This window comes from Coregonus lavaretus (assembly GCF_964263955.1).
Source record: "Coregonus lavaretus genome assembly, chromosome: 9".
NCBI classification, from domain to species: domain Eukaryota; kingdom Metazoa; phylum Chordata; class Actinopteri; order Salmoniformes; family Salmonidae; genus Coregonus; species Coregonus lavaretus.
This window is the reverse complement of record NC_139996.1, coordinates 43,715,255-43,771,107: the sequence shown is the minus strand read 5'-3', so window position 1 is coordinate 43,771,107 and position 55,853 is coordinate 43,715,255. Positions and strand designations below refer to the sequence as shown.

The window sequence follows — 55,853 nt, the reverse complement described above, 5'->3', positions numbered from 1 at the left end:
CTTGGAGGGTACTATGGTGTTGAATGCTGAGCTATAGTCAATGAACAGCATTCTTACATAGGTATTCCTCTTGGGATAGGGCAGTGTGCAGTGTGATGGTGATTGCATCGTCTGTGGATCTATTTGGGTGGTAAGCAAATTGAAGTGGGTCTCGGGTGACAGGTAAGGTAGAGGTGATATGATCCTTGACTAGTCTCTCAAAGCACTTCATGATGACAGAGGTGAGTGCTACGGGGCGATAGTCATTTAGTTCAGGTACCTTTGCTTTCTTGGGGACAGGAACAATGGTGGACATCTTGGAACATGTGGGGACAGCAGGCTGGGATAGGGAGAGATTGAATATGTCCGTAAACACACCAGCCAGCTGGTCTGCGCATGCTCTGAGGACGCGGCTAGGGATGCCATCTGGGCCGGCAGCCTTGCAGGGGTTAACATGCTTAAATGTCTTACTCACGTCGGCCATAGAGAAGGAGAGCCCACAGTCCTTGGTAGTGGGCCGTGTCGGTGGCACTGTGTTATCCTCAGAGAGGTCGAAGAAGGTGTTTTAGCTTTTCCGGAAGCAAGATGTCGGTGTCGGCGACGTGGCTGGTTTTCCTTTTGTAGTCCATGATTGTCTGTAGACCCTGCCACATACGTCTTGTGTCTGAGCCGTTGAATTGCGACTCAACTTTGTCTCTATACTGATGTTTTGCCTGTTTAATTGCCTTGCGGAGTGAGTAGTTACACTGTTTGTATTCTGCCATATTCCCAGTCCCCTTGGCATGGTTAAATGCGGTGGTTTGCGCTTTCAGTTTTGCGCGAATGCTGCCATCTATCCACGGTTTATTTTCTGGGTCAAATAAAATAAAATAAAATGTTATTTGCCCCATGTGCCGAATACAACAGGTGTAGACCTTACAGTGAAATGCTTACTTACAAGCCCTTAACCAACAATGCAGTTAAAAAAAAAAAGTTAAGTAAAACATTGAAAATAGAAAATAATTAAAGAGAAGCAGTAAAATAAAATAACAGTAGGGAGGCTATATACAGGGGGTACCGGTACAGAGTCAATGTGCGGGGGCACCGGTTAGTCAAGGTAATTGAGGTAATATGTACATGTGGGTAGAGTTAAAGTGACTATGCATAAATTATAAACAGAGTAGCAGCAGCGTAAAAGAGGGGGGTGGGGTGGGGTGGGGGGCGCAATGCAACTAGTCTGGGTAGCCTTGATTAGCTGTTCAGGAGTCTTATGGTTTTGGGTAAAAGCTGTTAAGTAGCCTTTTGGACCTAAACTTGGCGCTCCGGTGCCGCTTGCCGTGTGGTAGCAGAGAGAACAGTCAATGACCTAGGGTGGCTGGAGTCTTTGACAATTTTTAGGGCCTTCCTCTGACACCGCCTGGTATAGAGGTCCTGGAAGGCAGGAAGCTTGGCCCCAGTGATCAAAACAATCTTGAAGCGTGGATTCCGATTGGTCAGACCAGCGTTGAATAGTCCTTAGCACGGGTACTTCCTGTTTGAGTTTCTGCCTATAGGAAGGGAGGAGCAAAATGGAGTTGTAGTCAGATTTGCCGAAAGGAGGGCAGGGGAGGGCCGTATAACCATCCCGGAAGTTCGAATAGCAATGGTCGAGAATTTTAGCAGCCCGTGTACAACAGTCGATATATTGATAGTTCTCAAATTTGCTTTCAAATCCCCAGCTACAATAAATGCAGCCTCAGGATATGTGGTTTCCAGTTTGCATAAAGTCCAGTGAAGTTCTTTGAGAATATACATGGCCGTGACTATAACCGAATAAAATTATCTTGGGAGATAATACGGTCGGCATTTGATTGTGAGGTATTCTAGGTCAGTGAACAAAAGGACTTGAGTTCCTGTATGTTACTACAATTACACCATGAGTCGTTAATCACACACCTCTGCCCTTCTGCTTCCCGGAGAGATATTTATTTCTGTCTGCGCGATGAACTGAGAACCCATCTGGCTGGACCGATTTCGACAGAATATCCTGAGAGAGCCATGTTTACGTGAAACAAAGTATGTTACAGGCCCAGATGTCTCTCTGGAAATATATTCTTGCCCTGAGCTCGTCGATTGTTATCCAAAGACTGAACATTAGCGAGTAATATACTTGGAAGTGGTGGGTGGTGTGCATGCCTCCTAAGTCGAACAAGCAGGCTGCTCTGAGTGCCTCTCCTCCGCCGGCGATGTTTTGGGTCAGCCGCTGGAATCCGTTCAATTGCCCTGGGGAGAGAAAACAAAGGATCTGCTTCGGGAAAGTCGTATTCCTGGTCGTAATGCTGGTGAGTTACCGCTGCTCTGATATCCAATAGTTTTTCCAGGCTGTATGTAACGATACTAAACTAATAATATAAAAAATAATACATAAAAAAAAGAAAATACTGCAAAGTTTCCTAAGAGCTAGTCGCGAGGCCGCCATCTTCATCAGCTCCAGGTATGACATCGGAGTTATCTCGAGATGGCTATGCATAGTCATGGTATGAGGCTGGTAGCATAGCGTCTCTCTCCATTGGATATAGGCGGTTGACGTCTACAACCCTCATCGAATATTCAAAAAAGGATTACAGTAATGAGATGTATCTACCAATCCAAAGAAAGGATAGGCGGGAGCTAGACAGCCCACCGTGCCGTTTTGTGGACGACTCCCATTGTTAGGGCGGAGAGACATGTTGGTATATCCATAATCTTTGCTTCAGCGGAGAACCACAGATAGATACAAATCTTTGGGATAACGGAGGAATTTTGCTTGCAAGAGCAACAAGTAAAAACACTTTTTGGGAGTAAAGACTACAAATCGGGCAACTACCCCTAGTGGTGAAAGTAAAAACTGCAGTCAAATAGGTCGGAGAATAATAATTCTGTCAAGGAAACAATTATTTTAACGAAATAGAGGCATAGCACATACTAAGACAAAATAAACATGACACAGTGTGTGAATGATAACAAATCAGTGCGGGAAACAAATACATTGATTAAAATGCTGGACGTGAATGCTGGAATAGAACAAATAACTACGCAAATGGAAACAATTGGTTGAGTAACAGAGTAAGAAGCCACCAAAGAGGATTTAGATTTACATGCAATGTTCTACAAATAGGACTACTTAACTGTCAGTTTTGTCCTATTATTTTTGGTTGTACAGTAAAGAAATCAGCACATATAAAACCACTTAGAATTAATTTGTTGCCATCCTAGGGACATGCACTACCCCTAAAGCATATTTAGAACTTTTATTATTCAGAAACATCAAATACCGTCATAATTGGGAAAAATCTGTGACACTATATTTTGGCCATATCGCCCATCCTTAGATACACATAGTGTACAACCAAGGCTCTCCAACCCTGTTCCTGGAGAGCTATCCTTCTGTAGGTTTTCAATCCAACCCCTGTTGTAACAAACCTGATTCAGCTTATCAACCAGCTAATTATTTGAATCAGGTGCACTAGATTAGCGTTGGAGCGAAAACCTACAGGACTTTAGCTGTCCAGGAACAGGTTGGAGAGCCCTGGCTTACACAATACAATGAAATTTTTAATTGCAGGTTCACCTATCAACAGTGCGACCATAATAAGAATAAAAGGGGAGATGGTGAGGGAGGGAAGTGGAGGAGGAGGAGATCGAGGAATGGGGTGGAGAGGGCAGCGGGAGAGGCAGAGGGGTGTGGTGGAGCTGTTGGAGTAGTCGCTGTCCCTGTCCTGGCTGCTCTGCTGCTACTGTGGTTGCATGAGTGGTGGTTACAGTGTCTGCGGTGGTCTCTGGAGCCAAGGCACCATACCGCCCTTCTAAATCTGTCCCGCTCTCTGTCCCTGTCCATCTCACTGTCTGCCAGAGGGGGCTACTCGTACAGGTGCAGGGGGTGGCATCGCATACATGGGGTAGAGCGGGAGCTTGTTAGGATGGCTGGGGGAGGGGGACATGTGGCGACCCCTGTGATAGGGGTCTTGAGGAGATGCATGGGGGTCCTCCAGTTAACGGGGAGCATTGTATGTCCCGACTGAGGAGGAGGAGGGAAACGTCCTGGGGAGGGTAGCCACTGCTGGTCAATGGCCCAGCGCTGTATCCAACATGTCTGACAGAAATACAATGACAGAAAGAGGGTTTAGATAAAACAAAAGTTGCCACATTCTGATTATTGCGATCCTAATGAGTAGAAAAATATCATTTTTATAATACGTGAATAATTACTCAACTCTAATTGACCTGTTATGCCATAACCTCGTAATATATATACTATATATACAAAAGGATGTGGACACCCCTTCAAATTAGTGGATTCGGCTATTTAAGTCACACCCGTTGCTGACAGGTGTATAAAATCGAGCACACAGCCATGCAATCTCCATAGACAAACATTGGCAATAGAATGGCCTTACTGAATAGCTCAGTGACTGTCATATGATGCCACCTTTCCAACAAGTCAGTTCGTCATGTTTCTGCCCTGCTAGAGCTGCCCTGGTCAAGTGCTGTTATCGTGAAGTGGAAACATCTAGGGGCAACAACGGCTCAGCTGCCCCCTTTTTTTTTTTTTGAATGGCGCCGGAGAAGATGGCTGCCGTTTTACAGCCCTCTAACCAATTGTACTATTATGTGTGTTTTTTTGCGTTATTTATAATTTATTCTGTACATAATGTTTCTGCCACCGTCTCTTATGACCAAAAATACCTCTTATTTTTTCTTCAACGAGTCGGACGCGAAGGATATTCTACAGACACCCGACAAGGCACAAATCCCTGTCATTCGCATGAGAAAGAGACCGATATCGTGGACGTAGGTCGGGGTGCCTTGTAAGGATCTGACCGCGAGTGAGTGAATTGCGTCTTCCATCAATCCTATTAGCCAATGTTCAATCATTTGAAAATAAATTGGACGACCTAAAATTAAAAGGTTATCCTACCAACGGGACATTAAAAACTGTAATATCTTATGTTTCATCGAGTCGTGGCTGAACGACGAAAACAGGCGGGATATAAAGGCTACATCGGCAGGATAGAACGGCTGACTCCGGTAAGACAAAGGTTGGCGGTCTGTGTATATTTGTAAACAACACCGGGTGCATAAAATCTAACACTAAGGAAGTCTCGAGGTTTTGCTCTCCTGTAGAGTATCTCATGATAAGCTGTGGACCACACTATTTACCAAATAGTATATTTTTCGTAGCTGTCTATTTACCACCACAAACCGATGCTGGCACTAAGATTGCACTCATTGAGCTGTATAAGGCTATAAGTAAACAGGAAAACGCTCAACCAGAGGCAGCGATCCTAGTGGCCGGGGATTTTAATGCAGGGAAACTTAAATCTGTTGTACAAATTTCTACCAGCATGTTAAATGTGCAACCAGAGGAAAAAAAAACTCTAGACCACCTTTACTCCACACACAGAGACGCGTACAAAGCTCTCCCTCGCCCTCCATTTGGCAAATCTGACCATAACTCTATCCTCCTGATTCCTGCTTATCAGCAAAAACTAAAGCAGGAAGCACCAGTGACCCGGTTAATAAGGAAGTGGTCAGATGACGCAGATGCTAAGCTACAGGACTGTTTTGCTAGCACAGACTGGAACATGTTCCGGGTTCTTCCGATAGCATTGAGGAGTACACCACATCAGTCACTGGCTTCATCAATAAGTGCATCGATGACGTCGATGAAGCAATGGATTACAGGCAACATCCGCACTGAGCTAAAGGGTAGAGCTGCCGCATTCAATGAGCGGGATTCTAACCCGGACGCTTATAAGAAATCCCGCTATGCCCTCCGACGAACCATCAAACAGGCAAAGAGTCAATACAGGACTAAGATTATATCGTACTACACCGGCTCTGATGCTCGTCGGATGTGGCAGGGCTTGCAAACTATTACAGACTACAAAGGGAAGCACAGCCGCGAGCTGCCCAGTGACACAAGACTTTCAGACGAGCTAAACCACTTCTATGCTCGCTTCGAGGCAAGCAACACTGAAGCATGCATGAGAGCACCAGCTGTTCCGGATGACTATGTGATCACGCTCTCCGTAGCCGATGTGAGTAAGACTTTTAAGCAGGTCAACATTCACAAGGCCGCAGGGCCAGACGGATTACCAGGACGTGTACTCCGAGCATGTGCTGACCAACTGGCAAGTGTCTTCACTGACATTTTCAACATATCCCTGACTGAGTTTGTAATACCAACATGTTTCAAGCAGACCACCATAGTCCCAGTGCCCAAGGACACTAAGATAACCTGCCTAAATGACTACCGACCCGTAGCACTGACGACTGTAGCCATGAAGTGCTTTGAAAGGCTGGTCATGGCTCACATCAACACCATTATCCCAGAAACCCTAGACCCACTCCAATTTGCATACCGCCCCAACAGATCCACAGATGATGCAATCTCTATTGCACTCCACACTGCCCTTTCCCACCTGGACAAGAGGAACACCTATGTGAGAATGCTATTCATTGACTACAGCTCAGCATTCAACACCATAGTGCCCTCAAAGCTCATCACTAAGCTAAGGATCCTGGGACTAAACACCTGCCTCTGCAACTGGATCCTGGACTTCCTGACGGCCGCCCCAGATGGTAAGGGTAGGTAACAACACATCTGCCACACTGATCCTCAACACGGGGGCTCCTCAGGGGTGCGTGCTCAGTCCCCTCCTGTACTCCCTGTTCACGCATGACTGCATGGCCAGGCATGACTCCAACACCATCATTAAGTTTGCCGACGACACAACAGTGGAAGGCCTGATCACCGACAACGATGAGACAGCCTATAGGGAGGAGGTCAGAGACCTGGCCGTGTGGTGCCAGGATAACAACCTCTCCCTCAACGTGACCAAGACAAAGGAGATGATTGTGGACTACAGGAAAAAAAAAAAGAGGACTCTCATTGAAGGAGCTGTAGTGGAACAGGTTGAGAGCTTCAAGTTCCTTGGTGTCCACATCACCAATGAACTATCATGGTCCAAACACAACAAGACAGTCGTAAAGAGGGCACGACAAAGCCTATTCCCCCTCAGGAGACTGAAAAGATTTGGAATGGATCCTCAGATCCTCAAAATATTAAACAGCTGCACCATCGAGAGCATCCTGACTGGTTGCATCACCGCCTGGTATGGCAACTGCTTGGCCTCCGACCGCAAGGCACTACAGAGGGTAGTGCGTACGGCCCAGTACATCACTGGGGCCAAGCTTCCGGCCATCCAGGACCTCTATACCAGGCGGTGTCAGAGGAAGGCCCTCAAAATTGTCTCCAGCCACCCTAAAAGGCCCTCAAAAAAAGACTCCAGCCACCCTAGTCATCGACTGTTCTCTCTGCTACCGCACGGCAAGCGGTACCGGAGTGCCAAGTCTAGGTCCAAAAGACTTCTCAACAGCTTCTACCCCCAAGCCATAAGACTCCTGAACAGCTAATCATGGCTACCCGGACTATTTGCACTGTCCCCCCACCCCCACCCCCCACCCCATCTTTTTACGCTGCTGCTACTCTGTTAATTATTTATGCATAGTCACTTTAACTCTACCCACATGTACGTATTACTTCAACTACCTCAACTAGCCGGTGCCCCCGCACATTGACTCTGCACCGGTACCACCCTGTATATATAGCCTCCCTACTGTTATTTTATTTTACTTCTGCTCTTTTTTTCTCAACACTTTTTTGTTGTTGTTTTATTTTACTTTTTTAAATTAAAAATAAATGCACTGTTGGTTAAGCGCTGTAAGTAAGCATTTCACTGTAATGTCTGCACCTGTTGTATTCGGCGCATGTGGCCAATAAAATGTGATTTGATTTGAAATGCATTAAGAAGGAAAGAAATTCCACAAATTATATTTTAATAAGGCACACCTGTTAATTGAAATGTACAGTGAGGGGAAAAAAGTATTTGATCCCCTGCTGATTTTGTATGTTTGCCCACTGACAAAGAAATGATCAGTCTATAATTTTAATGGTAGGTTTATTTGAACAGTGAGAGACAGAATAATAACAAAAAAATCCAGAAAAACACATGTCAAAAATGTTATAAATTGATTTGCATTTTAATGAGGGAAATAAGTATTTTACCCCCTGTCAATCAGAAAGATTTCTGGCTCCCAGGTGTCTTTTATACAGGTAGATAGAGTGCTCCTAATCTCAGTTTGTACACCTGTATAAAAGACACCTGTCCACAGAAGCAATCAATCAATCAGATTCCAAACTCTCCACCATGGCCAAGACCAAGGAGCTCTCCAAGGATGTCAGGATTGTAGACCTACACAAGGCTGGAATGGGCTACAAGACCATCGCCAAGCAGCTTGGTGAGAAGGTGACAACAGTTGGTGTGATTATTTGCAAATGGAAGAAACACAAAAGACCTGTCAATCTCCCTCGGCCTGGGGCTCCATGCAAGATCTCACCTCGTGGAGTTGCAATGATCATGAGAACGGTGAGGAATCAGCCCAGAACTACACGGGAGGATCTTATCAATGATCTCAAGGCAGCTGGGACCATAGTCACAAAGAAAACAATTGGTAACATACTACGCCGTGAAGGACTGAAATCCTGCAGCGCCCACAAGGTCCCCCTGCTCAAGAAAGCACATATACATGCCCGTCTCTGAAGTTTGCCAATGAACATCTGAATGATTCAGAGGAGAACTGGGTAAAAGTGTTGTTGTCAGATGAGACCAAAATGGAGCTCTTTGGCATCAACTCAACTCGCCATGTTTGGAAGAGGAGGAATGCTGCCTATGACCCCAAGAACACCATCCCCACAGTCAAACATGGAGGTGGAAACATTATGCTTTGGGGGTGTTTTTCTGCCAAGGGGACAGGACAAATTCACCTCATCAAAGGGACGATGGACAGGGCCATGTACCGTCAAATCTTGGGTGAGAACCTCCTTCCCTCAGTTTTTCTGCATTTTTTTGTTGTTATTCTGTCTCTCACTGTTCAAATAAACCTACCATTAAAATTATAGACTGATAATTTCTTTGTCAGTGGGCAAATGTACAAAATCAGCAGGGGATCAAATACTTTTATTGGAAACAATAGAACATTATGGAACATCTGAGAAACCAGGCCTGCTATTCATAGCAGACTTCGAAAGGCGTTTAAAAAAGTACGACTGGGGTTTATACATAAATGCCTGGAGCGTTTCAATTTTGGTGAATCTCTTATAAAATGGGTAAAAATCATGTATAGTAACCCTAAGTGTAAAATAGTAAATAATGGCTATTTCTCAGAAAGTTTTAAACGGTCAAGAGGAGTGAAACAAGGTTGTCCACTATCGGCATATCTATTTATTGTGGCCATTTGAGATGTTATCTATTAAATTTTACATTGCCATGTAGTTTACCAATAAAATGGTCTGATGGTGATGTGGATATACTCGGAATACGTATCCCAAAGGAAATAAATGATCTCACTTTAATAAATTATAATAGAAAGTTAGCAAAAATAGATAAGATCTTGCTGCCATGGAAAGGTAAATACCTGTCAATTTGTGGAAAAGTCACCCTGATTAACTCTTTAGTATTATCCCAGTTTACCTATTTGCTTATGGTCTTGCCTACGCCTAGCGAACAGTTTTTTTAATTATATGAGAAAACAATATTCCATTTTATTTGGAACGGCAAGCCAGACAAAATTAAATGGGCCTATTTATATAATGAATATGAATTCGGAGGACAGAAATTATTAAATATTAAAGCATTAGACCTATCACTAAAAGCTTCAGTCATACAAAAGTTATACTTAAATCCGAACTGGTTCTCTAGCAAATTAGTAAGATTGTCTCACCCAATGTTCAAGAATGGCCTTTTCCCTTTATTCAGATTACAACCTCTCACTTTCAGTTATTTGAAAAGGATATCATCTCCCAGATATCACTATTTCTAAAACAAGCCATAGAAAGTTGGTTGCAATTTCAATTTAATCCTCCAGAAACGACAGAACAAATAATGCAACAAATATTGTGGTTAAACTCAAATATACTAATTGACAAAAAAACTTTTTTAAAAGGTATAATCTTTGTAAATGATATCATCGGTAGGACTGGTGGAGTTACAGTGGGGAGAACAAGTATTTGATACACTGCCGATTTTGCAGGTTTTCCTACTTACAAAGCATGTAGAGGTCTGTAATTTTTATCATAGGTAAACTTCAACTGTGAGAGACGGAATCTAAAAAAATCCAGAAAATCACATTGTATGATTTTTAAGTAATTACTTTGCATTTTATTGCATGACATAAGTATTTGATACATCAGAAAAGCAGAACTTAATATCTGGTACAGAAACCTTTGTTTGCAATTACAGAGATCATACGTTTCCTGTAGGTCTTGACCAGGTTTGCACACACTGCAGCAGGGATTTTGGCCCACTCCTCCATACAGACCTTCTCCAGATCCTTCAGGTTTCGGGGCTGTCGCTGGGCAATACGGACTTTCAGCTCCCTCCAAAGATTTTCTATTGGGTTCAGTTCTGGAGACTGGCTAGGCCACTCCAGGACCTTGAGATGCTTCTTACGGAGCCACTCCTTAGTTGCCCAGGCTGTGTGTTTCGGGTCGTTGTCATGCTGGAAGACCCAGCCACGACCCATCTTCAATGCTCTTACTGAGGGAAGGAGGTTGTTGGCCAAGATCTCGCAATACATGGCCCCATCCATCCTCCCCTCAATACAGTGCAGTCGTCCTGTCCCCTTTGCAGAAAAGCATCCCCAAAGAATGATGTTTCCACCTCCATGCTTCACGGTTGGGATGGTGTTCTTGGGGTTGTACTCATCCTTCTTCTTCCTCCAAACACGGCGAGTGGAGTTTAGACCAAAAAGCTCTATTTTTGTCTCATCAGACCACATGAGCTTCTCCCATTCCTCCTCTGGATCATCCAGAAGGTCATTGGCAAACTTCAGACGGGCCTGGACATGCGCTGGCTTGAGCAGGGGGACCTTGCGTGCGCTGCAGGATTTTAATCCATGACGGCGTAGTGTGTTACTAATGGTTCTCTTTGAGACTGTGGTCCCAGCTCTCTTCAGGTCATTGACCAGGTTCAGCCGTGTAGTTCTGGGCTGATCCCTCACCTTCCTCATGATCATTGATGCCCCACGAGGTGAGATCTTGCATGGAGCCCCAGACCGAGGGTGATTGACCATCATCTTGAACTTCTTACATTTTCTAATAATTGCGCCAACAGTTGTTGCCTTCTCACCAAGCTGCATGCCTATTGTCCTGTAGCCCATCCCAGCCTTGTGCAGGTCTACAATTTTATCCCTGATGTCCTTACACAGCTCTCTGGTCTTGGCCATTGTGGAGAGGTTGGAGTCTGTTTGATTGAGTGTGTGGACAGGTGTCTTTTATACAGGTAACGAGTTCAAACAGGTGCAGTTAATACAGGTAATGAGTGGAGAACAGGAGGGCTTCTTAAAGAAAAACTAACAGGTCTGTGAGAGCCGGAATTCTTACTGGTTGGTAGGTGATCAAATAAGTATGTCATGCAATAAAATGCAAATTAATTACTTAAAAATCATACAATGTGATTTTCTGGATTTTTAGATTCCGTCTCTCACAGTTGAAGTGTACCTATGATAAAAATTACAGACCTCTACATGCTTTGTAAGTAGGAAAACCTGCAAAATCGGCAGTGTATCAAATACTTGTTCTCCCCACTGTATGTCGCACATGCAGCTAACAAAAATTACAACCAAATAATTGCAGCCTTACTGCAAAAATGGAAGAGGAAAGTGGAAGGAGGAGAAAGTAAGGAACTTGTTTGTCGGCCTTGCATTAAAGAACATAATTGGTTAAGGAAAACTGTGATAAATAAAAAGGTATATCAGTTTCATTTAAGGATCAAAGGATTGACAGCGGTCCCATATAGATTGCAAAATAGTTGGGAAGAGATTTTTTACGTACCGATCCCATGGCATAGTGTTTATGAACTGATACGCAAAACGACACCGGATTCAGAACTTTCAATTTAAATTATTATATAACATTCTTGCTACCAATAGAATGTTATTTATATGGGGGATACAATCTTCCCAGCTCTGCAGATTTTGCTGCGAAGAGACAGAATCATTAGATCATTTGTTTTGGTACTGTCCATTTGTAGCTTGTTTTTGGACACAGGTCCAGGAATGGCTAAAGGATTGCAATATTTACCTGGAGCTAACCCTGCAGATAGCACTACTGGGTGTTCTGAAAAGTCATAGTGAATCGATCAATAACATAATAATACTATTAGCAAAAATGTTTATTTTCAATTCACAATCTGTAGAAACAATGAGAATAGAAAGGTTCAGAACTTTTGTAAGACATCACAGTACAGTTGAAATATGTATGGCAAATAGAAATCCTATATGGATGGTGTTAAAAGATAGATGGGAGGTGTTGAATGGAATTGAAGGATGGGACTAATAACAACTAACAACAAACAATAACAAGATAACTAATAATGTAGGCACGCTGTGTCCATAATAAGTGTATGGGTTGTAGGTTGGGAGCTTTTGTGAAGGAGCACAGTTAGAAATATATGGCATATAGAAGCAAACCGGATGGACATCATGAAAATGATCGGAGAGGTTGAGAGTAGAAGAAGTTCAGGAGAAAGAACAAACAAAATGTAATTACTGTAAAATTGACTGTGTCCATAAAATGTAGATAGTGGGTATGGGCTGGAAGTAGAGGCCTAGGCGTTGTTGTTCACTCGTTTACTCCAAGTGGGGAAATGGTGGCAGGGTTGGAAAGTTATAAAGGGGAATATATATATATATATATATATATATATATATATATATATATTTTTTAAAGGATATGTATTTGTGTGTATGTGTATGTATTTTGTGTATATAAATATAAATAAAAAACATGGGGGATTGGAAGTGATGCAGACAATTACATTGATGGAAGTTACAAACTATCTGCAATATTAAGCTGATCTACCCCCCCAAAAAAACAAAACAAAAACTCACTGTATTCCAGTTGACTACCTCATGAAGCTGGTTGAGAGAATGCCAAGAGTGTGCAAAGCTGTCATCAAGGCAAAGGGTGGCTGCTTTGAAGAATCTCAAATATAAAATATATTTTGATTTGTTTAAATATGTGTAATTTCATAGTTTTGATGTCTTCACTATTATTCTACAATGTAGAAAATGGTACAAATAAAGAAAAACCCTTGAATGAGTAGGTGTGTCCAAACTTTTGACTGGTACTGTGTGTGTGTGTTTGTGTGTGTGTGTGTGTGTGTGTGTATGTGTGTGTGTATATACAGTGGGGAGAACAAGTAATTGATACACTGCCGATTTTGCAGGTTTTCCTACTTACAAAGCATATAGAGGTCTGTAATTTTTATCATAGGTACACTTCAACTGTGAGAGACGGAATCTAAAAAAATCCAGAAAATCACATTGTATGAGTTTTAAGTAATTAATTTGCATTTTATTGCATGACATACGTTTTTGATCACCTACCAACCAGTAAGAATTCCGGCTCTCACAGACCTGTTAGTTTTCTTTAGGAAAACCTGCAAAATTGGCAGTGTATCAAATACTTGTTCTCCCCAATGTATGTATGTATGTATGTATGTATGTATGTATGTATGTATGTATGTATGTATGTATGTATGTATGTATGTATGTATGTATGTATGTATGTATGTATGTATGTATGTGTGTGTGTGTGTGTGTGTGTGTGTGTGTGTGTGTGTGTGTGTGTGTGTGTGTGTGTGTGTGTGTGTGTGTGTGTGTGTGTGTGTGTGTGTGTGTGTGTGTGTGTGTGTGTGTGTGTGTGTGTGTGTGTGTGTGTGTGTGTGTGTGTGTGTGTGTGTGTGTATGTATGTATGTATCAGAGGAGCCTGGGGTGTAGGTATATTGAGTACAATAATTTTTCATGTTTCCAAAACACTCCTCTTGCTTCAATATTAATCACACATTTATTTCCCAACACTCACAAAATTGAACGCTCATAGAAAATCAAACCACGCAGACATGAAGCCATGTCCTATCTTTTGATATCCAGCTGAGCATGAACAATGTTGCCCATGAGATGTTGTGCAGGTGTTTGACCGTGTCCTTAGTCCACCTGGTGCTGGTGAAGATCTCCTCCACCTCTCCAAACTTGGCGTACATCTCGGCCAGGAACTGCTCCCTGATGTTGTCATTGAGGTTAGCAAAGGTCGCCTCCTTGATGGGAATGGGCCCCTCATAGAACTCATCCAGAGGAGTGGACATAACGAGGGGTTTATGAATGAAGCACACACACATTCAGCATACACGCTAGCTTCTGTGTTGGCACCAAACATCTCTTTTTCTGATTGATCTTGAACCCTAGCTCGGGTTATAAAGGAAGTTGTCTTGTACCGCTTGTTCCCGGAATGGGGAGTAAAGCAGGTAATTGTCTATGAAGGCTGAACGTTCAGGAAGCTAGCGCTAGCCCAAATGGTATTTCTGTTCTGTGTCCTTGGCATGACGTCTGGATACAAGCTTTTTTATTGAAAAGGATAGTGTTGATACACTGGAATATTGAAACAGTGCTTGGTAGTGACTGAAAATTAGTCTTCCTACCCCAGCTGCTTGAACTAGAGCCAGGGGGAGAGCCGTGGCACGGAGGGCACTTGCGTCAAGTGGATTCTCTCCGTCTTCCTTGAGAGTGAACCCATGAAAATGGGTCACTGCACAAAGGTAAGGGTCTTAGGAGCACAGATATGCAATCCGAGAGATGGCAGGCCAGAACATGGGGTGAACTGTTGCCTGCAAGGGAATCAAATGGGCGGGACCTCAATGTGGCTGCAGCGAAAGACCGTTTTCCCCACTGTCGGCTCCTGTTTGTGGATCCGAACTGTCGGTTCAATGCCCGCTACGTCACTGGGGACTTTCCGCGGAAATCCCTGGTGCCAGCAAATTGCCCTCTCTCTGCCACGAAGCCTTCGCTTGTGAAGGGGTAGGCCAGTTAGCCACGATTCCTGGGTCTACAAGGCAGACAGAAATGGAAGACTTTGTCCTCCTCTTTCGAAGTTCATACTTCTGCCGCATGGCGGCAACAGACGACCCACACAATTCCTTCGGCTCGACAGGAGCGTCAAGGAAGTCTGCTTTCTCTTTGTCCATCAGGCTAGACAGGTTGGGCCACAACGCTCTCTCCCCTACCACTGCAAGGCTCATGGCATGGCCCTGGAGGCTCGGAGGTTCAGGTCTGGGTTAGGCTTGATCTCATCCCAAAGGTCTGGATTAGGCTTGCCGATAGCTAGGAGATTATGCATCTCTAGCATCGAATGGGCCTGGTAAACCAGTAGTAGGGACGTAACATTCATCGCACGTACAGAACGTGTGGCAGACACGTAGACCTTTTGGTAGACGTGGAGAAGCGTTCCGTCTTACCAGGGACAGAAGTGCCTGTCATTGATGAGGCACTGGGGTTGAGGTGGTTGGCGAGTGACCACCGGTAGCTTGTCGAGGCCCAGTTCCTCCATTTCCTCCGGGGCCAAGCCCTGTAAAAGTGGGTGAAGGTTCTCGGGGTAGCCATCCATGACGTCCCATGAGGGCTGGGTCTGCGAGGCAGTCTCCCGGCTCGAGTTAAGACTGGGAGACGAACTACGTTGGGCTGTTCTGCGCACTCCAGTGTAGGGTGTTAGAAGCAACAACCCCACACTGGATGCATGACCAGGGGTCGTTGAATGCTGCTTCCGCGTGTCAAGACCCAGGCAGATGACACACAAGGAGTGCATGCCCTTGCCCGATATGTTTGCCCCGCATAGGCACAGTGTGCCGGTGCTTAGGCAGGACCAGAGCCTTGCTCAGTACCACATGGGCTGAGCTAGCAGGTTTCATGGCTCCCAAAAAAAACTGCTAATCCGAGAACAAAGTGAAACATAACTAGCATTCGCCATTTGGGCTAGTAGCCTAGCTAGTTAGTACAGTGCTGGCTGGAGACGCTAATCCTTTAACACTAGAACCTCCAAGATGGTCAATCTGACCATTTTCAATTTCATTTCAATAAAAACTTGAGCGCACCTGTACCTGACTTTTCCTAAATATGTGTATTTTACACTAGCTGTACTTTCAGACAAATATCATAAAATACAAAAACCTTCTGAGCATTTTATCCTCAAAGCGGCATGACGGTCAAAATGACAGTGTGTACACTGCTCAAAAAAATTAAGGGAACACTAAAAGAACACATCCTAGATCTGAATGAATGAAATAATCTTATTAAATACTTTTTTCTTTACATAGTTGAATGTGCTGACAACAAAATCACACAAAAATTATCAATGGAAATCAAATGTATCAACCCATGTAGGTCTGGATTTGGAGTCACCCTCAAAATTAAAGTGGAAAACCACACTACAGGCTGATCTAACTTTGATGTAATGTCCTTAAAACAAGTCAAAATGAGGCTCAGTATTGTGTGTGGCCTCCACGTGCCTGTATGACCTCCCTACAATGCCTGGGCATGCTCCTGATGAGGTGGCGGATGGTCTCCTGAGGGATCTCCTCCCAGACCTGGACTAAAACACTCCTGGACAGTCTGTGGTGCAACGTGGCGTTGATGGATGGAGCGAGACATGATGTCCCAGATGTGCTCAATTGGATTCAGGTCTGGGGAACGGGCGGGCCAGTCCACAGCATCAATGCCTTCCTCTTGCAGGAACTGCTGACACACTCCAGCCACATGAGGTCTAGCATTGTCTTTCATTAGGAGGAACCCAGGGCCAACCGCACCAGCATATGGTCTCACAAGGGGTCTGAGGATCTCATCTCGGTACCTAATGGCAGTCAGGCTACCTCTGGCGAGCACATGGAGGGCTGTGCGGCCCCCCAAAGAAATGCCACCCCACACCATGACTCACCCACCGCCAAACCGGTCATGCTGGAGGAAGTTGCAGGCAGCAGAACGTTCTCCACGGCGTCTCCAGACTCTGTCACGTCTGTCACGTGCTCAGTGTGAACCTGCTTTCATCTGTGAAGAGCACAGGGCGCCAATGGCGAATTTGCCAATCTTGGTGTTCTCTGGCAAATGCCAAACGTCCTGCACGGTATTGGGCTGTAAGCACAATCCCCACCTGTGGACGTCGGGCCCTCATACCACCCTCATGGAGTCTGTTTCTGACCATTTGAGCAGACACATGCTCATTTTGCAGGCCTCTGGCAGTGCTCCTCCTGCTCCTCCTTGCACAAAGGCGGAGGTAGCAGTCCTGCTGCTGGGTTGTTGCCCTCCTACGGCCTCCTCCACGTCTCCTGATGTACTGACCTGTCTCCTGGTAGCTCCTCCATGCTCTGGACACAGCAAACCTTCTTGCCACAGCTCGCATTGATGTGCCATCCTGGATGAGCTGCACTATCTGAGCCACTTGTGTGGGTTGTAGACTCCGTCTCATGCTACCACTAGAGTGAAAGCACCGCCAGCATTCAAAAGTGACCAAAACATCAGCCTGGAAGCATAGGAACTGAGAAGTGGTCTGTGGTCACCACCTGCAAAACCAGTCCTTTATTGGGGGTGTCTTGCTAATTGCCTATAATTTCCACCTATTGTCTATTCTATTTGCACAACAGCATGTGACATTTATTGTCAATCAGTGTTGCTTCCTAAGTGGACAGTTTGATTTCAGAGAAGTGTGATTGACTTGGAGTTACATTGTGTTGTTTAAGTGTTCCCTTAATTTTTTTGAGCAGTGTATATTTAACAGTAGAATAGCCGGGCCTCGAGGAGTACCAATAGCCACCAGTCTAATAAATCCATTTAACTAGAAATGCCTCATTGGACCACCCTTAGTGCTAATGTCATTTGGTTTTGATTATGAAGGTGTTAGGTAACATTAGAATACGAAATGTAAATATTTGAAAGAACATAACATTTTCATTAGTTTATGTTAATGTGGTATATATGTAAAAACGAAAAACCACCAAAAACACAGGATTTCAAGTGTAAAATCTATTTTATGTGTGGAGTGCCTTTGTTACAACTATGAAACAAAAAGCATGTGCGTGGAAACAAAGTAAAAGTGTATTTTTGTAACAATGAAACAAATAAAAATACCCAAACTGCAAGACACATGGTCAATGAAGAAAATATCAGAAAATATCAGTAGCCTAAACATAAGTATAGGCGCCAAGCGTGTTTGTGAATAGTGAAAATCAGCACAAAAGCAATAATGCCATTATAATGTATATCGGTGTTGATATAACAGTTGTAAAAATAGTATATTATTGTCAGTTATTGGACACATTATTTGTGGCCTCGCTCATGCTTACATTATGGTATGAATCTTCATGCAACAGTTGGATCTCATTTAGTTGGATCTCATTACCCCTTGTCCCAGTAGCGGTGCATGGGTAAAAACTTAGCGGAAGTCAAGACAGAAAAAAAAAACACATTACAACCTATGTGTTGTGGTAATTGCCTTGTTTGCTCTATAACCTGTTATTTCATATGCCTTGGGACCGTGATATATACAGTGCATTCGGACCCCTTCACTTGTTCTACATTTTGTTACATTTCAGCCTTATTATAAAATTGATAAAATATCAAATCAATCTACAAACAATACCCCATAATGACAAAGTGAAAACTGGTTTTGAGAATTCTTTGCGAATGTATTCAAAATAAAAAACTGAAAAAACATATAAGTATTCAGACCCTTTTCTATGAGACTCGAAATTGAGCTCAGGTGCATCCTATTTCCATTGATCATCCTTGATGTTTCTACAACTTGATAGGAGTCCACCTTTAGTAGATTCAATTGATTAGACATGTTCCGGGATTCTTCAGACAGCATTGAGGAGTACACCACATCAGTCACTGGCTTCATCAATAAGTGCATCGATGATGTCATCCCCACAGTGACCGTACGTACATACCCCAACCAGAAGCCATGGATTACAGGAAACATCCGCACTGAGCTAAAGGGTAGAGCTGCCGCTTTCAAGGAACGGGACGCTTATAAGAAATCCCGCTATGCCCTCCGACGAACCATCAAACAGGCAAAGAGTCAATACAGGACTAAGATTGAATCATACTACACTGGCTCTGACGCTCGTTGGATGTGGCAGGGCTTGAAAACTATTACAGACTACAAAGGGAAGCACAGCCGCGAGCTGCCCAGTGACACAAGCCTACCAGACGAGCTAAACCACTTCTATGCTCGCTTCGAGGCAAGCAACACTGAAGCATGCATGAGCGCACCAGCTGTTCCGGATGACTATGTGATCACGCTCTCCGTAGCCGATGTGAGTAAGACTTTTAAGCAGGTCAACATTCACAAGGCCGCAGGGCCAGACGGATTACCAGGACGTGTACTCCGATCATGTGCTGACCAACTGGCAAGTGTCTTCACTGACATTTTCAACATGTCCCTGACTGAGTCTGTAATACCAACATGTTTCAAGCAGACCACCATAGTCCCCGTGCCCAAGGACTCTAAGATAACCTGCCTAAATGACTACCGACCCGTAGCACTGACGTCTGTAGCCATGAAGTGCTTTGAAAGGCTGGTCATGGCTCACATCAACAGCATTATCCCAGAAACCCTAGACCCACTCCAATTTGCATACCGCCCCAACAGATCCACAGATGATGCAATCTCTATTGCACTCCACACTGCCCTTTCCCACCTGGACAAGAGGAACACCTACGTGAGAATGCTATTCATTGACTACAGCTCAGCATTCAACACCATAGTGCCCTCTAAGCTCATCACTAAGCTAAAGATCCTGGGACTAAACACCTCCCTCTGCAACTGGATCCTGGACTTCCTGACGGCTGCCCCCAGGTGGTAAGGGTAGGTAAGAACACATCTGCCACACTGATCCTCAACACGGGGGCCCTTCAGGGGTGCGTGCTCAGTCCCCTCCTGTACTCTCTGTTCACCCATGACTGCATGGCCAGGCACGACTCCAACACCATCATTAAGTTTGCCGACGACACAACAGTGGTAGGCCTGATCACCGACAACGATGAGACAGCCTATAGGGAGGAGGTCAGAGACCTGGCCGTGTGGTGCCAGGATAACAACCTCTCCCTCAACGTGACCAAGACAAAGGAGATGATTGTGGTCTACAGGAAAAAAAAGAGGACTGAGCACGCCCCATTCTCATCGACGGGGTTGTAGTGGAACAGGTTGAGAGCTTCAAGTTCCTTGGTGTCCACATCACCAACGAACTATCATGGTCCAAACACACCAAGACAGTCGTGAAGAGGGCACGACAAAGCCTGTTCCCCCTCAGGAGACTGAAAAGATTTGCCATGGGTCCTCAGATCCTCAAAAAATTCTACAGCTGCACCATCGAGAGCATCCTGACTGGTTGCATCACAGCCTGGTATGGCAACTGCTTGGCCTCTGACCGCAAGGCACTACAGAGGGTAGTGCGTACGGCCCAGTACATCACTGGGGCCAAGCTTCCTGCCATCCAGGACCTCTATACCAGGCAGTGTCAGAGGAAGGCCCTCAAAATTGTCAAAGACTCCAGCCACCCTAGTCATAGACTGTTCTCTCTGCTACCGCACGGCAAGCGGTACCGGAGTGCCAAGTCTAGGTCCAAAAGACTTCTCAACAGCTTCTACCCCCAAGCCATAAGACTCCTGAACAGCTAATCATGGCTACCCAGACTATTTGCACTGCCCCCCCACCCCATCCTTTTTACGCTGCTGCTACTCTGTTAACTATTTATGCATAGTCACTTTAACTCTACCCACATGTACATATTACTTCAACTACCTCAACTAGCCGGTGCCCCCACACATTGACTCTGCACCGGTACCCCCCTGTATATATAGCCTCGCTACTGTTATTTTATTTTACTTCTGCTCTTTTTTTCTCAACACTTATTTTGTTGTTGTTTTATTTTTACTTTCTTTGTTAAAAATAAATGCACTGTTGGTTAAGGGCTGTAAGTAAGCATTTCACTGTAATGTCTGCACCTGTTGTATTCGGCGCATGTGACCAATAAAATTTGATTTGATTTGGAAAGGCACACACCTGTCTATATAAGGTCCCACAGTTGACAGTGCATGTCAGAGCAAAAACCAAGCCATGAGATCAAAGGAATTGTCTGAAGAGCTCCAGAGTTCTTCTGTGGAGATGGGAGAACCTTCCAGAAGGACAACCATCTCTGCAGCACTCCACCAATCAGGCCTTTATGGTAGAGTGGCCAGACGGAAGCCACTCGTCAATAAAATGCATGACAGCCCGCTTGGAGTTTGCCAAGAGGCACCTAAAGGACTCTCATGAGAAACAAGATTCTCTGGTCAGATGAAACCATGATTGAACTCTTTGGCCTGAATGCCAAGCATCATGTCTGGAGGAAACCTGGCACCATCCCTACGGTGAAGCATTGTGGTGGCAGCATCACGCTGTGGTGATGTTTTTCAAGAGAAGGGACTGGGAGACTAGTCAGGATCGAGGGAAAGATGAATGGAGCAAAGTACAGAGAGATTCTTGATGAAAACTTGCTCCAGAGCGCTCAGGACCTCAGACTGGGGCGAAGGTTCACCTTCCAAAAGGACAATGACCCTAAGCACACAGCCAAGACAACGCAGGAGTGGCTTCGGGACAAGTCTCTGAATGTCCTTGAGTGGCCCAGCCCGAGACCAGACTTGAACCCAATCGAACATCTCTGGATAGACCTGAAAATAGCTGTGCAGCGACGCTCCCCATCCAACCTGACAGAGCTTGAGAGGATCTGCAAAGAAGAATGGGAGAAACTCCCCAAATACAGGTGCGCCAAGCTTGTAGCATCATACCCAAGAAGACTCGAGGCTGTAATCGCTGCCAAAGGTGCTTCAACAAAGTACTGAGTAAAGGGTCTGAATACTTATGTAAATGTGATATGTCCATTTTTAGTTTTGAATACATTTGCTAACATTTCTAGAAACCTGTTTTTTCTTTGTCATTATGGGATATTGCGTGTAGATGATTTAATCAATTTTAGAATAAGGCTGTAACGGAAAAAAAGAAGGGGTATGAATAATTTTAGAATGCACTTTAGGCCTAAGGCCGAGACAATAAGGAGACACAGTGGCAGAATAAATTCAACCACACCTTTTTTTCATCACAAAACCGGAGAGCAACATCTGTCTGGTGAAGTCCACAAAACATATTGCATGTAGCAAACAGTTACCTGACCTACAGCATGGTCAAGCAAGTTAATGTTATTGACATTTTCGGACTACTAAACAACTATTGATTTAGAACCACAGAGTGTTAGCGCAAGTCGCAAAGAAAACTATTCCAGCACCATTTCAACTTCAACATTTCAACATCATCTAATCACCTATGCTTAGTCTAATACAATGAGAACTAAAATATGCCAAATACTATTTAGTCCAATCAACATCAGCTAAATATGTGGCTGTCCATAGTACTGATTTCTGTGTGTGTGTGCGTGCCAGGGGCACAATGTAAGAATTTATGGTTGGATCAGAATCACCGTTATAATCGTTTGGCCAGTACGGAGAATTAAGTAAAACCAAATCCCTATATCCATCCATGGCTAATTTAGGAAAGAGATGATTTTAGCTAGCGAGCTAGCCACCAGAGGTCAACGACACAACGAGATGCTGCAACAATTCAAGTTTCTTTCTGTCAATGACGTTTGGCTTTTGATGAGATGTGATTGGTCTGAAGCCAAATCCAAACTGTCTTCCCTTGACCCTTTTTTTTAGCTCACTCAGTTTAGCTCAAAGCTTGTTGACTATTATTTTATTTATTGTTTATCAAGGGTGTCACGATCGTCTAAGGAGGGAGAGGACCAAGGCGCAGCGTTGAAAGCAAACATATTTATTTTATCAAGATCACACGATCAAAACAACGAAACGTGACGTCCTTGGTTACAAAAACAAACCAACACGGAACAAGAAACCACAACACAAAGTGAAAAGACCGATAGTTAAATATGGCTCCCAATCAGAGACAACCAGCTGTCACTCGTTGCCTCTGATTGGGAGTCACTCAGCCCAACATAGAAAATCAAACATAGAATACACACCCTGGCTCAACATAACATTGTCCCCAGAGCCAGGGCGTGACAGTACCCACCCCTAAAGGCGCGGACTCCGACCGCGCCAACTAAATCCCACAGGGGAGGGACCGGGTGGGCACTCCGCCTTGGCGGCGGATCCGGCTCCGGGCCTGATCCCCACTCCCTCTCCAACCCCCCAAAGTACCCATGGTCCGGTCTGGCCCCGCTGGCCGGAGCCGGACTGACGATACGCACCCCTGGCTTGGTGCGTGGAGCAGGAATGGACCGGACTGGGCTGGCGACGCGCACCACAGACTTGGTGCGGAGAGCAGGAACGGGCCGGACAGGGCTGACGAAACGCACCACAGACTTGGTGCGGAGAGCAGGCACGGGCCGTGCCGGACTGATGACGCACACCACTGGCTTGGTGCGGGGAGCTTGGATGGGCCGGACTGGGCTGGCGACGCACCCCGTAGGCTTGGTGCGTGGAGCAGGGACAGGCCGGGCTGGGCTGGCGACGCGCACTGTACACTTGGTGCGAGGGGCTGGAACAGGCCGGACCGTACTGGGGACACACACCACTGGCTCTACCTCGGGATCTGGAACGGGCCGGACCGGACTGGTAACACACCCCAGTACCTCTCGCCGTGCCTCTACATCCTCCATCCCCTCTTCGACCAGTGGCCCCCGTAACCTGGCGGCCTCCTCTGGCAACCCGCTGGGCCGCTCTATCGCGGCCTCCTGCTGGTCCGACGTCGTGAGCCCCCCCCTAAAAAAAATTCTGGGGGTCTCTCCTCCCCGTGGGCCAGGCCTCCATCGTTCTCGCCAGACTCTCACCCCACTGCTCCAAAGTCCAACCTCTGTCCTCTTCTCTTGGCTTGGCCCAGTCGAGACTCCTACTCAACTGCTCCCAAGTCCATCCTCTCTCTTCTTCACGCTGCTTGGTCCTGTTATGGTGGTTTCTTCTGTCACGATCGTCTAAGGAGGGAGAGGACCAAGGCGCAGCGTTGAAAGCAAACATAGAATACACACCCTGGCTCAACATAACATTGTCCCCAGAGCCAGGGCGTGACAAAGGGAGGCCAATTGCTTGCTGGCTTCCCTTGCATTCAATGCTACGGGCGACAACAATGTCATACTCTTTCTGACCAGACAGCATCAGATAGATACACTACACATACTGAGACAGAGGGGTGCTGTTTTGTTCACGTGGATGTTTTCTCCTGTGAGATACATTGAGCCTCTTGCGGATTGAAGAAAATGTATGAAACACAGAGAGATGAAAGATAAATTATTTTGTATGTTTTCTTAGTGCAAATGTTTTGCAACCATGGGGCAACCATGAATACATGCCACTGCAGTCACCAAACATCTTTGTCACTTCCACTTGATTGCAACACTTCCCACAAACAAGTCACTTGCAGCTGAAACAGGTGTCGTGGGTTCTGTTCCGAGTGCATCTGCCCACCTTGCAGTTTCTCGTTCTCGGGAGCTGTGCGTAATTTGGCTTGCGTAATGGCTTGCGTGGAATATTTGCTGCTGCTGCCTTGGCCTTCAAATGTCTCTCACATAGCCCGTGTGCCAGACTCATGATGAAGTCTCTCCTGTTCATGCACTGACTGCTTGACCAACACGTGTGCGTTGATAGCAGCCAAGTCAAGCATTTTGTAGAACACAGCAACAGTCCAGCAGCGAGTTCCTCCTTTCACCTAGTACAGCCGTGCCATCTGATCCGAAACATACGTGTCCTATAAGTTCCCTGTTTTGTATAGGTTAGATTGTGTGTTGTTGTCTGCCTGTATTTCGGAGCTGCGTGTTGACGCTCTGTTTGTTTGTTTAGTGTTTACGCATGGTTTACGTATTCACTCGCCTCTGTTTGTTTTCGAGGCCGTGTATTGTATTTTTGCACTTTTGACTAGTAAAGTCTGTTGGACGAAGCCTCTGTGTCCTGCGCCTGACTCCTCCACCACATCCACATCGGTTCTTCTGACAGGTTATTCTATGGGAAAAGGTTATATTTTGAAACAGAGACCATATGCGTACAGTTATTTGGCAAAAATAGGTTTATTAGAAACCTTGGAATCTGCTCTTTCTGATAGGGTATAACAATCAAAACATCTGGCCTGCATGGACCTCTGTAGAATGATATGGAAAAAGTGCTATTTGGTAAGCGTCTCTCTTGGTCAATGCACACTGTCAATGTCTCTAAATTCTCTATTCAACAATTGATAATATCGTCACCCATCAGACTATTGTCAATTGAATCTTGTCTTTTGGCCACATTTATTATTATTACTATTATTATTATTACTATATATGTGAATTTAGTTTCAATATAGTTTAGGTGTAGTTTGGATGGGCCAGCTGGGCAGGCAACTGTTCTCTTTCAGTTAGAAAATAAACTATCATCTTATTTTAGTATTTACTAAAATGTACTATGCACTTCTGGATCAATCAATAAATGTTGTGACTGATTTACAATTTACATTTGTTGTCCAGAGGTTTCTTATAACCTATTTTAACATAATACATGCATTCATTTAGCAATGTATTATTTATTATGGAATATCAACGGTCAGAATGACAGTCATGGCCATTCTAGTAGTTCTGGAATTCCGGCGCTCTGAGTGTTAACAATGTGAAAATAGCTTGCGTTCACCACGTGGGCTAGTACCCTAGCTAGTTAGCACAAAGTTAGCCAAAGGAAGCTAGCGCTATGTTGGTATTGTGACAAACAAAAGCGTGGCTTTTGACCAATCAGCAGTGACGCTAGGACGGTCGGTCTAGTCAACGCTGGTAGTGGGTTGAACTAAACGAGAGAGTGAACTAGTAATTATGCCCTTCCAGGTAGAAAAGCTAGTTGATAGCAAGAATTGCAGCTAAGCTAGCCACGTCTCCGCAGCTAGCAGTGTGACGCTAGCTGCAACAGGAGACTAAGGAAGAAAAGCGATGAAGCTGATTCTTTCCCGAAGCAAAAATGTTCCTTTCGATAAAGTCACCCAACACAAAAGATGAGAACCGATAACACTGCGCTCAGCGGCGTAGCCTTGATGGCACACCTTTGAACAGTTAAACAGGAAAACAGATCAAATCGTGCTGAGTGTGAGGAAGAGAGGTGAGAATGATCAGAGGGAAGGCGAGGGGCTCTTTAGTTAGAGGGGAGGGGCTTTATGTAACCACCACTTTAGCCTGCAAGGTAAATATAAGACTGAAAAATTGAAATGATTGAAATTAAGACAATAGTTGTTCATCCTTTTACAGATGCCTTCCCTAAACTGAATTACTTTGCTTGAGTGAAGTTGTACAGAGTGACAATACCTTATTTTAAACATTAGTTCCAATTCTCCCTGTGGTGCGTCTGACATGTCACTGTCATAACATGTCAGTAACACTATAACGCTATTCCTCACTTTGTATTTCACTCCATTCCCAGCCCTTTGAATCTTGTTTAAATTACATTTTCCACAGTTAAAATTGTCCATGTATGACATTTACTGCCATTTAATTGAAAGGGCTTTTGAATATATGACACATTACAATTATAAGGGTTCTCTCTCCGAGACCAGTGGGTTATACAATGGGAACTCCTCTTGTGGGAAAACGTGTTAGCTTTGAACAGCTGCAAAATTAACTTTAATGAATTGGGAACAATTCCAAGATACACATGAAGCAGCAAGGTGGGATTAGAGGTGATATAGTTACAGATAGCACTAATGTGTTCTAATTTTGTTCCAAGTCATTTCAATCATGGCTAGAATGGGAGAAGGCTTATCTTTTGGATATTCCATAAGCTTAGATTTAGCCAGTTTGTAGTTAAGTTTTCTGTGATGAATCAATATGTATAAATAATTCATTGAAATGGCTAATAAACAGCATGAAATATTATGGATTGTGCCTTTAATCCATAAATTGCCACCCGTTGATAATATGCAATCAAGTCAAGTATAGTATTTCTCACAACATGACAGGAAAGTATTTACATAACACTGTAACAAAATCATATGTAAAAATGTGTCAACAGTTTTCCAAGCAGAAAGTTTCATAGTAATACATAAACAAATTATTATATTTTTATTTACTTATATTTATATATTTAGCATTTGTCGTAAAAATGTTTCATTTTTTATGAATACAGAATGAAGTGGGTGCGGTATTTGTGCAGAATAGCTCTTGATCAGGTTGGATATTCCTTTCTCCCACCACAATATTAACATTGATCCTGTTGGAGAGTCACCTGCAAGGAGAAAGAGTGTGTCAGTCAGTGTCTTGAGTGAAAGCTCAACACATGTCCTACTGACACATACCGTCGGACCATCTACGCAATAAGTGGGTATGTAGATGGGTATTTCAGGACCAATGAACCTCAAGAGAGAGACAGAGTGATCGAAAGATAGAGCAAGACAGTTGGCGTGGTGAGAGAAATAGCTTGGCTGGGGTACCATTAAGTTGTTTGTAAGCAGTGATGATTTTGATGGGGGTCGCATTGAGTTCCACCTACCTTAGCAGTTATTCATAAGAAATGACAACCCTCTTATTATCTCACTGCAAATTGCACCCTATTTGTATGAGTATCAGTACCCTTCTTCAGTGGCATGGCGCAGTTTCGCAAGGGCACCCCGAAAGCTCTGAGCTAAACCCCCCCCACCCCCCCCCCCAGTATATTTACTGAACAAAAATATAAACGCACAACATGTAAAGTGTTGGTTCCATGTTTCATGAGCTGAAATAATAGATTGCAGAAATTTTCCAATAAGCACAAAAAAGCTTACTTCTCTCAAATGTTGTGCACAAAGTTGTTTACAGTGGGGGAAAAAAGTATTTAGTCAGCCACCAAATGTTCAAGTTCTCCCACTTAAAAAGATGAGAGAGGCCTGTAATTTTCATCATAGGTACACGTCAACTATGACAGACAAATTGAGGAAAAAAAATCCAGAAAATCACATTGTAGGATTTTTAATGAATTTATTTGCAAATTATGGTGGAAAATAAGTATTTGGTCACCTACAAACAAGCAAGATTTCTGGCTCTCACAGACCTGTAACTTCTTCTTTAAGAGGCTCCTCTGTCCTCCACTCGTTACCTGTATTAATGGCACCTGTTTGCACTTGTTATCAGTATAAAAGACACCTGTCCACAACCTCAAACAGTCACACTCCAAACTCCACTATGGTCAAGACCAAAGAGCTGTCAAAGGACACCAGAAACAAAATTGTAGACCTGCACCAGGCTGGGAAGGCTGAATCTGCAATAGGTAAGCAGCTTGGTTTGAAGAAATCAACTGTGGGAGCAATTATTAGGAAATGGAAGACATACAAGACCACTGATAATCTCCCTCGATCTGGGGCTCCACGCAAGATCTCACCCGAGGGGTCAAAATGGTCACAAGAACGGTGAGAAAATATCCCACAACCACACAGGGGGACCTAGTGAATGACCTGCAGAGAGCTGGGACCAAAGTAACAAAGCCTACCATCAGTAACACACTACGCCGCCAGGGACTCAAATCCTGCAGTGCCAGACGTGTCCCCCTGCTTAAGCCAGTACATGTCCAGGCCCGTCTGAAGTTTGCTAGAGTGCATTTGGATGATCCAGAAGAGGATTAGGAGAATGTCATATGGTCAGATGAAACCAAAATATAACTTTTTGGTAAAAACTCAACTCGTTGTGTTTGGAGGACAAAGAATGCTGAGTTGCATCCAAAGAACACCATACCTACTGTGAAGCATGGGGGTGGAAACGTCATGCTTTGGGGCTGTTTTTCTGCAAAGGGACCAGGACGACTGATCCGTGTAAAGGAAAGAATGAATGGGGCCATGTATCGTGAGATTTTGAGTGAAAACCTCCTTCCATCAGCAAGGGCATTGAAGATGAAATGTGGCTGGGTCTTTCAGCATGACAATGATCCCAAACACACCACCCGGGCAACGAAGGAGTGGCTTCGTAAGAAGCATTTCAAGGTCCTGGAGTGGCCTAGCCAGTCTCCAGATCTCAACCCCATAGAAAATCTTTGGAGGGAGTTGAAAGTCCGTGTTGCCCAGCGACAGCCCCAAAACATCACTGCTCTAGAGGAGATCTGCATGGAGGAATGGGCCAAAATACCAGCAACAGTGTGTGAAAACCTTGTGAAGACTTACAGAAAACATTTGACCTGTGTCATTGCCAACAAAGGGTATATAACAAACTATTGATAAACTTTTGTTATTGACCAAATACTTATTTTCCACCATCATTTGCAAATAAATTCATTAAAAATCCTACAATGTGATTTTCTGGATTTTTTTTTCTCATTTTGTTTGTCATAGTTGACTTGAACCTATGATGAAAATTACAGGCCTCTCTCATCTTTTTAAGTGGGAGAACTTGCACAATTGGTGGCTGACTAAATACTTTTTTCCCCCACTGTACATCCCTGTTAGTGAGCATTTCTCCTTTGCCAAGATAATCCATCCACCTGGCAGGTGTGGCATATCAAGAAGCTGATTTAACAGCATGATCATTACACAGGTTACACATTGTGCTGGGGACAATAAAAGGCCACTCTAATGTTTTAGTTTTGTCACACAACACAATGCCACAGATGTCTCAAGTTTTGAGGGAGCGTGCAATTGGCATGTTGACTGCAGGAATGTCCACCAGAACTTTTGCCAGATAATGTAATGTTAATTTCTCAACCATAAGCAGCCTCCAATGTTGTTTTAGAGAATTTGGCAGTACGTCCAACTGGCCTCACAACAACAGTCCACGTGTAACCACGCCAGCCCAGGACCTCCACATCAGGCTTCTTCACCTGCGGGATCGTCTGAGACCAGCCAACCGGACAGCTGATGAAAATGTGGATTTGCACAAATGAAGAATTTCTGCACAAACTGTCAGAAATTGTCTCAGAGAAGCTCATCTGCATGCTCGTTGTCCTCACCAGGGTTTTGACCTGACTACAGTTCGGCATCGTAACCGACTTCAGTGGGTAAATACTCACCTTCGATGACAACTGGCACCATGGAGAAGTGTGCTCTTCACGGATGAATCCCGGTTTCAACTTGTACCGGGCAGATGGCATCGTGTGTATGGCGTCGTGTGGGCGAGCGCTTTGCTGATGTCAACATTGTGAACAGAGTGCCCCATGGTGGCAGTGGGGTTATGGTATGGGCAGGCATAAGCTACAGACAATGAACACAATTGCATTTTATTGATGTCAATTTGAATGCACAGAGATACCGTGAAGAGATCCTGAAGCCCATTGTCGTGTAATTAATCTGCCGCCATCACCTCATGTTTGTTGCACGGCCCCATGTCGCAAGGATCTGTACACAATTTCTGGAAGCTTAAAATGTCCCAGTTCTTCCCTGACCTGCAAACACACCAGACGTGTCAACCATTGAGCATGTTTGGGATGCTCTGAATCGACGTGTATGCAAGCGTGTTCCAGTTCAATCGAATATCCAGCAACTTCGCACAGCCATTGAAGAGGAGTGGGACAACATTCCACAGGCCACAATCAACAGCCTGATCAACTATATGTGAAGGAGATGTGTAGCGCTGCTTGAGGCAAATGGTGGTCACACCAGATACTGACTGGTTTTCTGATCCATGCCGCTACCTTTTTTTTAAGGTATCAGTGACCAACAGATAAATATCTGTATTCCCAGTCACGTGAAATCCATAGATTAGGGCCTAATGAATTTATTTCAATTGACTGATTTCCTTATATGAACTGTAGCAATAAAGTTGAGAAATTGTTGCATGTTAAATTTATATTTATGTTAAGTGTATATACAGTACCAATCAAAGGTTTGGACACACCAACTCATTCAATAGTTTTTCTTTATTTAAAAAATGTTTTACATTGTAGAATAATAATGAACACATCAAAACTATGACATAACACATATGGAATCAAATTATATTTTATATTTGAGATTCTTCAAATAGCCACCTTTTACCTTGATGACAGCTTTGCACACTCTTGGCATTCTTTCAACCAGCTTCACCTGGAAGGATTTCCCACATATGGTGAGCACTTGTTGGCTGCTTTTCCTTCACTCTATGCCGTCTGACTCATCCCAAACCATCTCAATTGGGTTGAGGTCGGGGGATTGTGGAGGCCAGGTCATCTGATGCAGCACTCCATCACTCTCCTTCTTGGTAAAATAGCCCTTACACAGCCTGGAGGTGTGTTGGGTCATTGTCCTGTTGAAAAACAAATGATAGTCCCACTAAGCCCAAACCAGATGGGATGGCATATCGCTGCAGAATGCTGTGGTATCCATGCTGGTTAAGTGTGCCTTGAATTCTAAATAAATCACAGACAGTGTCACCAGCAAAGCACGCCCACACCATAACACCTCCTCCTCCATGCTTTACGGTAAGAACTACACATGCGGCGATCATCCGTTCACCCACACCGCGTCTCACAAAGACACGGCGGTTGGAACCAAAAATCTCCAATTTGGACTCCAGACCAAATGACAAATTTCCACCGGTCTAATGTCCATTGCTCTTGACCCAAGCAGGTCTCTTCTTCTTATTGGTGTCATTTAGTTTCTTAGCAGCAATTTGACCATGAAGGCCTGATTCACACAGTCCCCTCTGAACAGCTGATGTCGAGATATGTCTGTTACTTGAACTCTGTGAAGCATTTATTTGGGCTGCAATTTCTGAGGCTGGTAACTCTAATGAACTTATCCTCTGCAGCAGAGGTAACTCTGGGTCTTCCATTCCTGTGGCGGTCCTCATGAGAGCCAGTTTCATCATAGCGCTTAATGGTTTTTGTGACTGCACTTGAAGAAACTTTCAAAGTTCTTGAAAAGTTCCGTATTGACTGGCCTTCATGTCTTAAAGTAATGATGGACTGCCATTTCTCTTTGCTTATTTGATCTGTTTTTGCCATAATATGGACTTGGTATTTTACCAAATAGGGCTATCTTCTGTATACCTACCTTGTCACAACACAACTGATTGTCTCAAACGCAGAAGGAAAGAAATTCCACAAATTAACTTTTAAGAAGGCACACCTGTTAATTGAAATGCATTCCAGGTGACTAACTCATGAAGCTGGTTGAGAGAATGCCAAGAGTGTGCAAAGCTGTCATCAAGGCAAAGGGTGGCTATTTGAAGAATCTCAAATATAAAATATATTTTGATATTTTTAACACTTTTTTGCTTACTACATGATTCCATATTTGTTATTTAATAGTTTTGATGACTTCACTATTATTCTACAATGTAATTATTTTTTTTTTATAATGAAAAACCCTTGAATGAGTAGGTGTGTCCAAACGTTTTGACTGGCAGTGTATATATATAGGCACAGTGGGTGTGTCCAAACTTTTGACAGGCAGGTAGTGTATATACAGTTGAAGTCGAAGTTGACATACACCTTAACCAAATACATTTAAACTTAGTTTTTCACAATTCCTGACATTTAATCCTAGTAAAAATTCCCCGTTTTAGGTCAGTTAGGATCACCACTTTATTTTAAGAATGTGAAATGTCAGAATAATTTTATTTCTTTCATCACATTCCCAGTGGGTCAGAAGTTTACATACACTCAATTAATATTTGGTAGCATTGCCTTTAAGTTGTTTAACTTGGGTGAAACCTTTCGGGTAGCATTCCACAAGCTTCCCACAATAAGTTGGGTGAATTTTGGCCCATTCCTCCTGACAGAGCTGGTGTAACTGAGTCAGGTTTGTAGGCCTCCTTGCTCGCACACGCTTTTTCAGTTCTGCCCACACATTTTCTATAGGATTGAGGTCAGGGCTTTGTGATGGCCACTCCAATACCCTGACTTTGTTGTCCTTAAGCCATTTTGCCACAACTTTGGAAGTATGCTTGGGGTCATTGTCCATTTGGAAGACCCATTTGCGACCAAGCTTTAACTTCCTGACTGATGTCTTGAGATGTTGCTTCAATATATCCACATCATTTTCCTTCCTCATGATGCCATCTATTTTGTGAAGTGCACCAGTCCCTCTTGCAGCAAAGCACCCCCACAGCATGATGCTGCCACCCCCGTGCTTCACGGTTGGGATGGTGTTCTTCTGCTTGCAAGCGTCACCCTTTTCCTCCAAACATAACGATGGTCATTATGGCCAAACAGTTCTATTTTTGTTTCATCAGACCAGAGGAAATTTCTCCCAAAAGTACGATCTTTGTCCCCATGTGCAGTTGCAAACCGTAGTCTGGCTTTTTTATGCCGGTTTTGGAACAGTGGCTTCTTCCTTGCTGAGTGGCCTTTCAGGTTATGTCGATTTAGGACTCATTTTACTGTGGATATAGATACTTTTGTACCTGTTTCCTCCAGCATCTTCACAAGGTCCTTTGCTGTTGTTCTGGGATTGATTTGCACTTTTCGCACCAAAGTACGTTCATCTCTAGGAGACAGAACACGTCTCCTTCCTGAGCGGTATGACGGTTGCGTGGTCCAATGGTGTTTATACTTGCGTACTATTGTTTGTACAGATGAACGTGGAACTTTTGGAAATTGCTCCCAAGGATGAACCAGACTTGTGGAGGTCTACAGTTCTTGGCTGATTTATTTTGATTATCCCATGATTTCAAGCAAAGAGGCACTGAGTTTGAAGGTAGGCCTTGAAATACATCCACAGGTACACCTCCAATTGATTCAAATGATGTCAATTGGACTATCAGAAGCTTCTAAAGCCATGACATTTTTCTGGAATTTTCCAAGCTGTTTAAAGGCACATCAACTTAGTGTATGTAAACTTCTGACCCACTGGAATTGTGATACAGTGAATTATAAGTTAAATAATCTGTCTGTAAACAATTGTTGGAAAAATTACTTGTGTCATGCACAAAGTAGATGTCCTAACTGACTTGCCAAAACTATAGTTTGTTAACAAGACATTTCTGGAATGGTTGAAAAATGAGTTTTCATGACTCCAACCTAACTTCTGACTTCAACTGCATATACACTTCGCTCCTACAGACAGTGAGTCACGTGGCCGTGGCTTGCTATATAAAGCAGGCAGATGGGCATCGAGGCATTCAGGAGGGTGGCCGTTTCTGAGATACTTGATCCAGTGCACCTGGCACCGATGATCATATCACGCTCAAAGTCTCTTAAGTCACTACTTTTGCCCATTCTAACATTCAATCGAACGGTAGCTGAGTACCTCAATGCCTGTCTGCCTGCTATATATAACAAGCCACGGCCACGTGACTCACCGTCTGCAGGAGCAATCCATTTTGGTGAATGGGGTGGTGTACAAATGTGCAGTTGTATAGCTAATATAATGCTATTCTACATATTTTGCCATGAGGCTGAGAGAAAATGTTGCTGTTATAATTCTAATTTCTTGCATTTCTACACATTTTGACATGGGGCAGAGAGACAAATGTGCAGTTTTATAGTTAATCTCATGCTATTCTACAAATGTTTCCATTTGGCTGAGAGAAAATGTAGCAGTATTAAAGCTAATTTCCTGTAATTCTAAACATTTTGCCATGGATTATGACATGTTCATATGCTATCTCAGGGGCCCAAGCTTGGTTGGGGGCCCCTTGAAGCTTTGCAAGGTCTGTGGGGCGTGCGTCCTACGCCACTACCTTTCTTTACTCTTTGGGGTCATGGACTTTATAACTTTTTTATTCTGGTCAGATAATGTATCTGTTTTCTCTTCTTGTCAACCATATTTTTCAACTGACAGCCTCATGGTGATCCATGCTGTAGATTGTTTGGCCTGTTAGCACACTGTCATCCCGTGTGCATCAACGCTCCAAGCCATTAGTCTTATCGAGTCAGGGGGGAAAATGACCAACTATTTATAACTGCATTAAGTGGGAGGAATTCACAGGGTTACGAAGGCTGTCATCTAATGATAGCACTGTTTCCACAAAGGCTGTGTAATGACTTTTAGAAGAGTGTTTCAGTTTTATTTGTAGCATCATTTGAGTATAACTGAGTTTTGATTTGGGGTACACTCCATAATCACTCCAGTAGGCTTATGTTTGCTTATGTTTGTTGAAAGTCCTTTTTTGAATAATGATGAATATTTATGTACTAATAAAAAAAATCTGTCACTGGTTCATGATTGGATGTTTGTGTGTCTGTCATACTTACCCTTTTGAGTGATCTAATGCTGCTACCACGAATAGCCGCCATCAGATCATCGCGGGTAGACATCTGAGGTGCTAGTGGCCGGGGTGGGTTGTCTTTCTTCTTTCGCGAAGAAGGCTTCAAGGCATTCTTCAGCTCCTTAAGAATGTCAGAGCTCTCCTTCTTGTTGGCTCCATTTTTGCCCCTCTTGGATTTGGGTTTATTTTGGCCTGACTGACCCTTTGTGCTCCCTTCATGTTGTTTGATCATCTCTGCAATCTTCCTGGTCGGTGTATTCCTCTCAGACTGAAGGCCAGGGAGTGGAGGAGGGGGAGGCGGAGGAGGGACGTTATTTAGGGTTTGGTCATTCCTTGCATGTTTTGGAGAGGACCAGGGTGGTTTGTTTGAAGGAGGCGATCCAGAAACTAGGCTTGTTGTCCCGGCATCGGCCCTGGGCTGAACTGTTGCTTCAGGATGGCCTTGCTCCCTCTGTTGTTGCAGCCGCCTCTGCCTCTGTCGGTCCTGGTTGCGGGTCAGAATACTGGTGGCGGTCATCCTGGGGCCTGGCAGATCAAATTGGTAGCCCAGCTTGAGGAGGGTGTTGTTGTCCCTCAGGATGCGAACCATCTCCATCTCAACCTGCCCCCCGCAGATGTGCCTCTGGTTGTGGAAGCGCAGCTCCACCAGAGTACAGTTTTGTTGGAGCGATGCCAACAGCGCCAAGATGCCGCGGCCAGACACAAAGTTGGACTCAATGTTGAGGTTGGTGATGGAGCAGTTTTCTCTGAGCATCTTGGAGACGGCGAAGGCAACCCGGTCATTGGCGCGGGTGTTGGAAAGGCTAAAAACACGTACGTGTGTGTTGGCGCTCAGTGCTTCGGAGATACGCAGCAAGGTCTCCTGAGAGATGTCTTCGATGTTGTTGAAGTTGAGCTCGCTCATTGTGGGATCATCGCAAAGGATCCGTTCAAGTGCCTCGTCAATCACGATAGGGTTCCCGCAAGGTCTGTCTGGAGTCACATTTAGGTTTTGATCTGTCGTTGTCATTCTCAAGTCTCCCCTTTCAGAACCATTCCCTGGGTGTCTTGACAGGTGGTCAACAACGTTCTGCCCATGTCTACCAGAAGCGGGTAAAGGCTCCTCTTTGCATTTGTCCTTCTTTTCCTCTTCATTTTCATCCTCAGTTGAACCATTCTCCTCCTCAACTGCCTCGTCTTCGCTCCCTTCCCTTTCTTTTTGGCATTCCTCTTCCTCATCATTGTCCTCAGACTCTGTGATGTTACTGTCACTCTCTGTCACACATTCCTCTTCGCTCTTATCAGTCTGTCCTTCCTCCATGAGGCCCTGTATTTTAGAACAGGGTGGACAATTAGGTTGAGACCTAACATTCCCCAGTTACTGTCTCTTAATGAGGAATACCTGCATAACTCTACGAGCACATAGAATCATTATAGCTGGTATTTCTGAGACAATGTATTTTTTGATTTTTTCCACTGACTCATATCAAAATAACACAGTGGGCAATGAAAACAAAGTCTGCATATTGATTGAACTCTTATACAACAATAAATGTTTGGCACACTTCATTTGCATATATGCTTCAACCTTAAAATCTTCAATCATTCTTATTTAAAATGTTGAATCTCAAATTATTGTGATTTCCATCATTGGCAACAATAAAAATAAATACATCTTCATCTGTCTTTATCTTTTATTTCCAGATAGGCTGGTGGCAAAACGTAATTTATCTGTAAAATTATACTGTAATGCAGAATATAAGTAATCAGCCATTTCAATCAGCGAGACACTGAATTCCAAAGATGTCCCTGCTATTTCACAATTAATAATGAAATAAATAACCCTTTCAAGTCACACCTAAAATATTTAAGAGTTTGATTGAAATAAATGTTATTTTTTCACCACCCAAATAGGAAAGATGTTGTTAAGGAGTCGGACATAACAACTTAACTTCAGATTGTTTTGTCTGCCAATATTTTTTGTTGCTGCCTGAACTTGATCTTGTTGCATCTGGAAACCCGCTGAAATTAAGGCATCTATAGAATAATATATATATATATATATTTGTTGGTTTAAGCCTTGAAATACCATCCCCTTTCTCACATGTTCAGGGGATGATTCAGATCTGTCATCCTCTAGCAGTTTGCGTGTCTCGTCCTCCCAGTATTTCAGCAGTGCCTCTCTGGAGAAGGTGCCTGTGGGGTTCTTGGCGGTCTGGTCTTTCTGCCTCAGCCCGATAGGTACATTGTCATCCGGGTCCATATCCGCCAACTCCCTTTCCAGCTCCTGGAGTTCCTCAGACGACAAGCCAGCCAGCACCTCATCTTCATCCACTGATTCATACCTCTTCAGCTCCTTTCGGTACCCAAAGGTACTCATGACGGACTTGTCAGAAACGCTTGAATCTTAGTGAGGATCTTTTTCGACTGAATCTTCCGCACACACTCTTAAAGCTACTGGGTAATGGTACAGGCGTGTGGCCAGGGATGCTGTGGATGTAGAGAGTCTGAGAGAAAGACTGATGGCGAAAGAAAAAGAGACTCTGTTTGTCTAATCTTCCCAGCTGCCATTAGACCCTTAAAGGGAGGGGGGGGGGGGGGGGGGGGGTGTAAAGTGTCTGCCAATGATGTTCTCCTCTTTTTTAAGGGTGTGGGGATCAACAAGATAGGTTTACAGGAGCAATGTGAGCACACTTAGTGGCTCTGAAGAGACCTGTCACTATAGCTCATGCCCAGGGAGAGAAAAATAGACCAACAAAGCCTGAGGGAGACATCAAAGATTAACGTTAATGGTGTTACATAATGTGTCAGAACATGCAGTACAGATTGTTTGGTAAAAATACTTGTTTCCCAGAGGAGGAAGAAGATGATGAACAAAAACAAACGTAAAGTGGGTATCTGTGTAGAGGGAGAAGACAAAACTACAATAATGGAAGAAGAACAAAAGAAAGTGATAAGATTATATAAAAAATTGATATAAAAATTGACATGGAATATAGGATAAATTGTCTATCCATTGCAATATAGTGTCTCTCTAAGCAGCTGGTGGGTCGTTCTTGAATTGCAGTTGCATTTGGGTCCCTCGCTTTTGCAACCATGAAAAACACTGTTTATCCATTTTTAAACATAATGCAAGTTCTTTACACCACAAAACTTTATGTTCATGCATTATTTAACGTACTTACAAAATGTTTTTTGGGGATTAAGTTAATTTTCATGGCAAAGAGGGACTTTGCAATTAATTGTAATTCATCTGATCACTCTTCATGACATTCTTGAGTATATGCAAATTGCCATCATCAAAACTGAGGCAGCAGATTTTGTGAAAATTAGTATTTGTGTCATTCTCAAAACTTTTGACCACGACTGTAGAGGTGTTTGTGTGGCTGGGGTGGGGTGGGGTGGGTTGTGTGCATGTATGCATCCCACATTCTGTCACGATCGTCATACACAGAGGACCAAGGCGCAGCGTGGAATGCGAACATACATTTTTTTTTTCACCACACGAAACAAAACAACAAACGATACGAAACGTGAAGTCCTTGGTTACAATACAAACCATACGGAACAAGATCCCACAACACACTGTGGAAAACAGGCTACCTAAGTATGGTACCCAATCAGAGACAACAAGCAACAGCTGATACACGTTGCCTCTGATTGAGAACCACACCGGCCAACATAGAAACAAATGAACTAGATAATAACCCTAGCACACAAAACACATAGAAACAACACACCCTGGCTCAACATAACAGAGTCCCAGAGCCAGGGTGTGACACATTCGTTTTTATGGGGTAATGATGTTAGGGACCATATAGGATGGAATCACAAGCTGTAATATAAAATTAATAATAATTGCTTGCCAAAAATGTAGATGTTCTGATTGATGATTGAATGTCCATATACAGTAGCTGTATCATGATATCTGCACTGTTAAGCATACTTTACTGTTAAAGGTAACAATACTTCATAGGAAGTGCCTACACTATTACGCATATTATTCGTCAATTGTGGTAATAAATTAAGATATGCATGAATTTGTTATTATTAAAATATATATATATACAGTACAACCAAGGTGAAAGCGCTAGAAATGCTGTTTGTGATTTTGTGGTTTTGTTCTGTAGGTGGCAGCTTGTGCTCTTTTCAAGGGATGGGTCCCAATCTCTTAAAGGCCCTAGGATCCATGTGTACAGGGGTGGTCTTCCAGTCACTGGGACGACAACACGACTTGGGATGGGGGGAGGTTTTAGCGGGTGAAAAATTGGAGGACAATTGGAGGTTTACTTAGTCGTAGTTACAGTATGCTTAACAGTGCAGATATCACGGTACCGCTATATGGACATTCAATCATCATGGTACTTTTTAATGGTAAGTTTACAAACATATATTATTGTAAGTATAATTGAAACTTGTATCTCTTTATGGTAAGTGGTGAAATAAGTATTGCTGGTTATAATTGTAATGGCTTAGCAGATAATAAGAAAAGAGGATTGGTCTTTACCTGGCTAATAGAAAAGGAATATAATATCTATTGTTTACAGGAAACTCATTCTACATCTTTAGATGAAGTTGTGTGTAAAAAGGACTGGGGGAGGGATGGGGAATATACTTCTCTCATGGTCAAAGAAACTCAAAAGGGGTGATGATATTAATTAACAATAATTTCGATCTAAATGTGCAAAATGTCCAAAGGAAGGTGGATCCTTTTAAATATGCTAATGGGTATTAACAAATTTCACTCATTAATCTATACAGTCCAAATAATAATGATCCATGCTTTACATAACTCTATTATTATGGTGGGAGATTATAGTACAGTTTTAAGTACCTCAATGTACTGTAAAGGAAATCAGACTACAAACTATCACCCTCATGCACTTAAATCACAAATAGTATGGCTATATAGGAACTACTGTACAGTCGTGGTCAAACGTTTTGAGAATGACACAAATACTAATTTTCACAAAGTCTACTGCCTCAGTTTTGATGATGGCAATTTGCATATACTCCAGAATGTCATGAAGAGTGATCAGATGAATTGCAAAGTCCCTCTTTGCTATGAAAATGAACTTAATCCCCAAAAAACATTTCCACTGCATTTCAGCCCTGCCACAAAAGGACCAGCTGCCATCATGTCAGTGATTCTCTCGTTAACACAGGTGAGAGTGTTGACGAGGACAAGGCTGGAGATCACTCTGTCATGCTGATTGAGTTAGAATAACAGACTGGAAGCTTTAAAAGGAGGGTGGTGCTTGAAATCATTGTTCTTCCTCTGTTAAGCATGGTAACCTGCAAGGAAACACGTGCCGTCATCATTGCTTTGCACAAAAAGGGCTTCACAGGCAAGGATATTGCTGCTAGTAAGATTGCACCTAAATCAACCATTTTTCGGATCATCAAGAACTTCAAGGAGAGAGGTTCAATTGTTGTGAAGAAGGCGTCAGGGCGCCCAAGAAAGTCCAGCAAGCTCCACGACCGTCTCCTAAAGTTGATTCAGCTGCAGGATCGGAGCACCACCAGTGCAGAGCTTGCTCAGGAATGGCAGCAGGCAGGTGTGACTGCATCTGCATGCACAGTGAGGTGAAGACTTTTGGAGGATGGCCTGGTGTCAAGAAGGGCAGCAAATAATCCAGGAAAAACATCAGGGACAGACTGATATTCTGCAAAAGGTACAGGGATTGGACTGCTGAGGACTGGGGTAAAGTCATTTTCTCTGATTAATCCCCTTTCCGATTGTTTGGGGCATCCGGAAAACACCTTGTCCGGAGAAGACAAGGTGAGTGCTACCATCAGTCCTCTGTCATGCCAACAGTAAAGCATCCTGAGACCATTCATGTGTAGGATTGCTTCTCAGCCAAGGGAGTTTGCTCACTCACAATTTTGCCTAAGAACACAGCCATGAATAAAGAATGGTACCAACACATCCTCTGAGAGCAACTTCTCCCAACCATCAAAGAAGAGTTTGGTGACGACCAATGCCTTTTCCAGCATGATGGAGCACCTTGCCATGAGGCAAAAGTGATAACTAAGTGGCTGGGGGAACAAAACATCGACATTTTGGGTCCATGGCCAGGAAACTCCCCAGACCTTAATCCCATTGAGAACTTGTGGTCGATCCTTGTTATGATGAGTTTCTAGGGTATCAAGTGATTACGAATGTAAGGATATACTTAGACACTTTTGATGGGGAGTTCATATAATATATTTAATATGGTACCACGGTTAGTTATCACAGACAAAGGACATAGCCCTGCCTCTTCCAACTTCCTAACTCCAGAACAAAGATCCACTCTCTCTATATATACACTCTGTTACAAGTCTCTCCACGAACACCTGGTAAACCTCCATTGGCACTCCCATTCTTTGATGTTATTACTCTTTACCCCCAAGTCATACATCCTGTCCATCAATCATTTCTAAGATCAACATCAGTAATCTCCTTTGACATAACGGAATGTAGACTCTGTGGCAGCAAACCACTTATCTACTAACTCTCCCCTGGTCCACACAATACTATGACATGACATCATTACAATCCACTTTTTTTTCTTATTTTGTGGTAAGTAAGATTACTTAACCCCCAACAATTCATATAAAATACAATATTCCCAATCAGTAGTATATGTCTGACCAGATCCTAACCTATGCTAAATAACTGACCCATCATCTTATACATGCTACCAAGAAAACATCCATATAAATAAATTGTGACCATCATGACATCATCCCCACAAATACAAAGATCAATAACCATTACTAAGTTACATGGATATTACAATATATTCAAATGAATATATCAAAATAAAATAACTTAAATCTTCTCCATCTTCATACAGATGAACCCCAAGCTTGTCACTGGTCACTTGGGGTGCTATCTGATCTACTGAGATAGGCTTCTTTCCAAATCTTCAATCCTGTAAACATTACATTTACATTTTAGTCATTTTGCAGACGCTCTTATCCAGAGCGACTTACAGAAGCAATTAGGGTTAAGTGCCTTGCTCAAGGGCACATCGACAGATTTTTCACCTAGTCGGCTCGGGGATTAGAACCAGCGACCTTTCGGTTACTGGCACAACGCTCTTACCCACTAAGCTACCTGCCGCCCATAATCCACCTTATACATTTCCAACGTAACATTCCCCATTCCTCAATCAACATTATCAATGGACTCTAAACTGGAATAACATGATATATGTTAAGAATTATTACTCTTAATGTCTTCCTGCATGTTTTATATATTTCCCATATCTTTAGTTAAATTCCCAAGACCTTCCTAATCTTGATGGCCAACATGTATCCCCCATATAATCACATACATTCCCTCTTTATCTACTATAATAGCATCCAATGCTATGTGATTATCACTTACATAGTCTAATGAGTGACATCTCAGACCCAATTGCTCAAAAACCCATGATTGTTAAAAGATACAATGTTCAACTCCGACTTTGTTCTCCTATTATTCCTGATATGACATACACAGTATAACGCTCTGTTTTCACTCCCTGTTAAATCATTAAACTATTCATGCTTTAAAAATTCAACCAAAATCAGATCATATGAAAATGATAGGAACCAATTCAGTACTTGCCTAGCAACATATATATTTACCACTCTAAACATCCATATCAATATCACCCAATACTTCAAATGTACAGTGGGGAGAACAAGTATTTGATACACTGCCGATTTTGCAGGTTTTCCTACTTAAAAGCATGTAGATGTCTGTAATTTTTTATCATAAGTACACTTCAACTGTGAGAGACGGAATCTAAAACAAAAATCCAGAAAATCATATTGTATGATTTTTAAGTAATTAATTTGCATTTTATTGCATGACATAAGTATTTGATCACCTACCAACCAGGAAGAATTCTGGCTCTCACAGACCTGTTAGTTTTTCTTTAAGAAGCCCTCCTGTTCTCCACTCATTACCTGTATTAACTGCACCTGTTTGAACTCGTTACCTGTATAAAAGACACCTGTCCACACTCAATCAAACAGACTCCAGCCTCTCCACAATGGCCAAGACCAGCGAGCTGTGTAAGGACATCAGGGATAAAATTGTAGACCTGCACAAGGCTGGGATGGGCTACAGGACAATAGGCAAGCAGCTTGGTGAGAAGGCAACAACTGTTGGCGCAATTATTGGAAAATGGAAGAAGTTCAAGGTGACGGTCAATCACCCTCGGTCTGGGCCTCCATGCAAGATCTCACCTCGTGGGGCATCAATGATCATGAGGAAGGTGAGGGATCAGCCCAGAACTACATGGCAGAACCTGATCAATGACATGAAGAGAGCTGGGACCACAGTCTCAAAGAAAACCATTAGTAACACACTACGCCGTCATAGATTAAAATCCTGCAGCGCACGTAAGTTCCCCCTGCTCAAGCCAGCGCATGTCCAGGCCCGTCTGAAGTTTGCCAATGACCATCTGGATGATCCAGAGGAGGAATGGGAGAAGGTCATGTGGTCTGATGAGACAAAACTAGAGCTTTTTGGTCTAAACTCCACTCGCCGTGTTTGGAGGAAGAAGAAGGATGAGTACAACCCCAAGAACACCATCCCAACCGTGAAGCATGGAGGTGGAAACATCATTCTTTGGGGATGCTTTTCTGCAAAGGGGACAGGACGACTGCACCGTATTGAGGGGAGGATGGATGGGGCCATGTATCGCGAGATCTTGGCCAACAACCTCCTTCCCTCAGTAAGAGCATTGAAGATGGGTCGTGGCTGGGTCTTCCAGCATAACAACGACCCGAAACACACAGCCAGGGCAACTAAGGAGTGGCTCCGTAAGAAGCATCTCAAGGTCCTGGAGTGGCCTAGCCAGTCTCCAGACCTGAACCCAATAGAAAATCTTTGGAGGGAGCTGAAAGTCCGTATTGCCCAGCGACAGCCCCGAAACCTGAAGGATCTGGAGAAGGTCTGTATGGAGGAGTGGGCCAAAATCCCTGCTGCAGTGTGTGCAAACCTGGTCAAGACCTACAGGAAACGTATGATGCCTGTAATTGCAAACAAAGGTTTATGTACCAAATATTAAGTTCTGCTTTTCTGATGTATCAAATACTTATGTCATGCAATAAATTGTAAATTAATTACTTAAAAATCATACAATGTGATTTTCTGGATTTTTGTTTTAGATTCTGTCTCTCACAGAAAAAAATTACAGACCTCTACATGCTTTGTAAGTAGGAAAACCTGCAAAATTGGCAGTGTATCAAATACTTGTTCTCCCCACTGTATATACTTACTAATCTATTAATACGTTAACCCAATTAATCAACATATTCATGATTTCATTCACAATCCTCACATTAACTTCCATGTTTCAAACAGTGTGATTCAACAATGTCTACTCAAAATAAATCATATAAGTGTATCTTAAGACATTACAATAATGTATCACTGTTTTTAACCATAATATCTATATAAAACAGTTCTAAATTGTTCAATCAATATCCTTCATTTTGAAAATAATTATATTAATTATATTAATACATACTAATGATTCACTTAAATCACTCAGTCATCTTATAAATTATAACTCAAAACCAAATTTAAAATGACAATCCTTATTGATTCACTTTATCCTTATCCATGAAAATTAAAACCCTCAACTTTATTACATTTACATTTACGTCATTTAGCAGACGCTCTTATCCAGAGCGACTTACAAATTGGTGCATTCACCCTATAACCAGTGGGATAACCACTTTACAATTTATTTATTTTTTAAAGAGGGGGGGTAGAAGGATTACTTTATCCTATCCCAGGTATTCCTTAAAGAGGTGGGGTCGTGAGGGAGTCCTGGCGTCGTGAGGGAGCTTGTTCCACCATTGGGGTGCCAGAGCAGCGAACAGTTTTGACTGGGCTGAGCGGGAACTATGCTTCCGCAGAGGAAGGGGAGCCAGCAGGCCAGAGGTGAATGAACGCAATGCCCTCGTTTGGGTGTAGGGACTGATCAGAGCCTAAAGGTACGGAGGTGCCGTTACCCTCACTGCTCCATAGGCAAGCACCATGGTCTTGTAACAGATGCGAGCTTCAACTGGAAGCCATTGGAGTGTGCGGAGGAGCGGGGTGACGTGAGAGAACTTGGGAAGGTTGAACACCAGACGGGCTGCGGCATTCTGGATGAGTTGTAGGGGTTTAATGGCACAGGCAGGGAGCCCAGCCAACAGCGAGTTGCAGTAATCCTGACGGGAGATGACAAGTGCCTGGATTAGGACCTGTGCCGCTTCCTGTGTAAGGCAGGGTCGTACTCTCCGAATGTTGTAGAGCATGAACCTGCAGGATCGGGTCACCGCCTTGATGTTAGCGGAGAACGACAGGGTATTGTCCAGGGTCACGCCAAGGCTCTACGCACTCTGGGAGGAGGACACAACGGAGTTGTCAACCGTGATGGCGAGATCATGGAACGGGCAGTCCTTCCCCGGGAGGAAGAGCAGCTCCGTCTTGCCAAAGTTCAGCTTGAGGTGGTGATCCGTCATCCATACTGATATGTCTGCCAGACATGCAGAGATGCGATTCACCACCTGGTTATCAGAAGGGGGAAAGGAGAAGATTAGTTGTGTATCGTCAGCGTAGCAATGATAGGAGAGGCCATGTGAGGATATGACAGAGCCAAGTGACTTGGTGTATAGCGAGAATAGGAGAGGGCCTAGAACTGAGCCCTGGGGGACACCAGTGGTGAGAGCACGTGGTGCGGAGACAGCTTCTCGCCACGCCACTTGGTAGGAGCGACCGGTCAGGTAGGACGCAATCCAAGAGTGAGCCGCGCCGGAGATGCCCAGCTCGGAGAGGGTGGAGAGGAGGATCTGATGGTTCACAGTATCAAAGGCAGCAGACAGGTCTAGAAGGACAAGAGCAGAGGAGAGAGAGTTAGCTTTAGCTGTGCGGAGAGCCTCCGTGACACAGAGAAGAGCAGTCTCAGTTGAATGACCAGTCCTGAAACCTGACTGGTTAGGATCAAGAAGGTCATTCTGAGAGAGATAGCAAGAGAGTTGGCTAAAGACGGCACGCTCAATAGTTTTGGAAAGAAAAGAAAGAAGGGATACTGGTCTGTAGTTGTTGACATCAGAGGGATCGAGTGTTGGTTTTTTGAGAAGGGGTGCAACTCTCGCTCTCTTGAAGACGGAAGGGACATAGCCAGCGGTCAAGGATGAGTTGATCAGCGAGGTGAGGTAGGGGAGAAGGTCATCGGAGATGGTCTGGAGAAGAGAGGAGGGGATGGGGTCAAGCGGGCAGGTTGTTGGGCGGCCTGCAGTCACAAGTCGCAAGATTTTATCTGGAGAGAGAGGGGAGAAAGAAGTCAAAGCAAGTCAAAGCATAGGGTAGGGCAGTGTGAGCAGGACCAGCAGTGTCATTAGACTTAACAAACGAGGATCGGATGTCGTTTATCACCCATTACAACTGTCAGAATGTACACTTATATTAACATCCAGTATAAACATCCATAATTATATGATGACTTTCCTCATCATGATAATAAATACAGATCATCATCTCAATGCATTCTTAATACTATTAATTTAGCAGTGTATATGCCTACAGTTGAAGTCGGAAGTTTACATACACTTAGGTTGGAGTCATTAAAACTCCACTTTTCAAACACTCCACAAATGTCTTGTTAACAAACTGTAGTTTTGGCAAGTCGATTAGGACATCTACTTTGTGCATGACACAAGTAATTTTTCCAACAATTGTTTACAGACAGATTATTTAACTTATAATTCACTGTATCACAATTCCAGTGGGTCAGAAGTTTACATACACTAAGTTGACTGTGCCTTTAAACAGCTTGGAAAATTCCAGAAAATGGCTTTAGAAGCTTCTGATAGGCTAATTGACATCATTTGAGTCAATTGGAGGTGTACCTGTGGATGTATTTCAAGGCCTACCTTCAAACTCAGTGCCTCTTTGCTTGACATCATGGTAAAATCAAAAGAAATCAGCCAAGACCTCAGAAAAAAGATTGTAGACCTCCACAAGTCTGGTTCATCCTTGGGAGCAATTTCCAAATACAGGAAGGTACCACGTTCATCTGTACAAACAATAGTACGCAAGTATAAACACCATTGGACCACGCAACCGTCATACCGCTCAGGAAGGAGACACATTCTGTCTCCCAGAGATGAACGTACTTTGGTGCGAAAAATGCAAATCAATCCCAGAACAACAGCAAAGGACCATGTGAAGATGCTGGAGGTACAAAAGTATTTATATCCACAGTAGAAACTGGTCCTATATCGACATAACCTGAAAGGCTGTTCAGTGAGGAAGAAGCCACTGCTCCAAAACCGCCATAAAAAAGCCAGACTACGGTTTGCAACTGCACATGGGGACAAAGATCATACTTTTTGGAGAAATGTCCTCTGGTCTGAAGAAACAAAAATAGAATCTGTTTGGCCATAATGTCCATCGTTATGTTTGGAAGAAAAAGGGGGACGCTTGCAAGCCGAAGAACACCATCCCAACCGTGAAGCACAGGGGTGGCAGCATCATGCTGTGGGAGTGCTTTGCTGCAGGAGGGACTGGTGCACTTCACAAAATAGATGGCATCATGAGAAAGGAAAATTATGTGGATATATTGAAGCAACATCTCAAGACATCAGTCAGGAAGTTAAAGCGTGGTCGCAAATGGGTCTTCCAAATGGACAATGATCCCAAGCATACTTCCAAAGTTGTGGAAAGATGGCTTAAGGACAACAAAGTCAGGGTATTGGAGTGGCCATCACAAAGCCCTGACCTCAATCCTATAGAAAATTTGTGGGCAGAACTGAAAAAGCGTGTGCGAGCAAGGAGGCCTACAAACCTGACTCAGTTACACCAGCTCTGTCAGAAGGAATGGGCCAAAATTCACCCAACATATTGTGGGAAGCTTGTGGAAGGCTACCCGAAACGTTTGACCCAAGTTAAACAATTTAAAGTCAATGCTACCAATTACTAATTGAGTGCATGTAAACTTCTGACCCACTGGGATTGTGATGAAATAAATAAATGCTGAACTAAATCATGCTCTCTACTATTATTCTGACATTTCACATTCTTAAAATAAAGTGGTGATCCTAACTGACCTAAGAGAGTGAATTATTACTAGGATTAAATGTCAGGAATTGTGAAAAACATAGTTTAAATGTATTTGGCTAAGATGTATGTAAACTTCTGACTTCAACTGTACTACCCAAATTAGCAAATTTAGATAAACCCAATTGTATTATCAATACAGCTAAGCAACCCCTTTATTTATCCCGGCACTTACATCTTCTGGCGTCTCTTCATTATGTTCTTCAGACATCTTCACATTTCAAAATGACTTGCCCATGACAATGTCACAAATACAATGTCTCATTTGAGTCACCACCAACTCCACAACCTCATTGTCTTGTCCATTTGCCAACCTTTATGCCCACAACATTAGAAATGTTGCATTTGAACATATCTTTCTCCATTCTCACTCAATGGTGGACTCCTTTCCCATTCCCTTGATATAAGAAAATCCCTTGATATCTTCGCTTGTTTGTTGTTGACCAGTTGCATGTAGAAGTGGTATTTTACAAAAACATCTTCAACGCCTCTGATATTCATCTTCAGCCGGTTCATAGTTTGTTACTTTTATTTATTTAGGTTCACACCGTGCTAGGCCAAATTATCCCTGCTATGCATCGAGACACCATCTGTATTTACCTCACTAAAAGACAAACATAACAGTTTAATTGATTTCATTTCTAATCCAATAAATCCATACAATCATTGACCATATGACAAATTATTATGTTTTAACAATTATTCTTAATAACAATTTCTAATATACTTCCCAATTTCTGTTCACATCGCTCTGTGTAGCGTCCTTCTTGCATCGCACCAATATGGATTCAAGATTCACTGCTGCAACGACACACAGACATAAACACAAAAACAAAAACAATGCTCCACAGTGGCAGTTCCATCTTCCTGTTGCTATGGTGACCAATGAGCTAAGATAAGGCGGGGATTTGCCTAGCAGTGATCTATAGATGGCCTGGAGCCAGTGGGTTTGGCGACGAATATGTAGTGAGGACCAGCCAACAAGAGTGTACAGGTCACAGTGGTGGGTAGTATATGGGGCTTTGGAGACAAAACGGATGGCACTGTGATAGACTACATCCAATTTGCTGAGTAGAGTGTTGGAGGCTATTTTGTAAATGACATCGCCGAAGTCAAGGATCGGTAGGATAGTCAGTTTTACGAGGGCATGTTTGGCAGCATGAGTGAAGGAGGCTTTGTTGCGAAATAGGAAACCGATTCTAGATTTAACTTTGGATTGGAGATTCTTAATGTGAGTCTGGAAGGAGAGTTTACAGTCTAACCAGACACCTAGATATTTGTAGTTGTCCACAGTTTTAACTTCCATCAATGTAATTGTCTGCATCACTTCCAATCCCCCATATGTTTTTTTCCCTCACAATATATATATATATATATATATATATATATATATATATATATATATATATATGCATATATACAGTGGGGGAAAAAAGTATTTAGTCAGCCACCAATTGTGCAAGTTCTCCCACTTAAAAAGATGAGAGAGGCCTGTAATTTTCATCATAGGTACACATCAACTATGACAGACAAATTGAGAAAAAATAATCCAGAAAATCACATTGTAGGACTTTTAATGAATTTATTTGCAAATTATGGTGGAAAATAAGTATTTGGTCACCTACGAACAAGCAACATTTCTGAATCTCACAGACCTGTAACTTCTTCTTTAAGAGGCTCCTCTGTCCTCCACTCGTTACCTGTATTAATGGCACCTGTTTGAACTTGTTATCAGTATAAAATACACCTGTCCACAACCTCAAACAGTCACACTACAAACTCCACTATGGCCAAGACCAAAGAGCTGGCAAAGGACACCAGAAACAAAATTGTAGACCTGCACCAGGCTGGGAAGACTGAATCTGCAATAGGTAAGCAGCTTGGTTTGAAGAAATCAACTGGGGGAGCAATTATTAGGAAATGGAAGACATACAAGACCACTGATAATCTCCCTCGATCTGGGGCTCCACGCAAGATCTCACCCCGTGGGAACAGTGAGCAAAAATCCCAGAACCACACGGGGGGACCTAGTGAATGACCTGCAGAGAGCTGGGACCAAAGTAACAAAGCCTACCATCCGTAACACACTATGCCACCAGGGACTCGAATCCTGCAGTGCCAGACGTGTCCCCCTGCTTAAGCCAGTACATGTCCAGGCCCATCTGAAGTTTGCTAGAGTGCATTTGGATGATCCAGAAGAGGATTGGGATAATGTCCTATGGTCAGATGAAACCAAAATAGAACTTTTTGGTAAAAACTCAACTCGTCGTGTTTGGAGGACAAAGAATGCTGAGTTGCATCCAAAGAACACCATACCTACTGTGAAGCATGGGGGTGGAAACATCATGCTTTGGGGCTGTTTTTCTGCAAAGGGACCAGGACGACTGATCCGTGTAAAGGAAAGAATGAATGGGGCCATGTATCGTGAGATTTTGAGTGAAAACCTCCTTCCATCAGCAAGGGCATTGAAGATGAAACATGGCTGGGTCTTTCAGCATGACAATGATCCCAAACACACCACCCGGGTAACGAAGGAGTGGCTTCGTAAGAAGCATTTCAAGGTCCTGGAGTGGCCTAGCCAGTCTCCAGATCTCAACCCCATAGAAAATCTTTGGAGGGAGTTGAAAGTCTGTGTTGCCCAGCGACAGCCCCAAAACATCACTGCTCTAGAGGAGATCTGCATGGAGGAATGGGCCAAAATACCAGCAACAGTGTGTGAAAACCTTGTGAAGACTTACAGAAAATGTTTGACCTGTGTCATTGCCAACAAATGGTATATAACAAAGTATTGAGAAACTTTTGTTATTGACCAAATACTTATTTTCCACCATAATTTGTAAATAAATTCATTAAAAGTCCTACAATGTGATTTTCTGGAAAAAATATTCTCAATTTGTCTGTCATAGTTGACGTGTACCTATGATGAAAATTACAGGCCTCTCTCATCTTTTTAAGTGGGAGAACTTGCACAATTGGTGGCTGACTAAATACTTTTTTCCCCCATTGTGTATATATATATATATATATATATATATATATATATATATATATATATATATATATATATATATATATATATATATATATATATATACACACACACATACACATATATACATACAGTATCTCACAAAAGTGAGTACACCCCTCACATTTTTGTAAATATTTGAGTATATCTTTTCATGTGACAACACTGAAGAAATGACACTTTGCTACAATGTAAAGTAGTGAGTGTACAGCTTGTATAACAGTGTAAATTTGCTGTCCCCTCAAAATAACTCAACACACAGCCATTAATGTCTAAACTGCTGGCAACAAAAGTGAGTACACCCCTAAGTGAAAATGTCCAAATTGGGCCCAATTAGCCATTTTCCCTCCCCTGTGTCATGTGACTCATTAGTGTTACAAGGTCTCAGGTGTGATTGGGGAGCAGGTGTGTTAAATTTGGTGTCATCGCTCTCACACTCCCTCATACTGGTCACTGGAAGTTCAACATGGCACCTCATGGCAAAGAACTCTCTGAGGATCTGAAAAAAAAGAATTGTTGCTCTACATAAATATGGCCTGGGCTATAAGAACATTGCCAATTCCCTGAAACTGAGCTGCAGCACGGTGGCCAAGACCTTACAGCGGTTTAACAGGACAGGTTACACTCAGAACAGGCCTCGCCATGGTCGACCAAAGAAGTTGAGTGCACGTGCTCAGCGTCATATCCAGAGGTTGTCTTTGGGAAATAGACGTGTGAGTGCTGCCAGCATTGCTGCAGAGGTTGAAGGGGTGGGGGGTCAGCCTGTCAGTGCTCAGACCATACGCCGCACACTGCATCAAATTGGTCTGCATGGCTGTCGTCCCAGAAGGAAGCCTCTTCTAAAGATGATGCACAAGAAAGCCCACAAACAGTTTGCTGAAGACAAGCAGACTAAGAACAGGGATTATTGGAACCATGTCCTGTGGTCTGATGAGACCAAGATAAACTTATTTGGTTCAGATGGTGTCAAGCGTGTGTGGCGGCAACCAGGTGAGGAGTACAAAGACAAGTGTGTCTTGCCTACAGTCAAGCATGGTGGTGGGAGTGTCATGGTCTGGGTCTGCATGAGTGCTGCCGGCACTGGGGAGCTACAGTTCATTGAAGGAACCATGAATGCCAACATGTACTGTGACATACGGAAGCAGAGCATGATCCCCTCCCTTCGGATACTGGGCCACAGGGCAGTATTCCAACATGATAACAACCCCAAACACACCTCCAAGACGACCACTGCCTTGCTAAAGAAGCTGAGGGTAAAGGTGATGGACTGGCCAAGCATGTCTCCAGACCTTAACCCTATTGAGCATCTGTGGGGCATCCTGAAACGGAAGGTGGAGGAGTGCAAGGTCTCTAACATCCACCAGCTCTGTGATGTCGTCATGGAGGAGTGGAAGAGGACAACAGTGGCAACCTGTGAAGCTCTGGTAAACTCCATGCCCAAGAGGGTTAAGGCTGTGCTGGAAAATGATGGTGGCCACAAAAATGTTGACACTTTGGGCCCAATTTGGACATTTTCACTTAGGGGTGTACTCACTTTTGTTGCCAGCGGTATAGACATTAATGGCTGTGTGTTGTGTTATTTTGAGGGGATAGCAAATTTACACTGTTATACAAGCTGTACACTCACTACTTTACATTGTGGCAAAGTGTAATTTCTTCAGTGTTGTCACATGAAAAGATATACTCAAATATTTACAAAAATGTGAGGGGTGTACTCACTTTTATGAGATACTGTACATACACACATACATATACATATATACATATGCACACACACATACATACATACAGTGAGGGAAATAAGTATTTGATCCCCTGCTGATTTTGTACGTTTGCCCACTGACAAAGACATGATAAGTCTATAATTTTAATGGTAGGTTTATTTGAACAGTGAGAGACAGAATAATAACAAAAACATCCAATAATGTTATAAATTGATTTGCATTTTAATGAGGGAAATAAGTATTTGACCCCTCTGCAAAACATGACTTAGTACTTGGTGGCAAAACCCTTGTCGGCAATCACAGAGGTCAGACGTTTCTTGTAGTTGGCCACCAGGTTTGCACACATCTCAGGAGGGATTTTGTCCCACTGCTCTTTGCAGATCTTCTCCAAGTCATTAAGGTTTTGAGGCTGATGTTTGGCAACTCGAACATTCAGCTCCCTCCACAGATTTTCTATGGGATTAACGTCTGGAGACTGGCTAGGCCACTCCAGGATCTTAATGTGCTTCTTCTTGAGCTACTCCTTTGTTGCCTTGGCCGTGTGATTTGGGTCATTGTCATGCTGGAATACCCATCCACGACCCATTTTCAATGCTCTGGCTGAGGGAAGGAGGTTCTCACCCAAGATTTGACGGTACATGGCCCTGTCCATCGTCCCTTTGATACAGTGAAGTTGTCCTGTCCCCTTAGCAGAAAAACACCCCCAAAGCATAATGTTTCCAACTCCATGTTTGACGGTGGGGATGGTGTTCTTGGGGTCATAGGCAGCATTCCTCCTCCTCCAAACGGGGAGAGTTGAGTTGATGCCAAAGAGCTCCATTTTGGTCTCATCTGACCACAACACTTTCACCCAGTTCTCCTCTGAATCATTCAGATGTTCATTGGCAAACTTCAGACAGGCCTGTATATGTACTTTCTTGAGCAGGGGGACCTTGCAGGCGCTGCAGGATTTCAGTCCTTCATGGCGTAGTGTGTTACCAATTATTTTCTTGGTGACTATGGTCCCAGCTGCCTTGAGATCATTGACAAGATCCTCCCGTGTAGTTCTGGGCTGATTCCTCACCGTTCTCATGATCATTGCAACTCCACGGCGTGAGATCTTACATGGAGCCCCAGGCCGAGGGAGATTGACAGTCTTTTGTGTTTCTTCCATTTGCGAATAATCGCACCAACTGTTGTCACCTTCTCACCAAGCTGCTTGGCGATGGTCTTGTAGCTCATTCCAGCCTTGTGTAGGTCTACAATCTTGTCCCTGACATCCTTGGAGAGCTCTTTGGTCTTGGCCATGGTGGAGAGTTTGGAATCTGATTGATTGATTGCTTCTGTGGACAGGTGTCTTTTATACAGGTAACAAGCTGAGATTAGGAGCACTCCCTTTAAGAGTGTGCTCTTAATTTCAGCTCGTTACCTGTATAAAAGACACCTGAGAGCCAGATATCTTTCTGATTGAGAGGGGGGTCAAATACTTATTTCCCTCATTAAAATGCAAATCTATTTATAATTGACATGCGTTTTTCTGGATTATTTTTTTTGTTATTCTGTCTCTCACTGTTCAAATAAACCTACCATTAAAATTATAGACTGATCATGTTTTGTCAGTAGGCAAACGCACAAAATTAGCAGGGGATCAAATACTTTTTTCCCTCACTGTATCTGCCATGTAAAAAACCTGTCTGATTAGAATGAATAATGTCTGACAATACCTTTTTTATTCTATGAGCTATACGTTTTGCTAGAATTATTGCATCACAACACTGAAGTGTAAGGGGCCTCCAATATTTTTAATGGATTGGATCTTTATATTTTCCACTTGTATCCTGTTTCAGTAATAATGAAATCAGACCTTCTTCTTGAGTGTCTGATAATCTACCATTTACATAGGAGTGGTTAAAACATGCTAATAACGGTCCTCTGTGTATATCAAAAAAGGTTTGGTATACCTCGACTGGTATGCCATCCAACCCTGGAGTTTTCCCAGACATAAAGACTTTGATGTTATTACTCTTTACCCTCAAGTCATATATCCTGTCCATCAATAATTTCTAAGATCAACATCAGTAATCTCCTTTGACATAACAGAATGTAGACTCTGTGGCAGCAAACCGCTTATCTACTAACTCTCCCCTGGTCCACATCATACTATGACATGACATCATTGCAATCCTCAAGAGGCGGGTGGACAAACGAAAACCCACAAATTCTGACAAACTCCAAGCATTGATTATGCAAGAATGGGCTGCCATCAGTCAGGATGTGGCCCATAAGTTAATTGACAGCATGCCAGGGTGGATTGCAGAGGTCTTGAAAAAGAAGGGTCAAGACTGCAAATATTGACTCTTTGCATAAACTTAATGTAATTGTCAATAAAAGCCTTTGACACTTATGGAATGCTTGTAATTATAATTCAGTATATCATAGTAACATCTGACAAAAATAAGTCATAACACTGAAGCAGCGAACTTTGTGAAGACCAATACTTGTGTCATTCTCAAACTTTTGACCACGACTACATATATGGAGGCTCAAATATCCTGAACTAGTGAGATATACAGTACATTGCGGAGGCTCAATCAAGCTAGTCGTCTTGACTACTTTCTTATGTAATTCTCGCTGCTACCAAAAGTTTAAAAAGTGTTCATAGGGGACAGAATGCGGTCAGACCATCAAATAATTGGCATATACATTACTCTTATAGAATTTCCATGTGGGCGAGGATATTAGAAATGTAATCAAAGCCTACTGGATTACAACTAGTTTTTAACCAAGACAGAATAATTTATAACTGACTTTTCCCTGCCTAACATGGGTATAGCAGATACCCTTATTGTATTGGACACTTTCAAATGTGCCTTCAAAGGCCATGCAATTCAATACTCATCTTTAAAACTAAAACAATTTAGGTCAAGAGTTCATATTAACAAAGGAAATAGAGGAACTAACAGTTCAGATGGATAGCAATAAAAAACTGTACCATAGAAGCACAGAATATGTAAGAGGAAAAATAAAAAGAACTGGAGGA

General features: G+C 43.2%; 1 protein-coding gene across 1 annotated transcript; it reads right to left on the bottom strand.

Moving 5' to 3' along the window:
• Positions 1–15,113: 15,113 nt before the first annotated feature.
• On the bottom strand, positions 15,114–37,366 carry LOC311135370 (leiomodin-2-like; the record flags this gene model as incomplete). Its single annotated transcript, XM_084169309.1, has 3 exons — positions 15,114–15,299; positions 34,994–36,313; positions 37,091–37,366. The coding sequence occupies 3 exons, from the start codon at positions 37,364–37,366 to the stop codon at positions 15,114–15,116; spliced, it is 1,782 nt and encodes a 593-aa protein (XP_084025435.1).
• Positions 37,367–55,853: the final 18,487 nt, after the last annotated feature.